Source organism: Pomacea canaliculata, linkage group LG11 (genome assembly GCF_003073045.1).
Source record: "Pomacea canaliculata isolate SZHN2017 linkage group LG11, ASM307304v1, whole genome shotgun sequence".
NCBI classification, from domain to species: Eukaryota; Metazoa; Mollusca; class Gastropoda; order Architaenioglossa; family Ampullariidae; genus Pomacea; species Pomacea canaliculata.
This window is the reverse complement of record NC_037600.1, coordinates 1,048,293-1,119,141: the sequence shown is the minus strand read 5'-3', so window position 1 is coordinate 1,119,141 and position 70,849 is coordinate 1,048,293. Positions and strand designations below refer to the sequence as shown.

The following is a 70,849-nucleotide window of genomic DNA, read 5'->3' as shown; positions in this document are numbered from 1 at the left end:
GTACACGGTGTAACACCTGTATCTCATCCTCTCTCACACTCATATCAGTGAAAGGTCACACGTCAAGATTTTCTATGACAAGCTGCTGACACAAGTTCCCCATCTCCATCTCTGGGCGGCAAGTTGTTACCATGGAGACGCACCCGCCGGCTGGCAAGAGGAATATTTAACCAGACCCCTCCGCTCTCCACCGGCCGTCGTCAGGGAAGTCGAGCGGGACGAGATGATCGCTCACCACCTTGCTGTGAAGTCCTACATTGAGCGAGGTGTGACCGACCACACAGACGGCCGCCAGTCAGACCACTGGATCACCGAAGTCCGAAGGTCACCCAGATGGCCAGCCACGTGACTGTGTGACGTGTGGTGGCGAGGTGGTCAGCTTCCTACACAGTCTCCGTGTTGGTGTTACGGTAGTGTGAGTAGTGTGTAGTGTAACGTCTGTTGACAGGTCAAGAGTTCACGGTGTGCTGAATAACGAGAAGTGAGACTTAGTCCTGTGAGGAAGATAGTGAGTTGGTCACGCGTTGTAATACATGCAAACTTTGTAAAGCGCATACTCACACTCCTAAGGACCATGCTCCTAACTCCTAGGAACAAGAACAATGACAATGACAATGACAATGACAATGACAATTCTTTATTTACGAGAGGTAAAATAAGCAAGAAAACGCTTTTTTCCATTTAGCCCTCGCCCTTTACAGGGAAGGAAATTAACTACATAATTGAAGTAATTAAAAATTATAGAAAAATTGAAGTAAACATAAAGAAAGGTGGATATGTACAAAAGTGGTGGTTAAGAAAAAATATGTATATATTTACAAGGTTTCCTGGAGTTGGGAGGAGTCTCTAGAGGCCTCATCTTTATGTCTTGAAAGTATTTAGAACGTGTGCGGACGTTTCACCACCGGACGTTTCACCGCCGGACGTTTCGGAGTCGGACGTTTTGCCGCATTAGGTCAGAGAGAGAGAGAGAGCTTACTTACTTCTCAAAGAATGAAAGTAACTACTAGATTACACAATAATTCTTTATTTCAAACAAATTTTACACACAGACTTCACAGACAGTTCACTTTGATTGTCACAGATTATGCGCAACAGCTTTGAGAAAAAACATTGATACAATGGCGAGAGAAATGTGTGAGCTAACGGTTCACATGAGGAGGGATAGTGAGAGAGAGTTCACTGATACATTGATACAATGGCGAGAGAAATGTGTGAGCTAAGGGGCGTCACACACTTGACTTCGGCTAAAGGTCCCGAGTGAAATGCCGAAATGAAGTGCCCCGCGCCGAAACGTCCGGCGGCGAAACGCCGGTCAGCAAAATGTCCGACTCCGAAACGTCCAGCGGCGAAACGTCCGGTGGGCAAAACGTCCGGCTCCGAAACGTCCGTCGGCGAAAAGTCCGTGTACCGAGTATTTCAGCCTTGATTTAAAAAGGTCTTGTATAGGGATGGCAATATTCAGTTTTGGAGAGGTTCTACAGTTATTGGAGGAAAATAGTAGACAGTCTTGGCGATAGCCTACCTGTCAGTATTATATGCATGAAAATTCATTTATTAAATGTAAGTCTGTCTTTTAGAGGAAGGACGCCTACAGAGGTGAAGTCACGTGGGTCTATTGTCGGTTTTAGCAGCACGGCTTTGACAGCTCGCCTCTCGACACGTGCTCGAGGTTTGATGGAAGCTCCACTAGCGGAGTTCCAGAGGGTGGATGAGTAGTCAATGATTGGTGTCCAGTCACTTAATCTCCAGACACTTCATCCCCGACACTTAATCCCCGACACTTCATCCCCTAGACTTTCAATCCCTAAGCACTTAATCCCCGACACTTAATACCCAGACACTAAATCTTTATAAATCAAGTGTAACCTATAATAGATTGTTGGATGCAGTTAGAGAGCTAATGCCTAATGCAGGCCCAGGGTATGTGAAGTGACGATGACGAAGACGACGAGTTATTTGGAATGGTCAGATGCCTCCCAGCACTTGCCTATGTACGTGAAGAAGACATTGTCGATTCCTTCGAATTGCTTGCAGAGTCAATGCCACAACATGATCGCATGCCGGAACTTCTATCCTACTTCGAGCATACGTATATATGTATATATTGTTAAAGAACATTAATTTTACTAACTTATATAAACTTCAACTAATGTTGTAGATGTTCAAATGATGTTGAAGTTAAAAGCATGATTTGAATTTGAATTTCAATTAAATTTTTCGCTGACTTCATAATTTTTTTAGTTAAGGATTTAGTTTAGGGATTAAGTGTCTGGGGATTAAGTGCTTAGGGATTAAAAGTCTAGGGGGTTAAGTGTCGGGGATTAAGTGTCGGGGATGAAGTGTCTGGGGATTAAGTGACTGGGAACCTCAATGACTGACTGCATGTGGGTGGTATAGACGAGTTTTCTTGTGTGGGGTTAGGAAATGTTTAATTCTTGACAGCTGGTAGACTTTCTTGGAGATGGTTTTGTTTGTGGTTGAGATGTGTTAGGTACACAGTAGTAACAATGGTCAATGGTAACACCCAAGAGTTTGTGGAACTGTACTTCCATTATTGATTGAGCGCCGATTTGGATAGTAGGAAATGGGGTGGCTAGGTTTTGTCTTTTGTGTCTGGTTGTTAGAAGCATGACTTCAGTTTTCTGGGGGTTGAGGGACATGTGGTTGAATCAGTCCAAGCCTGGAGCTCGTCAGCGCTCAGCTGTAGGAGGGAAGCAAGTGGCTGTTGGTGGTGAGCGTGTGTTGTGGTGTCGTCTGCAAACATTTCACAAGATTGGGATATGTGGAGAGGAAGATCGTTTATGTATATGGAGAAAAGCAGAGGTCCTAAAACTGACCCTTGGGGGACACCAAATTTAACTTGAAGAGGATCAGACATGGACAGCAAAACAAACAAATAACATATGAACTATGAAAGAATAAACGGTATTACTAATGATGAATAAAAACATACAGAAAACGCAAAGAAGAACCAAGTAACAAGAACTGAGAGAACCTTGATATTATAAAAGAAAGACGAGCAGGGAGACAGAATGTGACGGACGGCGCGTAGTTATGACATCTTTCTATCCACGTGTCTGTCAGTGTGTACGCTGTGTCTCTTACATGTGACTAACAGAAGAAACTAACTTTGAATGTTAACAGAGAATGTCACGACTGCCTCAACCACTGTCCCCTTCACCACCGGCGGCACACCACCGCCCTGCCTGCAGTGGAGAGACGTGCTGGTGATGTACTCGAACGACTTCAATGAAAACTCGGGTATGATGAAGGGACTTCAAGAAGCGGGTATCCCAGTGCGGATGATGAAGGACGATGACACCGAGGACGTGGCCACGGCCCGCAGTGACGTGGTGTGGGTGGCCTACGGAGATCGTGTTCGTGGTCTGGAGAGAAAAGTCGTCGTCTGTGTGTCTGATGTTCTTGACAGTGTCAGCCTCCGACTTTACTGCTTGTCTCGTTGTACGGCACAACTTATGTTGGTCCTCACACCCGACACCTGTTGTATTCTTGTGTCTGAACCTAGTACATCAACACTTGTTTTTAGTTGTTGTTCTCTTCCTCTCAGTCTTTCCGGACGTCATCAACACACCTCTCATCACTAAAAATCAAAGCGACAACAGATGGCGGCGCGTATTTCAGTCGCCAAAGGTTACACAGCCTGTCGCCACTTCACCTCATAATACATTTGATGTATTTTCTCACACCACGAGCTCCACTTCCAGTTGACACAACAGCTATCGCCAATAACATCATCAGTAACATCAAGGCCTCCATAGTGTATTTGTCCTCTAGATATCAGGGTAATGGATAATGGTTAAAAAGTCTTATGACTAAGGCATTCTACTGTCTTGTTATTCAATCAAACAATGAAATATGACTTATTTTACCTCATACGGTGAAGGTGACCAGCTAAATACGGTTCTAATAAGACAGGCTGATTGATTAGTTGTCTTTGTGTGTGTGTGTGTGTGGGCGTGTGTATGTGTCGACTGGAATTTGCGAATGTATACGTATGTAGTTCCGATTATCAATCAGCTGAGTGTATGTGGAGTGTACAAACATAGATGGCTGTGCGGTGCTGTGGTAGACATGTGTGAGTTGAGTCCAGACACAGCCCCTCAGAGCTCTCGTCAACTTTGCCGTCCACACTGTTCATTCCACCCACGCACCTACAGTAAGACTAGTTCTAATCACATCCTTACTACAAACACTATATCTTGTCACCAATTTAAAGTAAATTACATTTGTCTTTACTCCTTTTCGATTCTTAATAAATTAATTTGAGTAACATATATTCTCACAAAACATGGGGACTAGGAAGCTCGACTCCCTGTACGCAGCTATTCTAGGCAGCTTCCGAGTCTTTGTGGAATCTTCAAAACTATTTTCATTGGACATCATTTGGCACTGTGAGGGAAGAGGGAGTGAGGAGGAAACCCCTGAAGGTCGGCCTCACGAACAGGGCAAACATAAATTGTCTCAGGAGAGGGTCTGAATTCGAGACATTAAACTGCAGTGGTAGCAAACAAGTGTTTTAGTTATCTACCAGCTGTCTAGAACCTTCTTTATTTAGCCTTCTGACATTCAATCCTTTATTGCATTCGTTCTTCCAGTGAATGAGGCAGTGAGCATTTCGTTCAGTTAAGCACTCTTCCATAAGTTGTGCTCACTATCATGCATTCTTATCGTACAGCAAAGGGAGACAACCAGACTTCTTCAACAATCAGGGGGGACAACCCATGTCCCTGACAATATTGCATATTCTATTTTGTGTCCTGTCAGTTCCCACATGATTTCCTTTGCTCACTCTCAGGCATTACACACTTGTTTTCACCTTACACGTGCCTGCTTCTGACCATCCTGTGACTACAGACCACGCTGTACTTGTAAACAGTTTCTCCATTTTCGTATTCAGCCGTAGAATGGATAGTTATTTTTCATTAAAATATTTTATTCCACTTAAATCCTATATGTTCCTTCTGCTGTTCTGTGTGAATGCCTGAAAACAGGAATTTATAGATCATATGATCACAAACACAAACACTGTGGTAAGTAAACAACACAAGGTGTTACTTTATTTGTATTTTATCAAATCAAGAACTTTCAGCCAGCTGTTATGTGAACCACAAAGAGGCGATGTGGACATCTGTGCAAGAAGCTAACCCACGTAAATGGCTGAATAAAAAGTTACAAACATCTCAAATATTGCCAAATATCAAATGTTGGCAAGCATTTTTCACACGTACAAAATAACAGTGACAAATCCGGCAGAAAACACACTCACTCACACACACTCACCAAATTTTCCATAAACAAGTAAAAAAAAAAAAAAAAAAGAGGTTCACTCGCCAACTTTCTCTAGTCATTGTCCTGTTGTGGGCTACGCAGGATGTGAGGCCAGGCTAGTCCTGGGTGTTGTCTGTCCATCTCTTGTCTCCCTTTTGTCCCTGTACCTTTCCCTGCAGGATCCTTGTCCCAATACCGTTCCCTGCAGGATCCCGCAACTGTCAAGCGGTGCAAGCTGACACTAAGACTGTCCTAAGACTCTCCAACCCCTACCCTCATCCATCTTTACCGACTTCTCATCATAAGGGCTCGTCAACTGGTGCCAGTCAAGGGCTGAATGAATAAATAAACAACAATGACACTTGGAAAAGTGAAAGAGGACTGTCGTTTTTCACCTACACAAGTCAGTGATGTAGTTATTTGCTGGTGAAATAAACGATGAAAACAAAATCCAGTACATGGTGGCAGTTGGCATAAAGGATAGTTTGATAAAGGCCTGCTTGCCTTTGTTGATAAGCAAAATAAATATTTGTTACTGCATTCCTCTGAGTTACAACACAGGCTGGTTGTTGCCTTTTAGAGGCTCAACAACTGCTTGATGCACTAGGGAGGCGACAATAAGAGGAAAATGTTTATGAAAATGTCTTATCCTGATAGACAATGTCTTATCATGTTATACAATGTCTTATCATGTTATACAATGTCTTATCATGTCAGACAATGTCTTGTTCTGTCAGACAATGTCAGCAGACATCAGAGCACCGGTGAAGGAGCAATAGGGTCCCCCTCGAATGTACGTGTCACCAGTCAATCTTCAGACACAAACTCTGTCACCAGCCCTCATGTGGTTTGTACTGGAGCAAGTGGATTTATCGTATCTGATGTAGCGGGCTTCGATGAGAGCTGCTCTGCAAAGTATTTGGCCAGACTTGTCGATGACCGCATGCAACCAGTTGTAATAAGCGGCTAATAATGTAACATATCTGATTCTGGCTAAATGTCCTCAGTGTAATAATAGACAAATAATGTAACATATATTATTGTACAGGTCGCCGACGTTGTTATGTTTTGTGTTTAACATCATTTGATCTACAATTTCGCGAGACAAGTCATTCGCACGAAACAGATGGGACATAAAACACTGAAGTGGAATAAAACATTTTAATGCCAAATCTGCACACACATGCTATGGCTGAATATGAAAATACAGAAACTGTTTAGAAGTACAGCACTGTCTGAAGTTAGACTATGATATTGAAGGTTCATTGATACTGATAATGGAAAACAAAGGTTGGTTAGAAACATTGAGGTTAAGCTGCTTTTCATATTTTGCTTTTCACAGAATGGTGCATTAGTTTTCAGAGCATTAAAATGGACATCTTTCTTTGAGATGTACAATCATCTTAGAACATCTTACTGTTTCACGCAGTAAGAAGAATAGATGGCACAAAAGTGGTTATTAGATACCCAAAAATGAAACTTCGAGACTGCTTTGTCGCCGTAGTTAAACGGTTTTCAGTTTAAAGATCCTTTTCGAGCGAGCCACTGAAGGAGCTAGAGTCAGCTGGAAAAACGTTGAGTGAATCTTGACTGGAGACTGAGACTTTGTCTCCAGCCTGTAGGGTCACCATGTACTCGTACTGGGTGATGCTAAAGTAAGAATATGACAACCTGCGCGGCACCATCTGTCCGTTGACATTCAAATTCCAGTTTGAATCCTCTAGTCTATCAGTCAGATTCTGGACCAGGATGACGTCGAAGACGTAGAAACCTCCGCGAGGTGCAGTGAAGACCCCGGTGGTATTGCTGTAACCGCCTCCGCTGTTTGTCGAGACTTTGTCAAACACCATCGTGCCGTTTAGCAGACGGGAGGGAAATGTAGCCAAGAACTCCACTAGCGGCTCAGGGAGAGCTAAATATGATGGAAATAAGTTAAAAGGGGATTTTCATTTCTTTAAAAGAAAAATAAATTACAAAAATTGACATCAAAAGTGATAAAGATCATTAATAACAGTAAGGTGACAAAGAATGTAGTGAAAGACAAAGTGCAATAACTGTTCAGCAGGCGAGGCTAAGGGACACTACTCTCAATACCAGTTATCCAACATAAATAATACCAAGGCAAAATATTTTTAGTAAAGCTAGAGGAAGCTTTAGTTGCAAAGTGCGATGCATGATGTAAATATAAATGATGTGTATAGAGAGAGGGGGAGGGATTTTGCTGAGACAACGACAAAGGGAGATTACTACACCAGAGGAAGGGAGTGTATCAAAGTACATCATGCTTGCTCTCAGTCTCTTACCATTTTCTATTTCTCATGTGTTGACTCGAGACAGGTAGGGAAAGTTGAAGTTTAATGCTGGTACCATGGCCACCATGAGGATCAGTAGAGCGACTGCCATTGTCAGTTATAGCCGACAGCTGAACTTGTGGAATTTTCACATGAACATTGACATGGCTTCACTTTTCATACTTGACTGGCATTGTGTTGGGGTTTTTTTAATGGATTGGTCGAAGTCTACCATTCTAAAACACACGCGTGCATTTTCATCTACCTTTTGGGTAAAACATTTATCAAGTAGAGTGTCATAGCCACAAGCACCTGTTGGTGTAGACGTAGATGTAGGTGATCTACCAGGGACATAATCGGAGATGTTTTGCTGATCGTTAGTTTTTGGGGAAAGAAAATCCCAATACATGTATGATCAATTTTAATCCATTTAAATTAATGTCTGTAGTTAATTATTTAGGTTACACTCAGGCTCCGCTGTATCTGTGTATGTGAGGAGGGGGGAGATGGCCTGATTATTTGTCAAGTTAGTTTGGGGGGGGAATGTGTTTTTTAACTCTCACTATATGGCACCCTCGATTTTGCAAAAAAAAAATGGCGCTTAATAGATAATAAGACAGTGTTATTTTTAAATGCTACGCTAAAAGATATTTGATTCTTTTAGAAATATCTAAAATTGATGTCATTGTCCTCAAGTAACATGTTTTAAAACAATACTTGTGTAAAACAAAGAAGAGTATGACACAATTAAAGGACCACGTGGTTTCCGAATCCTGCCACACCTGGCCGTTATGGCTCACTGCTGAAATCATGATGAGGGTGTTTTCTGTGCATCTGCCAGCTTTAACGAGGGTGGCTATCAAGCACCAAAGACCAACAGATCTTTGCTGTTGTCGCTGATGTTAACCCTGTCGTCGTCAGTGCTTGTCTGCATGTCTGTCTCTTTCTTAATCTTGCACTTCGCTGCTGGAGTCAGCCATCGGATACATTTTGTGTGCAAAGTGCAAGCTGCATATGGGCCTTCCACCCATGGAAATGGAACATCAAACATTTTTTTTTTCTCTTTTGTAGAAAAATGTTGGAGATTACAGGCCATAGAGGTGTTCCTCGGACAAACAACCATTGTTACTACTACTAATAATGATAATAATCTCGTCATTTACTTAGCCAGTGATACCGGTATTTCAGCGCTTGAGACAAGAACAAGACATCGGCAACATACTAGGAATGAAAGAATGAACAACAATAATGATAAGTAATTAGAGACAAAAGAAAGAAGATGCAAAGAGGAAACGACTAACAAACACTAAGGGCTGAGAGGTTTGTCGATGTGCAGAGAAAGACGATCAGGCGGACAAGTCAAAAGACGAAAATGTGAGAGGAAAGGCTGGAAGATGGACTAGCATCGTGTGGACTGTTGTTAAGACTGATGAATGCTCATGGAAGACATGTAATTCTAGAAGTCATTTAAACTTTAAAGGATTCGATGGTGGGTAGGTGGAAGCAGAGTTCATCTGGTTTGCTACACATTCTGGTTTCTGTGACTTGTAGCTAGAGACAATGACAATGACAATGACAATGACAATTCTTTATTAACGAGGGGTAAAATAAGCAACTGAACGCTTTTTTCCACTTAGCCCTCGCCCTTTTCAGGGAAGGAAATTAACTATAGAAATGAATTAAGCATTAAATATAAAAAGATAATAAGCATAGAGAAGGGTGGATATGTACAAAGTGATGGTTAAAGAAGAGATTAGCATATATTCACAAGGTCACCTGGAGTTGGTAGGAATTAGAGGGCTTATCTATATATCTTGAACGTATTGAGATAGATGGCGTCGAAAGCAGGTCAGGGAGTGCAATTGTTTGAGATGGAGAGGGAGGCTGTTCCATAGCGCACTCCCTGAAAATTGCAGACTTGATTTGAAGAGGTCTAGTCTTGGAAAGGGAATATTCAGTTTTGGGAAGGTTCTAGAGTTATTGGAGGAAAATAGGAGAGAGAGTCTTGGCGATAGTTTACCTGTCAGTATTTTGTACATGAAAATGCATTTGTTAAATTTGAGTCTGTTTTTAAGAGGAAGGACGCCTAGAGAGGTGAAGTCACGTGGGTCTAATTTCGGTTTTAGCAGGACGGCTTTGATTGCTCGCCTCTGAACACTAGCTAGAGGTTTCATGGAGGATCCACTAGCGGAGTCCCAGAGGGTGGAGGCATAGTCAATGACTGATTGGATGTGGGTGGTGTAGAAGAGTTTTCTTGTGTGAGTGTCAAGGAAATGTTTGATTCTGGACAGCTGGTAGACTTTTTTGGAAATGTTTTTACTTGTGGTGGAAATATGTTGGGACCACGATAAGTTGTTGTCAATGGTAACACCCATTAGTTTGTGGACCTGTACTTCAGTTATTGACTGAGCGCCGATTTGGATAGTAGGAAATGGGGTGGCTAGGTTTTGTCTTTTCTGTCTGGTTGTTAGAAGCATGACTTCAGTTTTCTGGGGGTTGAGGGACATGTGGTTGGATTCAGTCCAAGCCTGGAGCTCGTCGGCGCTCAGCTGTAGGAGGGAAGCGAGTGGCTCAATCTTTTGGTGGTGAGCGTGTATTGTGGTGTCGTCTGCAAACATTTCACAGGATTGGGATATATGGAGAGGAAGATCGTTTATGTATATGGAGAAAAGCAGGGGTCCTAGTACTGACCCTTGGGGGACACCGAATTTAACTTCAAGGGGATCAGACAGTTGGTTGTTTACAGCAACTCTCTGAGTTCGATTGTCAAGAAAGGAGATAAGGAGTTCGATGCTACTGGTACTTAGTTTATATAGAGTTAGTTTTCTGATAAGCAGATTGTGATCTATGACATCAAAGGCTTTGGCAAAGTCAACAAATAAGGCGGCAGAGAAAAGATTATCATTAATATTATTTAGCCATTGTTCCACCATAGATGTAAGAGCGGTGTGGCAAGAGTGACGAGGCCTAAAGCCGGATTGGTTTGTATGGAGGAGTTCATACCTTAGAAGGTGCTCTTGTAGGTGCTTGTGGATGTGTTTTTCTAAGGGTTTTGAGAGAGGTGATAGAATTGAGATTGGACGATAATTTGTAGGGTCGCTTGGATCTCCTGATTTGTGAACTGGGATTACTTTTGCTTGTTTAAGGTGCATTGGAAAGTAAGATTTATCAATACAGAGGTTATACAGATAGGTCAGGCTTTCCGTAATGGCCGGTGCTGAGAGCTTTAGGATTTTGTTGTTGATGCTGTCTGGACCTTTGGTGTTAGTATCCTTAAGTTTGGTGAGTGCTTGATATACATCCAATATAGTCATTGGTGGGATGGAGAGAGCCATATCAATGTGCTTTGAGTTACAGAAGCTTTGTAACTTGTCTAGATTGTTTTCTTGTGACTTGTCATTTAAGACTACCCTAGGAGCGATTCCTGCAAAATGTGCGTTCAGTGTGTTAGGGGCTATTGTAGTTGCGGGACTGGTTTTTCTTGACTTGTTGGTTAGCTGATTGATGGCTTTCCAGATCAGTTTGGTGTTCTGTTTGCATTCTATCAGTTTGCTAAAGTAGTTTTTCATCTTGCTTCGTTTCATAGCGGTGACAAAATTTCTTTGCTTTTTGAATTCCGCTTCCTGGCCCCTCCTTTTAAGTTTGTCTCTTTCATTAATTGCTGCTTGGAGCTCCAGGTCGAACCAAGCAGGTTTGATGTGGTGTTTAACACGTTTGGTCCGCAGTGGTACATGCTTATAGTATATTTGTAGATATTGGTTGTGCCAGTAGGTGATGGCTTCGTCTGGGTCTGTAATATCATATATTTTGTTTAGGGGAGAGTTGTATAGATCAGCTAGAAATTTAGTTTCCTCAAAGGTTTTAAAGGAGCGGTAGGTGATTGTTTTGTGTGAATTTCTGGGAACTTTGGTCCCATTTTTGTGCCACGTCAAGCAAACGGGGAAATGATCACTGCAGCCTGTCATGGGCACACAGACTTCGAGTATGTTGTGTTGGTTGCTGACGTAGATATGGTCGATGAGTGTCTGTGAGGTGTTAGTGACCCTTGTTGGGGTGGTAACTAGTTGGGTGAGGTTCGCTAGGCTGATCTTCTCTATCCATTGCTTATTAGGTTTGAGGAGGTCGATGTTGAAGTCCCCTAGCAGCATGTATTCTTTGGATTCAAGGAGCACGGCATCTAGCATGGAGCTGAAGTGGTCTGTCCACTCGGCTCGTTCGCTAGGGTTTCTGTAAATGAATCCTATAAGAAGTGGAGCCGTATTTTTTAGTTTTACTTCTAGCCAGATAGACTCTACGTTGTAGTTTTCTAGGTGGTGCAGCCGCTTAGTGTTTAGTGCTATGCTGATGTAGGTGATTAAACCAGTTTCATGTTTGCGTTCTGGGTGCCGACGTTCCAGTGTGTACCCAGGAATAGCGATGTCGTTAAGGGAGACAAGTTCCGTAACCCGGGCTTCAGACAGGGTAAAGATATGGAAGGGGGTTCCGAAGTTGAAAATGAAAGTTTCTACCTCAGGTATTTTGTTGAGCGCAGTGTTAATGTTGAGGTGGCCTATTCTAAGCCCATCTTTAGTAGGCCACTCTTTGTGTGGGCTATGTGGTGACATTTCCTGGGGAATAAGAAGTCTAATTATATGGGGCTATAGGGTACTTGAGTTCCAGGACCTAAGTTGTTAGTAGGGAAAGAATTTGGCAGACAAAAGTAATCTAGTAAATGTTAGTGAGAAGTTAAAATAAGCAGCAAGTTGTGTCCAGTTCGTTCACGGAGATTCACAACTGAAGAATTCAATTAGGAATCACAGCAGTCCTTTGTGGCTAATAAACACAGTAATGAGGAAAGATCTGGAGACCAGACGACGTCTCCAAACAGCAGTTCACACAATGATGCAAGAATTATTTTTCAAATCGACGGAGTTATGGCCATAGCCCCGCTAGATAGGCAACTACAGTAAAAGTTTGGCCAATAAGTCCAGGACTGCCTGGTGTCTCCTGCTGGTAACAGTATCTGGAGTTCCTCTGACACCTGGGGGATCATATGGAGGTGTGGTCAGCAGAGTGCCGGATGCGTCATCCTGTCGGTGATTGGTCGGCTGATACCGCTTTGCCACTACCTCTGAATACAGTGGTCGTCTAGTGTCTGGAGGACCGAGGGTTGTCTGTCCTGTCCTCGTTTTGGAGGGCGATTGTGTGGGTCTTGGGTGGGAGAAAAGGGGTTGCCTGTTGGGGGGGGGAGGGTTGTATGGAGTTTGGTTACTACGAGAGGGCCGGGAAGGGGGGTGGAAGCTGCGGTTCGTGAGGAGTGGGATCTGGGTTTTTCCTGCACAGAGGGTTTGATCCGTGGTGGTGGTGTCATATTTCGACCAGCCAGGGTTGCGGAAAAGTGACGCTTGATGTTCACTGCCAGCCCACTGCTTCCTCTGGTGTTGGGATGAATACTGTCTCGCAGCCATCCCGTCTTGAGCTGTCCAGATAGCGTGTAGAAGGTCAGGTCATTGTTTACATAGTGGGACCCTGCCTGTTTTGAAGCAGCCTGCATGTTTTTGTTTGATTGGACGATGCAGGATGTGATGTGGGGGTGACAGTCCTTGTGCGGCAGTATGGAGGACATCATGATCCTGGCTCTGGGGAAGCACCTCTGGCAGTTGGAAATGACACTGTGCCAGGCCTCTTGGCTGACTATGTATCCTGTTTTACAGACATTGATACCTACATGTATGACCAGGGTGGTGATTTGGGTTAGTGTTGGGGTGTCTCGTAGTGCGGCCAACAGTTTGCTGTTGTTTAGGCCGGATAGCGAAAGTACCTGGCAGGGTTCTTTATCAACAGCCATCCTGTCTTGATGGAGGCCAGCGACAACTGAATCCCCCAATATCAGAGTCGCCGTGTTGGGATGCACGCCCAGACGATGGTTTTGTTTGTGGCGGTTTGCTTCGGCGACTTCTACCTTTGAAGATGGTGGTGGGGGGGAGGAGACAGTCACTTGGTGTGTGACCGGCCGCAACCGGCGGTTTGTTGTTGTCCGAGGGACTGGAGTGGGGCGGGTGTCTTGTTTCAGTCGAGGGCTGGAGGGGTAAGGGGGAGGAGGGATAGTATTTCGTGGGGAGGGGAGTGGACGAGCGCGTGGCTTGGGGCTTGCGTGGGGCAGGGGAGGAGACGTTTCGCTTGTGTCAGATGATTGGGGGTTGCGAGGTCTGATGGCCGGACTGTCGTGACTGTTTCCTGTCATTCCGCTGTCCGTAGAAGCTGGGCGTCGCGCTGGGGTGTGACACACTGCGTCACGAGACTGAATCTGCTCCGTGAGTTGAAGGAGAGATGCGCGCAGGCCGGCGATTTCCTCGCGAAGACTTGTTGTGATCGTCTCAAACAACTCCCGCTGAACACAGTTGAGATGGCAGGAGAGTTCGACGTCATGGTTGGTTTGATTTGCTGTGGGGTGGAGGTGGGAGATGTGGGAGTTGATTGAAGGTTGGGTGGCATTGTTATTGGCAGTACTGGTACTGGGGGGAAAGAGGGTCGTCCCGTAGCGGGTGGAGGGTAAGGCAGTGGAAACTGCGGGCGATCTAGCAGAGCTTGAAGGGTAGGAGAGTGGCTAGGTGTCCCCTTCGGCGCCTTGGGGCGTTGAGCTGGGGCAATATATTTGAGGGTGACAGGTCATCCTGAGAAGGATGGGTAACCTCAATCGCAATCGCTTTGTATTCAGTGACAGTCGGTGCCTTCAGGGCAGGGGCCGTAAGGGATAGCACATCCATGTTTGTGTCCGCGAGTGTGTGGACGATTTTTACGAGGGTTTGAAATTCCTCGTCCACCCATTTTCGGCATGCTTTCCCTTGGAGCAGGACAGTACACGTTGAATAGTATACGTGGATTTTCAGCACTGTCTTCATAATTTCTTTGTGGCCGATACGTAGCCTGAAGTCGATTGTCGACTGCCGTAAGTCCGAGGGGATTTTTTCATTATGGCTTATAATAGGGGTGGAGGGTAAGGGGCGGTGAAGGAGGCCATAGTTGGTCCACCGCACTATGAGGCTTTTCGGCTGATGCTCACCAGCATAACGCTGGTAGAGAACAAAGCGCCAGGCTGCTAGGTATCGCTCTTGAGTCTTGAATGTTTTTTGAATGGGATCAAGAGTGTTTGTTATTTGCTCGCCACATGAGTCATCCTTGATGTAGAGGAGACTTTGGGCGAGGCGGGCTCTCGTGTTAGGGCCCATAGTTGCCTATCAGGTGGCTCCAGCCACAGAGTACAGTTAGCAAGACATTGAGGCGTAAGAGGCACTTACCGCCATCTTGGTTTTCGAGATTCTCACCCGTGTTCTGCTTGTCCGTGTCCTTGGAGAAAAGGAAAGATAGAAACACTTTTAGGCTCTTTTGAACACAACATCCAATTGAATCCTTGGAATCCGGGTGTCGGCTTGTTATGGTGGTGCTTTTTAGGGGCACCTTGCCGGAGGTGGTGCAATTTCACAGGTTTTGTTGCCCATTTGCGACGGTGAGGCTATTCCTTGCCGCCATCTTGGTTACTTGTTGAAGCAGAATGATAATGTGTAATACAGTGCTTGAGTACTACACAACCCCAGGAGAACTATTTGAGCTCACGAGCTTAACTGTTAGTGTAAGTGTCGGCGTGTTAGCAAAATAGAAATGCTTATCTGTGTGAATGTGTGTATGTGTGGACGTGTTGACATATGTTTATCTGTGTGTATGTGTGGCTGAACTCACCTGCGTCTATAAGAGAATGCATCTCATTACCACGGGTTAGTAGAGACCACACTTCTAACAAGAGGATGTGAAGTCTCGTGATCAGGTGAACCTACCTTCAGGTGAACGCTGTCAGTCACAGGATGTCCCGCCAAGAGCAGTGGTGAAGAGGAGAGATGTCAACCTTTTTATACCCTAGACCACCATCAGCCAATGACTTTCGGAGACCAGATGATGAACACAAATCTGTTCAAAAAGAATCTCGTATTTCAGGTTAATCGCAGGTATGAAGGACACTTTTAGTAATGAGAAAAGTAAAATTAATCTTCTGTCATAATTATCTATACTAGCTAGCGTATCAGATATTGCTTATCACTTCCACTTCTTTCTTTTCATACAACAGATGCTGCCGGGTGTAGTGAGGTCAGACAAAGGTTACAAAGCTATAAATAACACTCCATCAGTTTAACTGTGATGGAGCTGGTACGGCACATTTTACAATTAGTAAACAAAAATAGTCTAAAACCTAGTCAAGCACTGTGAACATGACTGCTAGTGGAACAGCCCTATGCTAACCCTGAACAACCCTGGACTTTCTTTGCCTGACTGGCCAGCCAGAGAGTGTGTCAGCTACATACTTTGAACCTTTATTTTTTTTTGTGGCAATTTCTGTATGTTTTTTTTTCCGACTGTTGATGCAAATGCTATACCACTGCATGATTATTGTAAGGACCAGAATCGACAGTCATGTGCTCTGCAGTCTCAAGTTTTTGTCGTTACCCTTTCTCCAATTCAAGAGCACAAGCTCTTCTTTTTTCCACCCGCATGGTCTGCCACTCTTCGTTATTTCTGAGCTACCCAGACAGGCTTCGTGAGCGGGTTTCTCTCTCTTATGTTTATGTCCGCTAAAGTGTCTGTCCATTTTATTTTCTGACATGTTTCAGGTCTGTGTCCCTGTGTGCTCTGTTCATTTTGTGTATTTTGTGTATTCATTTTGTCTTCTTTTTGTAAAGTGCTTTGAGCCTTAATTGCTTCAAATAAGGGAAGTAATAAATCCCGTTTTTTATCTTTATTATTATTACAACCAATAAGGGAGGTGGAAATGTCTGTCTTTTTGACATCTGTACGTTCTAACGTCACACATTTGAGCACTGTTCATTGTATTAGCAGTGAAAGTGTCAGAATATCAAAATGTAGCTAACAACCAGATCAGGGCCCTCAAAGATTTTTGCCGGACTTGTATCTGAACCTTGTTACCTTAGCTAAGAAAAGTTGCAACAGGTGCAAAAACTTTACTGTTCACCAAAAACAAATTCAGAAGTATTCAATCAATTTTTACTGAGCCAGATTGTAAAAGAACCCCCCCCCCCTTAAAGAAAATGTAACAAGTACAGATATAAATGCCCATTGAATTTAGCACAGATCTAGGGTTAACTCTATTCCTGACAAAAATCCTGGTCCAAACCAGTTAACCATGACATACTGGTTAGCAGGCACTAGTTAATGTAAACACAATAATGTGAAGACTTGCATTGAGATTGGGAATGCACTAACATCATAGCGCGCACACACACATACACACACATTTGACACAATAAACAAATACTGAACTCAACATTCAGATAGTAACATGCATGACACAAATAAACGGAAATTCCAGTGAACTTTGAACAGAATATCTATTAAGCTTAGGTATCCATTACTTCGGTCAAGCTTCTTGACCACATCAGACGTCCAGCTCTCAAACTCATGGAACTAGCACTGTGCAAGGCTTTAGTCAAGGTTTCCATCAGTAACTCTGAGGGTCTTAAATTACCAAAGATTTTATTGTTAGTTTAATACTCTTTCTAAACCAGATGTAACTGCTGACTTCAAACTTGCCTAACATTCCATATCACCAGTTATTCAACCAGTGGTGACTTTATTTAAATATAACAGTGACCTAGCAACTCATTTGCAACAGGGCAATTCTCATTCAAAAGTAAATAAAGCTTCACAAGTTTAAATCAACAAGGTTGGAAGTCATGGCAACATCTTATCATTTCTCATCTTCACAGGCTTGAATCCTTTTGCTGCTGCAGGAGACATGCAGTTGGGCAGAGGAGTAAGTGGAGGAGGTTTTCCATAGGACTGTAAGCGAAAGAGTTTTTGCTTTTGGACAGCTTTTCTCTGTTTGGTTTCTGGACTCTCCGAGAACTGCCCCACAGATGTAGCTGTGTCCTCAGAATTATCAGGGTGCTCCCCAGAGGACTAAATAAAGGACACAAACACACATAAATGTATAGTGGTAAAAAGTACATACATGTATTTGTGAAGCAAAATGGTATACTAAAAAAGCCTTGTAAGGAGAACTAAAATAGCACACATTCCAATGAAAAGAGAAAAGGAAACATTACATAAACATGAAGGTGACACTAGCCTTATAAATAATAACATGGAGACAGCAACAAATAGTTCCTTTGCTTACCAGTTTTCTGTGTTTATCTGAATAGTGGTCAGTGAATCTAGAAGTGACAGTGAAGTATGATGTTTCAGGAAATGCTGTGACTTCAACTCTATCTTGACCTGAATTCCGCACGTACAAGTTGAAGCCAGAAAATGCTAGTCCCTTTTTGAAGAAGTTTTGTAGACCAAAAGCCTGAAAAACACAAATTGTACAATTACACATTGCACTACAATGATTCAGTCATTCGTCCCTTGACTTGATGGGGGGAAGCACATGGATAGACAAGGCAGCTGATAGGGCTTACCACTTATGCCTGTTTTCGAAGATAATGAGCAGGTCCTGCATAGGACTACAATTAAAATCTATGAGTAAGCAGAATTTCTGTAATAATTTTTGGTTTTTTAGCAGTTAATTTTTTTCCCTGAAGCATACTGCTAAGTGCTCTCACCTGCAGGCCTCCCCAGAACCACACAGTGATCAGCTGTCCATTGGAGTCCACTGCATGTATCCTATCACTTCCAGGCCTGATGGAGATGACCAAAAAAAAAAAAAAATTAATGTAAACACACACCTACAGCAAACACAATCACCTATAATAAAAAAATGTACTATCAGGAATAATAGAGCACTAAATATCTGGTGACACATTTGGGAGCTGTTCCTTTTCCTACATACAGCAGCCATCTTGAAAGCTTTCATAGTTTGCAATAGAACTGCAGAATTACTCACACTGCTTGTTTCTTCAAGCTCATTGGACGAATGCAAGGAAATGTACTAAAAGGGTTTTTTTATTATTGTTATTCTTATACCACTATCAATAACAAAATACTACATAATATCAACAATAAAACAGTTTTCCTTTGCATAAGCTTCCAAAATGAAGCTTTGTCATAAGGGACTAACTGCACATAACCTTTAGCTGTTTATGTCCGCATTAGGGATAATATTTATCATTGCTTTATATCAGCATTTTAATCACCTTTTGTGACAGCTTGGATAAGCAGCTTAACTATGTCTTACAAATTTATTTAGTATTTTAGTGATGTTAGACTTAAGCATAGCATCCGATTTAACCCTATCTGATGTGATAACGTTTATGTGTAATCATGAGGCCATCTGACCTAGGAAACTATTGGAAAATGGAATATTTTCAAATCTTGATTTCTGTAATATGGCATTCTCCTACAATTGATACTCACTTTGTGGATACAATGTCTGACACACGACCAGTAAAATCAATTTCATTGTACAGTGGTTTCCTTTGTTGCAGATCTGATACTGACCACACCTGTGATAAACAAAACAAAAGTGAATGCTGACATCTTTAAAACCAATGCCTGGAAACAATGTGATGTTACAAACTATATTTGAGCCCCCTTTCCTCTAGTCACCTCAGGATACAAGTCAAGAACACTGTGCATTGTCAGTGCAATGATTGGTCACCCGTTAATAGATAACTGAGACATTGGTCATCTCAAGGACTGATTAGCCCCATATGCGCTATACACCTAAATGTGCATCATTATCTCACTTACCTCCCTGGGTTCATATACAAGACCCAGAAGGTTCTCATCAACTGGTTTATTTTGTAGACGTACTTGACGTCCTGCTGTCAGCTGAATGCCATGCCTTGATTGTCGAGTCCTGACAAATGACAAGAAATATTTAATGACACAAATGCTTGTTAGCAGAATACTGTTATGTCAGTCAGTGTAACTTGTTTGGCCACAATGATAATACTATTTTAAAAAATCCTTAACCTTGATGATGCTGTGAGAGAGAATATACAGTAGCGCTGTCCCTCGCTCACTACTTCCCAGTCAGAGCCTGGTCGCCAGACAGTCAACAATGCACCTGCAGTGAAGCAAAATACCAATTATGATTCTGGCAGCTCCTGCAGCATAAATCAGGTACACATGCTGACAGGCCAGTGGTCAGTAACAGGAGAGAAACACTTTATGTCACTAAATGATCTGCTCATAATGCTCATAAACCTATTTCGGTGACAGTGAATACTGCTTGCAAAGAAGAGTGAGCAAACTTACTTGTCTTTTTGTCAACATCATGCCTACAACACCCAGCCACTAGAAGCTTTTGTACAGGACTCACAATCCTCTCTCCCTGAGGTTTTGTCCCCAAACATACCAAAAACAGAAAAATATCATTAGTAAAATAAAAAAGCTGCTATATAAACATTTCAAGAACAAAGAGTGCTAATAAATTAGACAGAAATTTAAACACACACACTAAAGTAAAATCACAAAGCCCTAGTATTTATGTGAATACAATGTCATGAGTTGAGAGTAATAAAGGAAAGATTCTATTCAAATTTTTAGAAGACATAGGCAGCACCATCACAGATGATTATGTAACAGTGCACACTTACCTGTGTGGTAGACTCATTCCAAGCCCGCTCAAGGCGATATTTAAACTGTGCTTGCCTTTCTTCTTGCTGCCGTTGACGGTGTTCCCATACCTGGTCTCTCTGAGTGGCAGTGAGCATTGCCTGACATCAAGAAAAATATCTTTTCATCTTTTTGTGATCCCAACAGGATTGTAAAACATAAAAACATTAAAAAAAAACTTGCTTCAATAAAAATTACCAGGTACCATTGGAATTCGCACACACACACACACCAGTACTTGCAGTGAGGTCAAATTAACCAAAATATAAAAAGAATATGCATGCACATAAATGCATGTGCACACACACACACACCTGCAATTCTTCAGGATGGCTTTCACCATCCAAAACCTCACAAAGTTCCGCCCCAGTTGTCAAGGCCTTAATTTCTCTGCTGCCCAAGGAATGCCTTTTTCGCTTTGCCTCTGTTACATACAATATCCATTATACCATCTAAATACCATCATACCATCTAAATAGAATGTACACACACATGCAATTAAAGAAATGATTGTATGACTATTTTTTTGTTTAAGGTCTGTTAAGCTCTCCACCAGGCCATGTTGATAAACAAAACAACATCTCTCCCATCAAAACCCAGTCAAGTGCCTGCACAGATGTTTCAAAATTGCGTACTTGAAATAAATGCTCAGTTATACAGAAACAAAACATTTATATAATTTGACTTTTTTCTTTAAACTGATGTTGATATTGTCCTTACCATCGAGACCTGGCAAAAATCTTCCTGAAGTGAATATGCAAAAGCTAACACCTCTACTCGTTCTAGTCCCATGCTAGTGGAATTGCCATCCTTTTTCAAATACTTATTGAAAGAGAGGATTGTCATCTAATCATCAGATGGCATCTCCAATACCTTTAAACACCTTGTGTGTGCAATCTCAGCACATCTTATTCAAAAGCCTGTGCCCAAATGTTTCTATGTGTGTGCATGCATCCATTTGGCCCAATATTTGCCATGAGCAAGTCTAGTAACCCACTCACTGGCTGTAGCATCTTCTCTCTCCATCTCCACCTGCAGCTTTGCGCACAGTCTTTCCATGGCCCCTTCTTTCTGTTGCTCATAGCAACGCCTTGCTCTGTCCTCCATCTCAGCATTGCGAAATACACAGCTACCATCCGCCTGCTTTTCCATAAACTGTCACAGGTCAGCAAAAAGGACATGATAGAAACTCTACAGTTAAAAGAAATGCAACATTATAAAAACAGTTTATGTGTTTGACCTGTCTGCAGTTAGCATGTTACACTGCTCACTGATTTAAACAGCTTTTATTTATAGTTATGAGTATGGTTACAACAGTTGCTATATTTGGTCTGTACAGTGCACAAAAGTTATAAGCAGGTCATGAAGCCTATTCACAGACATACAAATACCACAAAAAAATACAATTCTTAAAAAAGATGAGTGGGAAACAAACAGGATCAGTGAGTCAGAAGAACACTGATTACTCACAAATGCAAGCAAATGACATGTTTATTGTTCCACTACAAAGTAATTTAACCAATAAAAATGGTCCAGTATTAATGTCACACTCATTGGCAATCACAATCTGTCCCCTTCATCACTAGCTTACCATGATAGGGTATTTTCTGACAACAACAACATCTATACAGCCAACCAGCCCACCATCTGCCACGACTGATGATAGTGGTACACACAGTGATGCTGGACATGGCTGATAGCCCAGCCGTGACCAGTATGGAGCTGGACGTGTTGAGTTGCCCCACAGCTTCAGATAAAGTCCAGTGGGTATCTGCACAGTCCATGCAACCATATCTTTGTGGCACATCATTTTCATTGCACATTAGTCCCAATTAGCTTACATGCCATCTACATTACCATGAAACATGTGTTGTGAAAACATGGATGAAGTGCACTGATATTTTTACTTAATATTATATACAAGCAACAGCATCACCACACATTTAACTGCATCTGAAAAAGTGTTGGGTTTGTGTCCAGTGCAGAAACAGAATTGGTTCTCTCAGTGACCTCTGCACTGTGTTAATGATAATACCAAACATTTAAAGGTAAGTGCAATGTCTATGCTTTAACTAACAAAAGAGATATGCAAATTACTTTCTCCATCACTTTAAGTAAATGCCAGTAGATGAAAGTCACCTCTAAGGGACTGCATGAATCATGGGACCCAGCCAGCTCCGCTCCAGTCGTAATTATTTTCCGACCAATCTTAATTTTCTTCCTGTCAATCAACTGCTGCAGAGCAGGGTCAGGTTTAGCCCATATTCTGTACCAGCCATCTGTTACCTCCATCATAACAGTCTGCACATGATCAATAAGATCCTTTTTTTTTTTTGGCTTGGCTTGTTGTTGGATTTAAAAGCACACTTAAAATTACTGAAAGTATCCACTCTTTAGGGACAACATGAAAGAAATCAAGACACATAACGCAAACGTTTGCTTCAAATACTCTTTGATCACTTAAAACAAATAACCAATCAAACAGCTGAAGAATTAATTTATCTCTGTGTCAAACAATATTGCCATATTGACATTTGTTTCAGGAAACAATGAGAGTATTTTACACAGTTCTCATACTTTACACTTACCTCATCCTCTTTTTGCAGCCTGATGTCAGAGATACAAAGCACAAGACGCTTGCATGCCGTGTCATCTCTTTCTACAATCTTCTTCAAAGCACTCCTGTTAAAGCATACAACTGCTTCACTCTTTTAAAGAGAACATCTAATATACTGAATATGTGATAGGACTCATAAAAGTACACCATTCCTCTTCAACACTAAAGAAATTATAACTCAATCCATATACTGTTTTTGTCAGTTTTCATGAACCATCTTCAATTTATGGGTTCGAGTAAAAAAGATCAAAATGAATATAAAGTGCTACATTCTTCCAGTAGTTTATCAATGCAGCAGCATTTAAGACTTCTTTCTGTCAGTATCTCTTCTTGGTTACATACCTATGGCAAGCATCCACTTCCCTGTCATAGCGATACTTCAGCTGCATCATCACTATATCCGGTGTCAATGCTCTGAAACATCAGGAATAATAACAATGTTGCAAACAATGAAAGAGAAAGAACAGGAGAACATACCTTCATAAGTGTGAATACATGATGTGTGTATGCATGTGTTTTTGTCTGTATTACTGAATGCAAATAAGTAAATCTAAATCCCCCATTTATACTTAGCCATGCAACACATCTACAAGAAATTATAGCAACACCAAGAACAAAGAGATCATTCAAGATATATGAGCATCTTGCCATCTATCACACACATACACACACACAAATACACATAGCAATAGTCATAATAATAATTTATTTATTACATAATCACACTCACAAAGGAGCATGCTCTCAGCTCTTTAAACAAGTAGGACACACAGAGAGAAAAGGAAGGTTGGACGGAAGGAAGGAGAAACAACTATGCAGACAAGTAATGAATGACAAACATAAAAGACACAAAGAGGAATCGGGGAACAAACAAAAAGGATGGAAAGTGTCATAAATCTGCAGAGAATATAATTATACATATATAAGAAGTTCAGCTAGATATACTTAAAACAAATGCTTGCATCTGCTTCCAAATCCCTCAAAAGAAGACGAGTTTATTGACTCATCCAATGGCGTTGTTTAATCCCATTATATGAACACAAATCAGTTTCAAGTACAACATTTATTATAAGACTTGCGATTTGTACATTGATAAAAACTAACAAATCAACAAAATATTTTATAAAACAACTGTTAAAAACTGGGAATAAAACTGTCAAATCAGTGAAGTTGTGACCTTTCAGCTGTAAACACAAATTCCCTCTCAGTTTTTTTACAGAACAGGCTAAGGCAGTTTTCTCACCTGGAAGCAAATACACGAGGTAAAGCCACCTCATAGGCAGCTGTTTTCCACACAACCCAGCGGTAGTGATTGTACACCCAGGCCTGTGAGATTAAGTTAGGATCAACACCATCTACCGTCAGGAAAGCTCTGTCAGAAAAAGTTCTTCACTGTTAATTATTTCTGTGAAAGACTTTTGAAAAATAACGCTTTCTTTAAATAAGAACTAATATTTCTGTGAAAGACTTTTGAAAAATAACGCTTTCTTTAAATAAGAACTAATATTTCTGTGAAAGACTTCTGAAAAATAACACTTTCTTTACATAAGAACTAAAGCAGCAAATTTTTTAAATGAAAGATTTGTTCTAGTTTAATACATTAAGGGTGATTTCATGTTTTGGAAACTCTATTAAATTTCCAACTAAAAACAATTAGTAAAGCAAGAGTTGACAAATATAAATAGAAATTTATGAGAAAAAAAAGAGTACTACCTATAGAATTCCTCTTTGCCAGCATATCCAAATGCATCACAGACCAGCAAAGCATTGTCCCCAACCAATATGCCTGTTGATGCATTAGGGTAAAAAGCTGGCAGGAAAAACCTGTATTCTTCAGCTGTGTGACTGCTGACTCCTAGGACAGTAGAACTGACACCAGCGTGGATAAGCTGCAAACAAACATTCTTGCTGTCTGATGCTAATAACTACAGTCAATATAAGAGTTTTAAATGATGCCAACATAATAGCGGCACTGTGAGACACCAGTCTCTTGAAAATTGAAAGTTTTATCAGTTTAAGGAATTTCCAGCACCTAAGATGTGGATGTCGATAGTGAACTATCTTAAATTATGTCAATCAGGCCTTGTCATAAAAATGAATCACTTCTGCAAGGTTGCAGAAACAAGGTCTTGACATTTTCTCTAAATGCAGTTTAAAATTACCATGTTTAAAGGCTATAAGTATCTTATGACCAGAACAGAGTTATATGCTTATTTAGATTTTGAAAAGTAATAAAATCTGTTTGATAGCTACACTAGTGCCTGTCTTACCTCGTGGCTGCTGAGGCCTTTAGGATTCAGGTACAGATCTCTGAGCTTGATCTGCTTCTGCATCTGCTTTAGAGTCAACCATTTTCCCTTCACAGGCTTTACTTTCTGTCGTTTCTTGTGCCTGATTATCTTTTCCTGATGCAGTCTGGCTTCCTCCAGGGAATCAGGTGTAGCAAATGTCAAGGAACTGGTGCTAAATTCCTCCTCTCTTAAGTGGATATTGCTTGACATTTTATCATTCTGGAGGGATGGCTGGTCCCTTGAGATTTCATAACAATGTTTTTCATGAGATAAGTCCAAGGTCTGGTTTTTCTTTGTTGTGGATGGGGGAACAAATTTAGCTTTTTTGAAAGGAGGCTGAAAGTTAGGTTTTTGGCTGCTGCTAGCTCTCTTCATTGTGCCAGAATTATCTGGAGAATCTTTGGCATCCTTGCATCTGAATAACAAAGAAAGCTTTTATTTACCACGGCTGATCCAGCAGAAGATAAATACTCTGTGCCCCTATGCTTGCAAAGACAATCATTTAGCACAACACTTTGTTCTACTCAAAAGTACAGTACACTATAGCGGCCACTTTAGATAGCATAACTTAGAACAGGCTGAATAAAACAATTTATAATCTTACAATAACTCAAATAAGCTACAAAATTCATACTTTTGATCAGCCACTATAACCTTTTAAATTCATGCTACCAGTTTACTAGTGGTACACCTATGCTTATGAACCAACTTACAGCAGCCTTTTTTCAGTCACTTCAGTTACCAGCTGAACACTGGATGTAGACACTGCCAAAAGAAATTTATTTTATCATTATCAAATTATTCCAACACTTCGAAAGAGATTTTTCTTTTAATTTGTAGACTACATTATTGCAAACTGATTACAAAATTCGTCACCATATCATTCATAAAACAGACATCATTTCTAAGCATGTAATGAGTTTAAATGGATTATATGATTAGAATAAACTTGGGAAAATTAACAGTCTCCTGCACCTTAAAAAAAGTGCTCTTTCTGCTGCCCTTAGTCACCTGCACACATGCGTGCATGTACACACATCATACATATTAACTTCACTCTTCAGTTCTAGTAATGGATGTGCTTTCAAGAAAACAAAATGTTCGAGTTTTTTCTTGCTACTTTTTCTAGATAAGACTTTGAAACACCATCATAAGTACACAATCTGCAACCCAGTTCTTGTCAAACCCATATTTGTTTGCAGGAAAAGTAACAAGTCATCAAACCACTACAGGATAGGCAAGGTTTTAAAAACTGTTTGTGTCAATAAACCACCACAAGACAGGCAAACTTCATACCTAGTTAAAAAAAAAGAAAATGAATGGAAATAGTTAAGAAGACAGAATCAGTGCAGAGTTCTAACCTTTCTCCATGGCATTTTTATGCCTGGGATTCTGTGGTTGCTGTCCATGAGGGCCTGAACTGTGCAAGTCTCCCCCTTCTCTTTCATCCAATTCTGATCTGCTGTCATGACATTTACTCACCATCACAACCCCTTCATTGGTGTGTCCATCTTCACAGATTCTGCTGTCCCTCTGCAAGGTTGAAAGCTCAACCTGTTGTTCATTATGATTTGCAGTTTCAACAGTCAAACTTCCTTTTTCCTTTGAAACTAAAGGAATGTTTTCATCATAGTTTGAAATATAAGATCTCTGGCATGAAGCATTTGGTGAACTCACAACCTGTAAATTTTTCTTCACTGATCCAGTATGTGCTATATTTGATTGTTGATCAGCAAAGGAAGAGAGATTGTCCACACTCAACAGAAGCTGCTGGGCATGTTCCAGAGACTTCTTTGAGACACCGACACTTGCCCCTTTTGCAGTGTGAAAACTGAATTCCATATCAGAAACTCCTGTTGGCACTGTCTCAGTTTCCTCATCTTGCAAGGCACGCTGTTGATCATTAGATGACTCCAGAACTTTTCTAGCATGTTCCAAAGCTTTTTCACTAACCTTCATCTGTATACCAGCCCCTGTCCTAAAATGTATGCACATTGATGAGTTCTGAATGTCTTTAGAATGTTTTAGAAGGCTTGGTGCATCACTAGATACAACTAGTTCTTGCACCTGAACAAGTGAGCTTTTTGAGACTGTCAAAGGCTTACTCTGTGCAGTCTGAAAACCAGTCCCTGCAGGTCTTTTTATAGAAAAAGGCTCATACTGTCCAGCAATAAACTCTGTATGTGTACTAACAGATGCTTCATAATCGTTAACATCTTTACCTTGCTTAGGATCAGCTTTTGTACCTGAGCAGAGTTCCAAGTTACCTGTTTGATGCCAGAGATTTTCAGAATCTTTTCTATTGTCTTTTGACACAGAATCAAACAACTTCAGTGCTTGGTTCAAACCTTCACTACAAGATGTGATTAATTTTCCCTTAGCAGTTTGGAAACCAACATTTTCTTCCTCGAGAAGGTGAGAAACAAGTTTGCTGTCACTAGCCTCAGTATCATGACACCCATCAAAACACCGTCCAACTGTCTCATCCCCAAGTCCTGATAAACCTTCCTCATGGTGGAGGTTAGAGAGACATCCAGCCTCAGACAAACTCTGCACTTCTGTGGTCACAACTACGTGTAGATCAGCACCCATTTTCTCATCACCTCCCTCTGATTCAGCAGAGTCACCTTGGAAGACTTTTTTTGAAACTGTGCCTTTTTTTCCTCCATCAACGTGAAATCCTTTTGCAGGGTTTACTGGTGTCCAAACATCTGTCAGATTGGTCAAGTCATCACTGCCAAGACTTGCCTCGTTGTCAGCAGCTGTCAGCAATTTTGTGGCATCAATCAAGGACTTCTCTAACACATTCACCACTGTGCCTTTAGCAGTTTTAAAACCTTGAAAGGATGCACAACTAAACTCAGAACTATTTTCCATGCTTAACATCCCACTTGAAAGCACTTCTGAACAGTTCCGGGTCTCACAACTCAAATTTTTTCTGCATTTGAGAGATACTTTGGATTTGTAAAAATCTGTACTCGCTGTGTGCAAAGCACTGTTCCCAATATCCTCAGAAATATTTATAACTGCTTCCACAGCTCTTATACCGTAAGCATTTCTTGCTCCATCCTCTAAAGATTCTAACAACTTTCTTCCATGATGCAGAGACTTCTCATTGACTGAGACTTTGCTTCCACTAGCAGTGCAAAACCCACCAAATGAATGAAATTGCTCCTTTTCTTGAATACTAGATGCAGCAATTCCAGTTTGTTTTTCTTGGACTTCATACTTTTGTGTGCTTTCAACACCTGATCTCAAGACTCCAGATGTAGTACAGGAATAGAAGATGGCAGCTGGATGACTATTTTCTTCAGATGATCTATCCATTTCCATCTCTCCAACATCTAGCAAAACTGAGGCCATGGCCACTGATTTCCTTGACACCTTTACAGGCTTTCCTTTAGCAGTCTGAAATAAAAAAGATGTAGCAGGAGCCTCTTTGTCTTGTGCACCATTTGCCAACATATTTTTTCTGATTGATGACACAACTTCCATTGCCTCATTATCCTTTACCTCTCTTCCTGATGATTCTTGTCTGCAATGGTTCTCATTCTTGCAAGTCACATCAACATCAAGTATATCTTTTGATTTTTCTAAAGCACTTTTAGAAACTAGCGTTGATATTCTACTGGCTGTGAAAAAATCACTCATCTTTTCTGCTGTTTGACAAGTCATTGAATCCCTCATGAAGCTCAAACTTGAGGTCCTGTGACACAGTGAAAGAAAATCAATTTCATTTTCTGCTTTTGATGGTCTGGTAACATTATTCTGATTTGATGAAATGTGTTCCATCATACTCTGCTCTGCCAAAAGAAAATTTTTAGAACTGTCGCAGTATGGTTTACTTGAGAACATTTTATCTTGAAACTCATGGACTGAAAGGCTGATTTTTGCAGTGCCTACATGATTACTGCCTTGGAATTTGCAACACAACTCATTTCCGTTGGGTACTTCACTCACTTTATCCTCAACATTCTGACCAAATTCTGGCAATAGTTGCACACTGACAGGCTGAGAGATATTTTGAGTTGTTTGTGTTAACAATTCTGTAGACTCTGCAGTCACAAGGTTAGCCTGTGTATGCATGTGTTTCTCAGGACCAGACATCTCTCTTTTCTGATTATCTTGATCTTCCAGCTGACTGTTATGGGATTCTCCAGTAAAGTTACTCCAGGAAAGGTCTGACAAATAATCTGCAGGACTAGCATCACTGTTCTCTGACCCCTCCTGGTCATTACTAGGCTGATGGTTTGACTCGCTGTTGACAGAGTTCCCATCACCAGAAGCTGAGACACGTTTTTCAAGGTTATTCAGGTTGTTTACTAATACCATTGAGCTCTTTTTGCTGGTACTTTGGTGTAGTTGCCTTATTTTGTCTGAGACATCCTCAAGGCAAGGCAACACTGGCTCACAATCTTCCTCTGGTCTGCCTGGGCTTTCCACAAATACCCTGTCCATTAGCTCCACTTGACTGGCCAGTGACTGGTTCTCTGCGACATTTACGTTTGTCACATCATGCTCCATAAGGCCTAATTCAGTATCTTCTTCTTTGTCATCCATCAAGCAACTATCTTCCATCTGTACGTCACTCACACATTTCTGTGACAATAAATCATCTATCATTTCTTTTGCACCAACAGAATATAAATCTACCATCATATCCGTGGGTAAACATTCTGTGTTTTTGTCTGGTGCAGTTTGTAGAAAACAACTTTCATTAAATTCTTGTAACTTATCATGCCTCATACATGGCTCTCCTTCCAAAACAAATGAACAGTCTTCACGCCTGACTAAGTCAAAGGGTTCATCTGAAAATGCTTCTAGTAGTGCCTCGTCAGAAAACTCTTCATACATCCCTTGCCTATCAATATTGTCACTGACAAGCTCAGAAAACTCAGTTTCAATCTGCTTGTTAGGATCAAGGCTACATGCTGAAAATCCGGCTGGCTTGCAGTCTGATTTGGACTGGGAAGATTGGGGTTCTTTACAATTTTCCTGTGTGTCTTTACCATTTGTTTTCAATGTCATATTTGTGCCAATGCATTTAACAGGGTAACTTTGATTGTGAGCTTCTATTTTGGTTATGAGTTGCTTCTGGTCAAGACTGTCTCTTGTGGAAAGCGCACCAGAGCAGCAGGAATCCCTTGCTTTACTTGTTAATCCATCATCTGCAGGCTCTGTGTATGAACACTGACCTTGCTTCTTTGGTGAACATTCATTATGCCCTGTTTCCAGTAAGAAGCTACGAGACAACAAAGATTGTTCCTTAGGTTTTCTGGAATTATCTCTCTCAGTGACATTAATGTTTGCAATGTTCTGGGTTTCATGGGTATCTAACAAAAGTTCTCCTTGCATCAAACCCCAACCTTCATCTTCATCAAAATAGTCATCTGAAGGCATTTTCATTGAATGAGCATTTATAACTGAACTACCCTCGGCAGCGGGAAAGACACTCGACGGTGGGTGGTGGAAGTCTGTTTCTTGGTGCATGGCTGTATTTCCTTTATCTGGGATTATTTTTTTGCTTTCATCACCCTCTGTATCAACTATTATGATAGGAGTGCCTTCCAGTTTGGGTTTTTCAAGTGTCTTGTCTTTTTGTCTATTGTTCTTCGCTGTCTTCTTGATTAACAACGGTGATTTAAAAGGCCTAAAACCTTTATGACGAAAGACTTCTGCATCTACCGGTACTGTGTGTTCTTCGTGTCTACTAGGACCATCACATCCTACAGCCAACAAGACTGAGTTCTCTCTTCCCATATTCAGCATTCTGTTATCCTTTTCACCAAAAATTAATAGCTTTTTCTCACTCACTTTCTGTTTCACTGAACTGAGTTCCCCATCACCACCATAACCAAAGGCAGATTCCTCTCCACTTATTTCTTTTTCCACAGCCTTCCACAAAGCTACTGCCTTTTCCTTGGCTTTTGCTGACAGAGTAATAGGTTTTCCTTCAGCAGTGGCAAACCCTCCCGTATCTGACGACATGTCTGTTGAAAGATTTGTATTGACACTTTCATCACTTAATGCTGGTAAAGATGACTCTAATTTTCTGTATATCTCTGCTTCCCCTCTAGAATTTTTATTCTGCTCTATTGTTGTTTTTCTATCATCTATAAATGGTTCAGAGCTAACAGTTTCATGCAGTTTTGCATCGCTTTGTCCTGCATCAAAGTCTAGTTCTGCACTGCCCATTTCTGCTCCTGTATCACTGTTATTCAAGGATGTTTGTGACCATTCTTGACCCAACTCTCTCATCCCAAGTGCCTTACTCTCTACAGGCACAACGGCTGCATCATCATAGAAATTTCCCAGAGTTTTACCCAGCTTATTCCCAGCATTGGTGTTCTCTTGAAACATGTGCGGTTCAGCCATGACCTTCATGTCTGCTTGCTGCATTTCTCCAATAGCTGCAGGTGCAACATCCACAGTGCCCTTGGGTGTATTTATAGTTGTCACCTCTGCCTCACTACTGGGAGAGGTCTGAGTTGGGCATGCTGCACCAGACTCACCATCTGCAGACAGACTTTTCATTGCAGCCAAGTCCACAACAGCAGTCCTAGAGGCTAAAATCAAGCTTGAAGCCTCTTTGTCAGTCGCAACACCTTGTCCAAGCCTGTCATCTGAAGTGTCTGTAAGCAAATCTGACTCAAGATATTTGCTGTCCGTCTCATTACGAAACAAAGTTTGAGCTTTGTTCAATGCTTCAGCCGACAAAACTATCTTCTTTCCTGAAGCAGACGAAAACCCCAAACACTCTTTATCCATGCATGATAACAAAGAAGCACTGTCACACACTCTCTCAGCATCAGCAGTTGTAAATCTGACTGAAATGGCAGGTGAAGAGGTAGTGCAATAACTGTTGTCTCCGTATTTCCCAATGCACTGACCCTGGTCAGAGAGACCGGAGATTTTACTGTTATTCTGAGCTTTTGTGACAATGTGGCCACTGGTTAACAATTCACTTATCTTATGTCTATTACACATAAACCTAGCAATAGGTGATTGTTGAGTTTCCCTTATCTCAGTGTTGTCAACATTTTTCTCACTCACCTCCTTCATAATTTGGGGAAAAAATTCTCTTTCATCAAGACACTCTAAAGCAAAAGATAAATCATCTTTTCCCTCTTCTGAAGCTAGATTCTTCTTGAATGAGGACTCTGTGTCATGTAGAAGGGGACCAACTACACTATTGCTTGTATCTACATCCTTGACATCAATCATGCTGTCTATGGCTGCACCCTCCATGTGTACATCCTCTACAGTATTTATATTGTCCATGTCTGTATCATCCATGTTTGTTTCCATTACAAGTTCAGGTGTTATGCCAGCACATGGGGGACCTGTTACAGATAATGCATCTGCTTCAAAATTAAGCTGCATTTCAACTATCACGGTGGCACCACCAGATGTCCATCTCTTATCTGCTTTGCTGCTTATATTACACACCAATCTCTCGTCTTTTGTTTCACTGCCTATACCACACATCAGTCTCTCATCTTCCTCTATTTCTGACCTGGAGAGATCCACCACTGCATGTTCTCCATCATCCGTTAAGCAGTCTTCAGAGTTAGACCAGTTCATCTCATCTTCAAATTCTGCCCAGTCTGGATCCCCTTCTTGAATGAGGACATTACCGGAGACAACTAGAGGCTTTCCTGACAAAGCTATCCGTTCAAGGCTACCAGATGCAGATTCCAGCATTTCCCCAGCCTGAGATGATCTACTCTCTTCATCCCGATTCTTGCGATTTGTACCAAGGTCAACCTGCTTGCCACATGCTGACACATCAGTTCCAGTTGCAGTCTGCTGCTCTCTTGCTATGGATCCATGAATGACCACAGATGTGCAGTCTGCTGCATCTTTTGTCTGAACACATACAAATTCAGAAGAAGTATTTCGACAAATGCTATACCCCCAGATTACGCAGGCATTACAACTTTATGTGAGAACAAAAAACATCTATGGACTAAGATGAACCAAAGACTTATATAGTAGTAAAAGAAGTACTGCCTTTTAGTGATTTCATAAAGCACTGAATAACTCTTTTTTCCTGAGAGAGAAAGATTGAAGAAAAAAAAATGGAATGGACAAGAGCAGAGAGATATTACAAATGAAACTGGGTTCAAATGATGTTTCTATATCTATATTTAACTAGTCAAATGCAAGATGAAGGAGTAAGTCAACTGTTTTATTGGATTGGTAACAAAAATCAATTTTTAAATTGCTAAGATTTAAATAAGACATCTTTAAAATTTGATCTAGTATTACCCTCTAACTTACAGTTTAATATTCTACTGATTTATCTAACTTGTTATTCCTACATTTCTAACTTGGTTGCTTTTAATAAAAATGAAGCATATTTATACAGCACTATTCCCAGCTGGACTCAAAGCCTACACACAGATTTATGCAATGTTAGAAACAAAGAGGAACATAATGCAACAGCCTGTTAGGTGAGTGAGAAAAACCACTCTTTGTATGCACAAACAAATCCACACCCACAAGAGCAGTGGAGTCAAAATGCCTGAAATGTTGATGAGCAGTCACACAGAGACAGACATGCAGGTGGTGAAAGACAGTACATCAAGCCACTTAGGAGATCCCATGAGACATTATTATATTTAACTACAAATATCTCAAATGTACAATGACTACTAATAATAACACCTTTAAAAGAGGAAGCCTGGCATTTTCCATAGACAGGGGCTTGAAAGATGCAAAGCTGTAGACGTTCTCTGGGCAAGTGTTTCGTATCTGTGAGGAACTTGGATACAGAAACTTCTTTCCTTTCTTCAGACTCAGACATACCTTTGGATGGATTCTATCCTCAACAAAAAAGCAAAAAAAACTTTAAACTAAAAATAAAGACAGCAAACTCAAAAAATTGCAAAGTGAATAAATCTCAAATCTAAAGCAATTGAGCAAAAGGTATGCAGGATGGGACAAAATGTGTAAGGTATGTGAAAGAAAAGCATCTGAATACTTTGACACCTCAAGACACCACACAACTCCCAACTTACATTTTTACCTGTACTATTGCTTATGTTATTATGGTCATTTTCCATTCACAAATATTAATTATGACCGATATAGTGAGCATATTTTTTAATATTCAAGTCAATAAATGTTACCTACATTAATCAAGTATTATTATTACTTTGTAAGACAATTTCTTTTATACTGACAAATTCTCAATGTTTTTCATCTATAAAATGGAAGGCGCTTCAGATCCCCAGTTCAAACTGCAGGTTTTCATACCCTTATTGGGGATTTCTATCTGCCAATTAACATTATTGGTGGGGTAGGAGGTTTATTTACCTGTCATGGAAAATACACACTGATGTACATGCTATTATCATGGTCATGATCCTTGTAAAGAAACTGCTTTGAATTTCATTCAAAATGGTCACTGACATTTAATAACAGGTCAGCTTTCATATGTGTTATTAAATTAAAAAACCATTGGCACTAAATTGTTTACATTTTCTGACATCTTCACAAATTTTCTATTTGTGATTTGGAGCTTTATGTAAGTGGCTCAGAAATATTTCTAAGCAATGGGAAATTCCAGTTTAAATGTAGCACAAGATCACAACAGAGAACCTAGATTACAACAATGCCATCCCTCAGAAAACAGTCCTGTGGAATGTTTCTCCCTCACACTTCCTCTTGGCATCAACAATTTAGTAATCTGTGTAAAAATACTATAATCTTTCTTTTGTGGATATTTTTAATACCATTCCCAAATCCTTACTTAGCAATGGTTATTGAAATTCTTCATCTGTCTTCTGTTTTTGAAGAAGTTTCAGAAAGCAAGATAACCCTTAATTCCCTTTCTCTGTCCAAATGTATAAACCACAAAAATGACTTTTAGTGCATAAAAGGCATTCAAGCAATGTCTTAGACTTGGAAGACTAAACATTTTCTCTGAAGGGAAGCTTTTCAGTGGATGCATTCTATTATCAAAATAGGAAACAAAGGTGGGCATTTTCAGAAAGTGATTATAAAAAGATGGCATTAAAAATAATTTCTTACCTGTGTTGTGCAACCTCAGCTGCAATAGTTTTGTGTTTAGTTTCATTGTCACCGCCAGAAACTTTCTCCACCAAATGAGCAGTGTGTTTAGTTTCTTTGTCTATGTCAGACACTTTTTCCACAAAATTAGCACTATGCTTACACATCTCCATGACACTATCTGTGTTTTCAATTTCCTTATCTATGTCAGACACTTTTTTCCCCTCACTAGCTACATGTTTTGTCCCCATGTGAACATCAGTCTGCACCTCTGGTATGTTGGTTTCAGCCAGGTGTCTTCTTTCAATGGATTTTTCAGAAAAATCTTCTTCCAGCACCTTCCCTCTATGTGTATCTTCTGCAATTTTTCTGCAAGTATCTTTTCTATTTAAAACATTTTCATTAGAAGATGCATCTTTGGATATCTCTTCATAAAAGCCTACTTTCCTAATCTTCTCATCACACACAGAAAGTGTAAATAAGTCTGTATCTCCACCATCAGCAGCAACTACTTCAGCAACAGAAAGATTGAGATTCCCCTCAGTGTCAGATTTATGGAACTGTTCAGTTATTTTCTCTTCAGCAAGCACCAAGTTATTCATCTCATTCTCCTGGACATTGCATGTTTTCTCTCCTACTCTGCTTAAAAAAGGCTCCTGGTTATGAGTTTGTTGGACTGTCAAGGAGTCTTCACAACTGTTCATTACAGAACACATCTCCTGGAGACAGGTAAATGATAATTGAGAAAATTCATCCTCAGCCTCTTTGGCAGAAACATTGTCAAACATCATGTTCAGTGCATGTTTTGTTTTCTCCGCATCAGGTGCCAAGAAGACCGAAGATAAATCAGTAGTAGAGGCACAAGATAAATTTTCAGTCTTGCCAACATCATCAGCCTTCCATGTATTTACAGTGTCTGTGCCTGACCTATGTTTCAAGATGGAAAACATCTGGCCCTTGCTTTTCAATGTCAAACTCCTTTTGACCAACCAACTGTCTCCTCCAGGGTCTGAATGAGAAGAGGGATCACATTCTAAAGAAAACCGTACTCTCTTTACGGAAGAGGAAGTCTGCATCTTTCTGCCAGATTTTAGAATGGAAGGTGGCGTGCCAAAGTCATGAGATGGACACTCATTTTGAAATTTCTTAGCGTTTTCAGACAACTTAAGCAAACATTCTACAGATTTGTTATCCACACAAGGTAACAAATGGTTCACAACTATGCTTTCACCAGATTTTGTAGAGGTTGTGACAAGTTTTGAAAACTGTGAGGAACATACTCGTAAATCATTTGTTTGACAAGCTGATTTCACTCCTTCTGTACCACAAACTGACTTCACACTGCTTTCCTGCTTCAGTCTATTCCCATGAGCTGACTGCTTAGAGTGCAGCTGAATGGACAGTCTTTGCTTCTTGCAGCTGTTGGGTGGACTTCGCCTCTGCCGTGCCTCAGTGTCTGGGCTGCTAAAAACGTCAGCCAGGAAATCATCGATGGAAGTCTTCCTTTCGCTCTCCTCATCCATAAACAGAAATTTTGGATGGCCTCTTTTCCTGCTCAACCTACTCTCCAAACAATGCGGATTAGTGTTGTCTTCTATCATATTTTGTGAGTTCACGAGTACTGTGGCTTCTGATGTTGGTCCCAAGTACTGAATATTTCTAGTATTATCTACTCCATTTTGTTTGTGCACAAAACTTGATGCCAGTAGAATTTCTTTCCCATTCTTCACAAAATTTCTTTGATCTCTTCCATTGACTATTGTATTAGTGAAGTCTGTGCTTTCTTCAGGCTGAAAAATGTCAGGGCTGGACAGGAGAGAAGGTTGATAATGTCTTAATGGTGTGGAAGACGGCAATATCAGCAGCATCGAAAGTTGAGATTCTTCATCTAAATCATCAGGTGCAAATTTGCAGAGTTTGGACCTGTCAGTCTTTGGCGTGGATGTACGCCTGTAAATCTGCTTATCACTGCGTATTTCTTTTCCAAGCACATTCTGATTACTATGAAGAACTTCAATTGCAGATGAATCTGAAAGCCTGTTTGTCTGAATGCATACTTTACTGTCTGACTCACAATCTTTGCATAGCTTTTGTTTTGAGGTAAAATGAGGTTCTTTTGTGTCTGTCAAAGAGCTTTCAAAAGAACTCTCAGCATTTTTTGTACAGTCAATCTCTGCCACAGATGGGAAAATGTCTTGAGAATAACAAATTTCACAAGATGCTTCACCATTCTTAACAGTATTATTTACACAATCACATGTTTTTGAAGAATTTGAGACAGGTGAAGATTTTAAAGTGTGCTCCGAAGTGTCAGGTTCCTCAATACAAACTAAAGAGATGGACTGTTCTTCTTGCTCAACTGTTAAGTCCAGACTGGCATCATCCAATTCACTGTCCCCACCACAGGAAGTAGGAGAAAAAAGAGCCCGTGCTGGCCCCTGCAACAAGAGTGACGATCTCTATTTTTGTGAATAACAATTTTCAAAACTGCATAATCCTTTCAAAAGTTCACCTTGGTAACATAAAATATTCTATCGGCACAACTGCATAAAAGAATCATTTTCAGGCAAACTCAATCTAGTTGCCAACAAAAGCAGTGTACCTAGTTAGGTCTCATCTTTTCAAATTAATGCACAAGTATGCCAGCTATGGGCTTACAGGGGCAGTCAAGACAGGCCATGTAGCATACATAGTTACAAGTCATCTGAAAAACTCCAGTTAACATATATGAACTATTACCTAAGTTATCACAACATGCACTGTCATGGCCAACCCAGGGTTTGTGCCCTGTTAATTCTCTGCCATTAACTGTAAAAGACCTTTATCTTATTAATAATAAGATAGCATAAGTAGGTAAGTAGAAAAAACAGAGCATTTTGCCACTTTGAAGACAGGCACAGTGAGATGAGAGATAATAACATAAATGCACAGCTTATAGGAGACACTATCAGTAAATCCATGGACAAGACAAAAGCACAAAAAGTGTTCTCTTGAGCCTGTCAGGAGAAGGAACATCACTCCCATATATACCTATACACTTACAGTCCTTGATAACTTGCACCCACCTTCTGTCTCTCTGCATCCACAGGAAATTCTGCAAGAATATATCACAGTAACATGCACTATTTTCTTCAAACCAGAACAAAAAAAGATTCTAAATTCAACAAAGAAATATAAGAAAATAAACAATTGTACTAATTTTAACATTGTTACACCGATAACTGTGCCACTTGGTGTTGTTACTACCAATATATAGCACATCAGTTAATTAACCCTACTAGTAAATGCCAGACTAATTTTCATTAGACAATCATGTTTCGTAGTGAGAGTTTCTAACTTTTACTTTTAAAAGCCATGTCGCGAGGTGTTGCCATAGAGCTGCTCCATGACAGATTAGAACTGTCAAGTGTAAAAGTCAGCAGCTGGTTTTCACAGCCATTCTCCATACTGTCATCAAAAGCCTCTGTTTTGACCGACCATCCCTTCTGTACTGGTATAGACTCACAAGAGGAGCTGAAGCATTTAATTCTATATGCAATATTATTGTTTTTCATACTTGAATATGTATCATCCAACAAAAATGTATATGCTTTCATACTTTCATGGTTCAAAATTGTGTTTGTGCGCGTGTGTGTGTGTGTGCGTGTTACTTCTAAGATTGAAGCATCAGAAGTGGCTATAAAATATGACTGGTTAGGAAACTCCTGAAATTTTTTAACCTTACTTAGCATATTGAAATAAACCAGCAACACATAAAGCCTTCATACTGTTCATTCTGAAATAACTTTCTGTTAGCTTTTGACCTCACAAAAAAATAAAAGAAATATCAACAAAAAAAGAGGATTTATTAAGCACTACTAAACAAAATATGAAAAGCAATACACAAGACTAGACAAGACAATAAAATATTTTCTTCAAAATGATATCCAAAAGTGAAACTGTTATAAGGTTAAAAAAAGATTATTAAAGAAGATGTGTGTGGTGTTAGCATACCTTCTAAGCATCAGTGGAGTGTCCATGTGCACTGGAGAATCATTTTGGATTTTTAGGGAAGAGCATGGGGTTGAAACTGTAAAATATCAATTTTACACACAACATCAGGGAGTGTTTAGATCCCTTCTCCTCCCATGAACATAATGTAAGCTTTACTGATCAGCTGCAGAATAGTACACATCAGTGTGTGTTAATATTATACTGATTCCTGGTGTAAAGAAACTGTTTTATAAGTGTCATATTTTTAAGAAAGTAAATCTTTTTAATGCTGCACCTTGCAATGAACTTAATTCTTACTTTTATTTTAACTTTTACTTTGTAACTGGAGCACCTTCCTATGTTCAAATTGCCCACGGGGACAAATAAAGTTGATAATTGTCATTGTCATTGTCTGTGTCACTAACATCCTAAAAACCAGTACTGATGAAATGCCAGTTTTCAGATCTGGTCTATAACCCTTACAAGATATATACATGTTCTATGTAATGGAAAACCTACTATATAGTCTTTAAAAAGGATAATTTTTTTGATGCTACTAATATATCATGCTATATTCTGTGCAACTGCTGACAAAACTTATCCTTTACTTTACTGAAGCTTATTAGTAGTGTAGAAGACTGCAATACCTCTCACTGGCCATTTCACTCTTATATCCGTATTCATTCATACAATGCTGTACTGCATTCAGAAAGATTGGTATATCAACATGAAATATGCATTTTAAACCAAAATTCATAGATTTTCCTATCCTTTTTGACAAATGACCATGTTACAGATGCAATTACATATTAAAATTAAGTGCAAAAGAAAATGAAAAATTGATTAAAGTAGTTTTGGGGGGTTTTTTTCACCTGAAATGTTAAGAACTCCTCCAGCTGGACAAGGTGACCAGAGTGCAGGAGAAGATACCCGACTTTTTTTGTCCACATGGATATTACTCAGAGTTTCAAACCAAGATGCTGGACTGGTACCCAGTTCTGCAAATCAATGCTGTACTGTGTTTGCTTCAGGACTTCTAATCATGCTGCATTACTTTTGTAAACTGTCTAAAGTGTGCACCAATAGTGATTACAGTCTTGCTCTAACCACTTGGCAATCTGCTTTCCTACATTCCTGGAAAAGCAGCAAGGGAGACATGATGGACACTGCATACAGAAGTGTTGGCGCTTGAATAAGTGCAGCCTCTAACAACTCATTCCTCAATAACTGTTTTAGTACCAAAATCTCCCACTGGTACCTTACTCCAGTATCATCCTCTGATAAAAATACTGGCTTAAAAGTTGAAATGATTTTTTAGTATTACTTCAATACGATTTTTTTCAATGCATACTTTTAAATACATTTGTTATTTTGACAGTGATATCCCTTAAATCAACTGGCTTAAGGATGACTGCTCTTCTTGTTCTTGTCAGTGACTGTGATGTTTTAGTTACTGTGCAGCAAAACAATGTAACTTTCCCCCAATCCATATCCACCATCTATCCACCATTTAATCTTTTAAATGTGAACTGAAGACAAACCTCTTCCTTGAGAATTACTCCTAACAACAGTCCACAGAATGCTCCTCCTTTTTTGACTCCCTATCCTTGTTACTGGCCTACTCTTCCTCTGCTGAATCACATTACTCTTAGTTCTTGTTTCATGATTCCTCTTTGCATTTTCTATACTTGTCTTTTATTAGTCATCAGTCCTGTTTATCCTTCAATGTGTTCTTCTTCATTCTTGTCTCAAGTACTAAGGACATGCTCCTTACAAGCATGAGTATGTGCTATACAAATCACACATTTATTATTATTATTTTAACTATTATGTTGATGCAACCTCCATAACAATTATCTATGAGTGTGCAGACAAACTGACATTGCTGAGTGCTGTTTTAGAATACACTTTCAGCCTGCCTTGATGATGGAGAATGGTGCTATTAAATCAACATTAATATCATTAATCTAAATCAACAATGAAACTCAAAGTTGCCAGCAAGCTAGCAGAACAAACATATCTGTAATTAGTCACACAAAAATACGTAGAGAATGTTTTATTTGCTCACAAAATATATACATACATAGATTAAACTAAAGTTAAATTTGCTCCTTCTGTTCACCACATTAAAATTACAAGTTTTACCTTTACCAAGTTCAACAATGGATACAGATTGCATCCAGCGGCAAGCAGTTTTAGGACGTTTCTCTGAGCACAGAATTTCAATGCGGCAACCACAGGGACTCTCAAGTTTGTCCATCATTTCTAAAGAGAAGATAATTATAGCAATACATCCTTATGAACGTATCAAGGGTTTAAAGTTTTTACATAACATTATACCACAAGAAAGGAAGATTCTTTACATAGTACCACTTTTCCTAAATAAATGACACAAAGTCTATGGGGGTAAAATGCTGGCTATGAAATTAGTTTCATCAATGCTCAACAACTGGCAGGCATCGTAAATACAATCAACATCAAAGGGTTTTCATTCCTGTTCTTTATTTATAATTTATTGCAGCTTTAACTACTCTCATCAAATCTAAAATAGCTTTGTCATGTTAATAACCGTTGAGAATATTACATAGAAAATAATCACAGCTCAAAAATAGGAAAACTGCCCTGGAAAGGTAATTATGTTGTTAAATAACCAATTACTTTTTTCTCTCTAGTTGCATTTTCGTTGTTAAACGACAACTACTGCAAATGTACTTTAAAACATTGATCATTAGTTACTACTAGTCAACTGTGCTGCTACTTTGTTATATTTAGGAGATACGAAATCGCCAGCGCTTTCAGTATATTACAGAATTCGACACAACACGTTTAGTGTTCTTTAGAAAATTCGTCGAATTTATCTTCAAAGTGAAAGGTGTGCTGCAGAAAACGAGGACCGAAAAACCGCTAATTCACAGCATGTCAGGAGCAAAAACATTTTATATTTAACAGATTTTACGAAATTCTTAACGATTCTGTACCACTCAACTCTTCAACGTAGGTTTATGTTAAATATTTGTGATACGCTGGCGCCGTTCTGCTCTTTCGAGGAACGTTGAAAATGCCGCGAAGGGTTTATTAAAAACAAAAACCATGAGCTTATTGTGAAACACAAATATATATATAAATTTTTAATGTAGCACGAATGTCAACTAAAGCTCGTTACCAAATCAGTAACTAATATTTAGTATTTTAATGATTTAGCATATTTTTGTTTAGTTTTAAAAGCTTTTCTAAAAATTAATCGTAATTAATTTTGTCGTCTGCTAAAGTCTGTGACCGGCTGCATCACATTTCACCACGAACTAATATCCTATACACGTCCTATTTCACTGTCATCGTCCACGACTGGTCACATCACACATGTAAGAACTTACTAAACATACTCTGTTGTTGAACAAAACAAATTTCCTAGAGATTTGTATAAACATAGCAACCGCTGTTTATATATACTTATATGGTTCCCAGTCACTTAATCCCCAGACACTTCATCCCCGACACTTCATCCCCGACACTTCATCCCCTAGACTTTTAATCCCCAGACACTTCATCCCCAGACACTTAATCCCTAAACTAAATCCTTGACTATAAAAATTATGAAGTCAGCGAAAAATTTAATTGAAATTCAAATTCAAATCATGCTATTAACTTCAACGTCATTTGAACATCTGCAACATTAGTTAAAGTTCATATAAGCTAGTAAATTTAATGTTCTTCAACAATATGATATGAAAATTGTTCTTGAGTGTCGGGGATGAAGTGTCGGGGATGAAATGTCTGGGGATGAAATGTCTGGGGATTAAAAGTCTAGGGGATGAAGTGTCGGGGATGAAGTGTCGGGGATGAAGTGTCTGGGGATTAAGTGACTGGACACCTACTTATATAGCCATTGCAGATAGAGTACGTATGCTGCCAAAAAGCATTTGAAATTTCTCATGCTTTGGGAAATAATGAAAAAGTATTAAGCTGATACTAAAATATTTAAGTTTACCCTCTGTTAAAACGTTGCTGTTTAACAATATTAGGATTGGCCATTCTTGTCCATTTCTCGCAAGTTTCATGCACCGTGGCAGTTTTATTTAACAATTTTTAATAATATTTAATTTTAAAATATTAATATTTTGCTTTTTCTATTTTTGTAATTATTTGAATTTATCGTGCTTCTTTTTTCCTGTTGATTTATTAAACTTAATGTGAGCTGTAAGTCCTTAAAGCTGTGTTTGTGTATTATACCATATATGTCATTATTAGTCAGCAGTCATTTATTGCATGATGATGTGTGTATTTGTCTTGGACAACAAATTAAGTGACATTATCAAGCACATTTATCAGCAACTGATTTACAAATATTTCACTTGGATGAGGCCATAGATACATTTATTAAGAAAAGACTTTAAGAGATAACAAATGTTGCGAAGTAAAAAAAAAATTGTCTCCCTCTTTATGAATCTCTTTATGTCACAGTGCTCGTTAAAATATATCAATTGTCAAATGTTAAACACATTTATAGTATGAAAGGGGATTAATGATTAGTTTGTCTTCAATACTATTTTTATATGTGCTTGTAAGTTAAAGTAACAATTAATCTGTCAAAGACATGAATTCTTTGCAAACTTGCAAGTTATGCTACGACAAATTAATGTTTGGTTATCAGCTTTAGGTTTTCAGTGGAATAAAAGAACTATTTGATATGATATACCGAAACATTACTGTTTATCTAGTTGACTGCACTCACTTTCGCAGCAAAAAATGTTAAATGTAAAAAGCAGAAATTATAGTTCATTTATTACCAGTAAAAAGAGGCAGACAGATGGAGAACAAAAGTAAACATAACAATAACACCAGGTCGATCTCAGCTCTTCTTTATTTATTAATGTAATGATCATTGATCTCGTTATGATCGAAATTATTGGAGCATTTAACATTTTCAAGTCCAACTCATAAATGAATATCTTGTTAACTGCTGGTCATTTATAAATGAAATAATTTAAAATATCCTTTGTCTTAGATATCTTCTTTTTTTTAAGTCGCAGATTTCTGAACGAAAATGACAAGAGAATTAGACATACTCTACTAAAATGGACCAGTAACATGGGTCAAAAGACTGTCAATAACACAGATTAACAGACGGTAAATAGTGAGGTTCAAGAGACCAGTAAAAACTTTAAAGAAGACAGAAATACTCGCTTAGAAGGAAGAATAGAATAAATGATATAATATATAACAGAGACGAAAACTGCTTGGAGCATGGGATACAAAAGCAAGTTATTTGAGCAAAATACAGTCGAATCCGGTTAAGACCGTTAAGTGGACCAGCCGCTTTAATTGGACCAAATTCTAACACACACACACACACACACACACACACACACACACACACACACACACGGTCCTATTACAAAAGCTTAATATTATTCGCCTATTTGGACCAAAAGTCCGTTTAACGGGACCAAAGAACGCGAGAGCGAATAAAAAGAAGCCACAAGTCGCCCGCGTAGAGAAGATGTAAGGCGGGTCACCAACACATAAGCAGTAAGACAACTCAGAACAGTTTTTGTCACTGTGGCTCTGTGTGGAAGTGACCAGGTCCTGCATGAAGCTGCAAATTTACACCATCACATTTGAAAGCCAGTTTTTCCTCTGTTCACTTTAGTGTCAAGCCCTCGAGTGCCTCTTATATTGACCGTCTTGTTCAATTACTGACAGTCATCTTTATACTACTGTGTCACAGTAATAGTCATCATCTTGCTATGACATGACAGTCATCTTTATGTTGCTATGGCACAAGGAGAATGAGTTGTGACAAGCACCTGGAGCCCGCCAGCACCATGTTGGTCTTGTCCCAGTCGCTGTATCTCGCCAAGTCATCACGTCGCCAGTGCAGTTCCGGTAAACACACTTTTTCTCTTCCTTCTCTCTCTCCTACTTCGGATCCTTCTCCGCCTCTTCTTCCTCCGCTAGCTGCTTCCTTATCCCCTGTCTCCGAGGTCTCTTCCAGTCGCTGAGTTACTTCGAAGGGCGGCGTCATCTGGTTTCTACCTGATGCGGCATCCTTCCGAGGATTCACACCTGGAGCGGGTATATCTCTAACCCGCTCTGTCGTCTGCTTGGAGACATCGACTTCTGCTGCTGGACGGGAAGGAAAGTCTCCCGGAAGAAAAATGACCACGCCACACTCTAGACCAAGGAAATTGTACACCCAGGTGGTCAGCACGCCTCTCTTGTCAGTGTCGAGGTTTCTGCTGCCAAGTTCTTCGTCCACTGTTACATTAATATTATTCTGACGAAGGTTCCATACGAAAGGACATCGTCCTATCTTCTTCATATGCTCCTCATATTTTTCTTTGCTAATGTCTTTATACTGTGGAAAGTTGCCGTTGTCTCTATACACATCGCGAGGAATGTTGACTAGCAACGCAGCACTAGTACTGGAGTGGAGGTCGTGACCTTTGGCGGGAGGTGCTGACGAAGGGCGGCGACTGAAAATGTCGGGAGTGAGCTCCTTCAGCACCTGAGCCAATTCCTGGGCACACTGCTCGCATTCGAGGACAGTGCCCCCTGTCTGATGGTCCTTGTGCCGGATGCACAGTGGGAGAGGCCCGTTAAGCAGGATCTCAGTCTGCCAAGTGAACCCAGGAGCGTAGCACGACCGTCTGTCTTCTTTCCAATCCACGCTGTACAGCAGATGCTGCACGGCAGGGGGGCAGCGCGTCACAACTTTAAGGCAAAGCTCGTCAAAAGTCTCGGGTTTCTCGCTGAAGAAACCCGCACACAACAGGGTAGATTCTTTAAAGTCGTTCTGGAACGTTTTCATAATGTCTGACCAAAAGATGTGAACGTGAACCTCGTCTGCGATAAAAAGCGCTTTTTTCATGTCGGTTTTTTCAGGAAGTGCTTTACATACATCCGAGACAAAATTTTCTCTGTAGTTGTGATGACCAATGTCAATGCAAATCTCGTAAACGCGCCTGTCATGACCCTTGACTTGATCTTTGACCTGAACCTTGATTTGCTCGAAGACGTATTTGCCGATACACAAGCCTTTGGCGCCGCGGTTCATGTTAACGACGATCACGTGATTGTCCGGTCGCTTTAGAAATTCTCTGGCCATGATAATCAGTATCAACGTCTTTCCCGATCCTCCGGGTCCCTTCAGGTAAACGCGGCTTTTGTCTTTGAACTGCTCTAGAGCCTTTTTCTGCAACGTAAATAAGAGAGCATGTCAGATTTTACAGCGAACAATAATTTACATTTTTCTAGACCTGCCCACAGCTTCACCTTCATGCACGCGCTCACGCAACGTTTCTGTAATGACGAGAACAGCGTTCACTTTGCACGAGGGTTTATGTGAGCGCCCTGATATGAGAACTATGCCAGAAGCTGATTGACAAAATGTTGTGCTGCTTGAGTAAACTACAGATGTAACTATCAAACCAAAATGCGCGAAAGATTTTATTTGGGATTTGTCAGTTACAGTCTTCAAAGTACCTGTTCCTGTGTCAGAATCCTCCTCTGAAAACGACGCTGGATTTGACTGATGCCATCCTTCGGGTGACGATCCAGGTGAGCCACGTTACCGTCTCTGATGATCACAGGAGTTGACAACAGCCCCACATACCTGTCAAACATTCAGTCTTAAAACTTTAGTTTGCCTTTACTGGATTCCTTTTAATATGAACACACCTTGACCATATGTTAACATCGTCACAATTTAGTAGACCTTTTTTTAGTACAATACAATGCAACTGTATTGATCCCCAGGGGCAATTCAATTGCTACTAGTCAGTACATCAGCGCGATTTAAGTGCATTGGAGTTACATAACCTGAATTTATTACAATTTTCTTAAACTTGCTGAAAAGTGGATTGATACATAATGTACCCAAGACAGATGAGTGACAAGGACTACTGACATAACATGACAGGGACAGTAAATATGAGAAGGAGACTGCGCTTACTTTCCCACAATTTCCTGCAGAAACTGACTGTCAACATTCGTGTAGAGAAGGTTTCCCCACCATTGACGAAAAGCGCTCAGGTCTGTTTCTGCTTCTGGAACTTGAATATCGAATTTCAAGAGGTGGTCTTGGCACAGAAAGGTAACATCCTGTGGGTAGATTGTGAAAAAAAACGCATTTTAATAAACAATTCTTTTTCTGTTAAAATATTTTTAATTGGACTGGCTGTAAACACTATAGTTGGCAACCTTTAAATGTGTGGGTCCAACATAAATGTCCGACGCCACACAAAAAAACAACAAATTCCGATGTCTAAAGGTTACCACAAACGTCTGTGAATACGGATTCACCTCTCATTTTATCGGCCTCACCCCGATCTACAGTGACTTGGAGGATCAATTTAGAGTCACACTATTTTTTTGTTGTTGTTGTTGTCGTCGTCGTCGTCGTCGTCGTCGTCGTCGTCGTCGTCGTCGTCGTCCCGGTGTTCTGGTTTTACTTTCGATTATTGCTTGTCCAAGTTATGTGCGTTTTCATATCTGAATAGAATAAAATTAAAATAAAACCTTTGAATTAAACCTTTAACTTTTTTTCTTTTCATGACAAACAGTTCTTCACACTCTTTCTCTGCAAATTGAAATATGAATTGTAAATATTTGTCCAAACATCACAAGGGAAATATGCAAAACTTTCCCAAGAATAACCTGGGATTTTTCATGGAATCATGCAGATGTTGCCACAGTATCATCTGGGATGGAAGTCAATCAGGAGAATTAATTTAAGAATCACATAGTTTCAGTTGATGAATTATTTTGATAGGAACTGTTGACTGTCACAGATAAATTCCATTTGTGATAGTCTTTCCCCTAGTTTAATTTTAATATTTTCGACTCGCAAGCAGCATTAGTAGCGTCAGAAGTACGGCTTTAGGACAGTGTTTTCTAGAAACAAAATTAATGGATAAAAACCGAGCACTTTTCTAACAAACTAACAACTGCAGTCAGTTGTAAGTTTAATTTTATAATTGGGTCATGTTATCCTTTGACACAGATTTATTTTCCTTACCTTGCTTAACGGTCGGGTACACAACACCTTGCTAGCGACTCCTGGAAGGGCGATGACTTTTACCACGTGACATTTCTCTTGGGTGTTCATGATTTCTTGAAAAAGTTGTACTCCCTCGTTGAGCTGCTTTTCAGCTTTTATTATCGCGTCGTCGATGTCTTTTGGTGTAGGTGTCGTCGCCAACCCAACGCTTTTCACCTTTAACAAGTGAAAAACATCACCTATTTGTTCTGTTGTCTTGAGGGCCATGGAGTCGACAGTTTTTAGAAGCTCAAACAATTGTTGATGAATAAAACTGAACGACACATTACAATTCAAACTAACATAAAGGTTCCTGACACTTATTTAAAATTCTTAACTTATTCTACTGGAGGACATTGCAAAGAAACCCAATATAAATTTTACTTTTAGTGAGATGTTAATGAGAAGGTGGGTATTGCAAAGAAAATGGACAAATGATGAGGGCAGGTTCTCTTAGGAGACGGATGGATGGAAGAATTGAGGGATGAGCTCCCAGCTGACCTCTACAAAGACGATCCGATCTCTGTGTAGTGCAATGAGATCAGGTGCGTTCCTTCTATTCTGCAAGCCCAGGATACGGACGAATCTTCTCACTTGTTCAATATTCTGTAACAGGCCAATAAAGGCGTATTTTAAAAATCCGATAATGCACAGATGGCAATAATAAACACAGACGAAGTGTGTAAACACCCGTTTTAACCAGGCAACTATCCTGCATCTTTTAAAAAAATACACTTTGCCGTCCAGTTTTGCATCGTAAATATAAGACCAAACAAACAGAATACAGACTAAAATGTTACCTGTTGTATTTCTTTTCTTCCGGTTACTTTACAAACGTCCGTGTCCTGTCTCAACCAGGCCAAGATGTTGTCGGAGTGAATTCCCAACATCAGAAACATTGCTGGCTCCTTATTTCTCTCTAATCTGTCGTTGAAAAGCTGCACAAAAGAACGATGATGCCTTGGAACACTCAGCAAAGATGAAGGCTTGTATGTAGCGAGACATCGTACTATAGGTTATACACACGAAAACAATGTTAACAGAAAGATGCAATCTATTTCTGTTATTCACTTATTAAAACAAAGCATTGCGATGGTCATCACTCGGTGTTGACGAGATGGAATTTCTGTCAAAGTGAAGAAATTCAAGCAAGCGCGGGTAAACGGCGGGAGTATCTATGAGTGTTTTAGCCGAGGTAGGCTAACTTGTTGGGGAAAAGTGCTTCCCGAGTACCTGCCATGACCGATGTACAAATTTAGAGATTAGATGTCCTTACAAGGTTTACCTTTAATAAATACTTGTCTAACCATGGCGACACTGGCGATACTTGATGTTTCTTGATAATAGTAATTAACTACCCTTCAAAGCTTCAGGCTAAACTATTAGCACTTTGCTAGCATCTTACCCTAAAAGTCATGAAGACTTGGAGATGTGCGGCATCTCCTCTTTTGTCGCTTTCTTGGCAGGACTTGATGCAATAGAATCCATCTACTTCCTCGAATTTATCGCTGCAGCACTGGAAGTAAGGATGTACAGTGATGGCCGCTTTGCCGATGTCTGGGAACTGGCTCCGTGCATGTTGAGCGAAGCACTTCTTGGTAGCATCCGAGTCTCGACACTGGCTTACCTCCTGTCATTTTTTTTTTCAATAACTTTAATGCTCATAAAAAATTTCTTTTCTTCGTTCTTTACTTCTTTTTGATTTTCTTCAGGCACTTAACTCGATAACGACACTCGCTTCATGACCATTCTAGTCAATAGGCATAATGATGAACATGCACGCACGCGCTCACTAACGCGCTGACACACTCATCCATGCATACCCACACGCACGAGCACTCCGCTATCATCGTGAGTGTGATGTGTGGCAACTACTCACCTGCAGAAACCTGACCACTTCCTCCACACGTTCGTCTGTTTGTGTGGTTGCCTTTGCACTCTGAGTCCTCCGTTCTGCCATGTTGCTGTGCCAAGAGGCTGTCGTGTAGTTGATGTAGAACAATTCTGATCCAGCCACCTGTTGTTCTGTCTTTCACTTTCTTTAAAATGATTCAAGAAGAAAGTTACTGTAAGCTCTGTCATTGTATAGCACCTAAAGTTTGGGCTGTGATGGGAAGAAGAAAGAACATTATTTATCCCTTCCTCCTCAGAAGTTGATGATCAAACTGCCGATCAAAGTACTATCACAACATATCTCCCATCATTAATTTTATCGGAAAGTGGGGCCTCAGCAGTGAACCCTGATGTAATGTACAGTCACTACCGTGGACTTTATTTCTCTATTCCACTTGCAGAACTAATCTTTTCGTCATATCTCTTGGCGTTCCGTTGGTTTTTCATAACTTCGACTGATAAATAAATGCGTGCTTTCAAACCAAGCCATGATGCTGGTTATCACTACAGTCCGGAACAAATTTTTTCCTCCTTATTGTGTGTTCCGATCGATTAATGTTTATACCTCCTTCGCATATAATATTATATTAATATAGCATAATATAGTATTAATAGCATAATATAGTATTATAGCATAATCTCGTCGATCTCTCGTAATAGGAAAGTTTTCCCATCTGATTCAAGAATTTCTTAGAAACATCCAATAATACGCTGTAACAACAAGGGTTTTACTCCATTTGTCACAAACAAAAACGTTTCCTAAGGCAGCAGAATTTCCTTAGTTTCATATCATCAGCACTATTTGTGGATTAGTAACCCACGTGCATGGTCATGTGGCAGTAGACTGGTGCGCCATCGGAATCACTAACGTGTTTGTAACAGGTTTGTGATGCTGGCAATAGTTTGTACAGGGTTCAGAGGTCGGAGGTCGACGTAGCTGTCCTCGGTGAACCAGACGCTCAAAGGATTTTTCGCTCCTTGTTGAGTCAGCGGCCTCCACACAGCAACACAGCGGTTATACGGCTACATTACTCTCCTTTACACTGTGCGACGGTGAGATGGCCTATTATTAACAGGAAGCTCACACGTTTGCGACCCCTTTTCATTCTGTTGAGAAATAATATTTTTAATCAGCCAATGCGCTTCCAAGGAAGAATTATTTTTTTCATGAAACAAACCTTTTTCGTCCACACTCCAGGTTGAATTGCTCAAGTTTACACCGAGTCTGTTGAACGATGTTAGGGGGGACATAAATAAGGCTAACAAATCTAGGGTCATAAAAGGTAAATAAAGCGGTGTAGCGAGAACACTATTGTAGTATGGCTGACGTCAAGGTAGCAGGTAATATAACTGTAAACAACATTAGCATAAATGTAGCCAAGGGTTCAAGCAACAAACCGTTGTTGGTGTTTGTACTTACGATGTGTAAGCGGTAGACATTTGTGGTGTGCGTTGTTCCATTGTGCGACTGAATATGAGCCACTTGAATAAAGGTATCGTAAGGCACCCCACTTGAAAAGGGTGGATACGTGGGTCGGGTACGTAGGTGGGAAAGGTGCCTTTCAAGTGAGAGATTATATTGAACGTGGGGTTTCTCTGAAACACGCTTACTTAAGATACATACATACAGCCAGGCACATACAAACATGCATAGCTGTACAGAAAAATATACATGTATGCACGCACACACAAACATACAGGCCTCACACGGATACACAGTTTCTCTAGTTCTCTGTCTCACACACACACATATATATACAATGCCCTGAGAGACACGTACTCTTTCGACATATATTTGTGTGCTTGCGTGCGTGTGTGCGGAGACAGTGTGGAGGAGACGGTGACAACCTCAGTGTCAACCAAGGGACAATGTCACCTCTGTGCCCGTTTGATAAAAGTCGACAACTGCCTGTATTATATCCCCACCAACCCACCCCGATATCGATCACAAATCCCTCCATTAATGCCATTCCGGGTAGCTTGGGCAAGGAACGTACTTAACGGGTAATTACTTACCCAGGAGAGCTTAGTTAACGAGTAATTTAAAAAGAGTAACTCCTGGCCAGGAGACCTTCACATGTAGCTTGGACAGGGTAACAACGGTACCTTGGGTAGGAAAAAGTTATTTAGCGGGTAACTTTGCCAGCATAACTTATTTAACGGGTAGCTTGGACAGGGTAATTTTAGGATAACGTGGCCAGGAGAATTTGATGGGTAACTTATTCTGGGCCACTTGTCCAGCAGAAGTTGATGGCATGAGTGAGCCATTTTCCTTGCTATGATGCACAGTCCCGGTGTAGACAAGCTATGGTGTTGTGGATGTTCGTGACGATCGTAGCGATAATAATGCTCTAACAAGCATCCTGTGCCTCGTGACCATGAGCGTGCAGGACGGGTGTCTGTCGTGTACTGTGTGTATGAGTGAGTGAATGTTGTACAAGTGAGCGTGGCTGCTATGTGCGAATGTGGGTGCATGGCTGTTGGTGATTTAGTCTATGTATGACTTACATAAAGCGCTCTGAGCAAATTTTGGAAAAAAAGGCGAATTTTTGTTTCCTTGCATCTTGGTAATAAGCAGTCACTACAACATAAATAACGTTCTGCATTTATAAAACTACAAAGTTAATCTCATTGTGATGGATAAAATTCTCTGAATAGGTGTTTACTTTTTGAAACTGCTTACCTTCCAGTAACGGCTTTTAAACGTCACACATTGTGTCAACTCGGCAGAGACGAAGAACAGCTCGAAGGATGAAAAATAGTTCTTCACAAATTACTCTTAACATTCCAGACAAGATATTATTGAAGCCCGAGCTGCTTTCCAATGTATGCGGACTGATCCGCTTATTATGTGGGTAGCTAAACACCCTGACCGGACCACCGGGTAGTCGCGGCTCCTTGAAGTCCTAGCGCAGGTAGTCTTTGTCGTTCCAGGAAAGAGGACGGAAGTGTTCAAGAAGAACTGTTCACTGCAATTCTAGCTCGTACTCCTCGGGTGTGCTCTCTAGTCTGATATCTTGTGTGAGTGGGGCTTCTTTTCTTCTTTTTATCACACACCAACACTTAGCCGACCTTGGAGTCCACAAAAGTCTGCGATTTTGCTCTCGTGCATTCTAAGGGAAAGAGAAGGAGCGATCGGAGTGAGTAGACTGCAGCCACAGCTAAACAATCACTCGGTGGTGGGTCACCCACTCACACGATGACCTCAGCAGTCAGGACACGCTGTCCCAAACATAATCAACGGACTGGCTGTCAAAACGAATGATATCCGAATCACCTATGCACTTTTTTTTCATTGTCGTGGTGTTATCTTTTTTTTTTTTTTTGGCTGACTCCTTAGTTGGTTGTGTGGAGAATAGTAAAGCCAAAGCCGGGTGCACTCCGTGGAAGGGACGGTCTTCAAACTGTGGAAACCTGTCGCGCAGTCAGCTGGTCTGTGGCGGGAGTCCGCCTGCATGCTTGACCTACTCTGCGGGTCATGACCTCATTGTGGAGAATCCCCTTCCCCCACAGCGGGACGTGCACGTGCACTCAGGTCCGGATTTCTCGTCATTAAGTGTTTCTGCTCATTCTCAGCCCTTATGTACTTCCCCAATGTAGATTCCCATGCACACAGTAATGTTTGTCTTCCAAGTAATATAAGACTGTTTCTAAGGATAACACAAAAAGCTATAAATATATTCAGGATTTTATTTTTGAACTGTGTTTCCACTATCGAGGTTTGGTTTTTCCCTTGAGCAAACTTCCTTGAATCTTTAAGTGTGCAGTGTGCAGGTGTAGACAACCTGTGGTGTTTGTGTCACCGATGGTTTATATCAGAGACCACGTGACATAATGTACATGATATGTTTTCTGTCTTGCTCATGTCATCAAAGCCAACTTAAATATAAGTGGAGCAGCCAAGCACGCGAGCACACATACACACACCCTACTGATGCATGTGCTTACCTCAAGGATTCGCACTTTCATGTTACACGTAAACGGGAATAACTACATGCGAACGTTAATGTGAATAAACTATTGTCGTCGTCGTCAACATCATCATCGTCGTCGTCGTCAATATCATCCTCGTCGTCGTCGTCGTCGTTGTCGTAAAAAAAACATACAAATCGACAACAGGAAGCCCATACCCGTTAGATGATATAAACAAATATAAAAACCAAATGATGTTACACAATACCTCACATTTCTAGTTACTTGTTATGTTCTGAAATTTTTCCTGGGCTGGGGGAGAGAGGGTTTCGTGGGGAGGGTTATGTCACGTTGTTTTTATTTTCTTTCTCCCATTCAAAGAATGTTCACGAATCAGTAAAATAAACATACAATTATATTTGTGTAGGAAAAAAGACTTCCAGGAGACGATATAGATATATTTAAAACAAGACGGTGAAATATAGTGTTTTGTCAATGCTTGTAGTAGACTATTATCTTTACATGTTTATCGTAGACATTATGGACACTGGCGCTCAAAATTGTAATTAAGGTCGACTTGCTTTCAGAACTTTCACAATGGTACTAAGGTGTTTCCATCCCAAATGTTTTATTTTCTCTATTAAATTAAAGACAATTTGACCTTTTACCCATTTGTAAACTTTATTAAAAATGTTCTCATCAATGTACACACGGATATTAATACGAAAAGTGTTTCTAAACAAATTGTGAAACTTTCTAACATTTGTTAAAAATAATAAACATGTTTTATATATAGTAATGTGACACCATGACATCACTTGTTAAATGATGTCAAATATGTTGTAACGAAACATTAATATGTTTATTTATCTACAGAGGCCTACATTGCAGGAGAATAGTTGAGTGCTTGTTGGTAGGTATCGTCAGTGTGTGGGTGGATTGTCTTGATTGTTTGTAGTCAAGCAGGTGAGAGTCGTGGTTACGGGACAAGGAGAATGAGCTGGGCCAGGCAGGTGCTTCCTGCCAACAGAATGCCAGTCTTGTCCCACTCACTGAACCGCTGGAGGTCGCGCCGTCTCCAGTACCGCGTCGACATGATCATCGACTCCTCCTTTGACGACACGTCACCACTCTCCTCCGCAGAGGCTCTTGCCCATTCGTCTCGCGCCCTCTGACCCCTGTCTTCGTCTGCTGTCACGTGTTCGTCGGAACCTGACGGTGGAGCTGATGTATCTTTAAAAACTCCCGGGACAGGAATCTCCCTCTGGACGTCATGCCCCTCGACCTTTACCTCACCCTTCGACCCGGCAGCCTCGTCGCCTGGCAGGTAGATGACCACACCACTCTCCAGCCCAACAAAGTCGTGCACCCAGGTGGTCAGGAGAGTGTTGCGGACTCTGACCTCGTCAAAGTCGTTGCAGGAAAGCTTGACCTTCACCTCTGCCTTCAGCCCCTTCTGTCTCAGCGCCTGGAGAAAGACAGAGCGTCGGACACGGTCCATGTACTTGTGGTAATCCTGGCTCTCCACATGCAGCATCTTTCCCTCCTTCCTGTACAGGTAACGGGGAAGGTTGAGCTGGATAACGACAGGCACTTCAAACGCTGACAGGTGTGTTGTGACAGAAAAATTCCAGGTCTCCGATACGTGTGGTGCGCTGTGGTGCTCTGTGGTGCTCTTTGGTGCTGGATGGAACTGTCCCAGTTCTCGTAAAATGGCGACTATTTCATTTGCGCACCGCGCGCAGTTGATTACTTCGCCCCGAGGCGAGTGACGCTCGTGCCTGATGCACAAGGGGGTGGGGCCTGTGGTGGGGGTTTCCAGGTGGGTGGCTTCCGTGACGTAACAGGCTTTGCGCTCCGCCTTCCAGTCGACGTGGTGGAGAAGATGCTGGACGGCCGGCGGGCATCTCAGCAGCATCTCCATGGGGAACGCCCGGAAACTGTCTGGCTTGTCGCTGAGAGCACCTGCGCACCACATGCTGAATTCTGGGTACACGCTGCGCAGCAGCTTCAGCATCGGCTCGCAGACATTCTTTGGCGGCAGGTTAACCACGAGGAACAGCACGCTCCGCACGCCTTCTGACGTCACACCGTTGACCTTCGACCTGAGGTCCTCTTCACGCTTGACTTCGGATGTGTCCAAGCAGAGGGCTGTGACCTGCTGTGGAATGGCATGCTCCAGGCTGCGCAGCACGAGGCTGTCGATGCAGGAGGTCGCGGACCCGCAGGTGATGGTCAGGACGATGACGCGGTTAGCGGGGTCTGCGGCGGCGAACAGGTGGGCTTTGCGGAGGATCACCTGTAGTTTACCTGACGCCTCAGGCCCGCTGAGATAAACAAATTTCTCGGAGTCGAACTCCTCCATGCCCCTTATCTATCACGAGGCAAATATACAAAGTGAAAGTTACAGACTACATAATATTTCAAAATAATACAAACTGGAAAAAAACATCGCCGCCACAAGTGTTATTCTTTGTACGGAGAAACAGTATTTTAGAAAAATGTCAAATGGATGGCATATGAACTGTATTTTGGAAAACGGTCAAAATTTATTGCATATTTTTTTACGAGAGAAACTCCAACGCTAGGCAACCAGACTATTCCATAAAAAAATAGATGAAGATAATAAATTTTGGTGAAACATTGTACGAGGTATGCCATACCTGTTTCATTGTAAAAGGTGTGCCGTACCTGTTTCTCGGACAGAATATCTCGTCTGAAAAGGCGAGAGGTCACGGTGATCATTTGATGAGGATGACGATACAAGTGATGCTCGTTGCCCTTTTTAATGACTACCGGCGTCGACAAAAGCCCAACGTACCTGTGCAGGTGAGTGAACACATACTTTATGAAACACGTAGTCTATAAATATTGCATTTATTCTAAAAATTGAATTTTATGTTTTGCAGAAGACGTTGTTGTAAGCGAGTAGTATGGGCATGCGCAGAGAGAAAATGGAAGAAACGTCTGCTAGAGACTTCTTACTTCCATTACTGCCACTTTTTTTCAAGAAACCGGAATAAATTCAATAGACGAGCGGTAATGTGAAAGTATATTTGATGGCAGTTACATTTTTATTCATCATGGGGTTACCATGGGGTTGCCATGTTAGCATAAACGTCTAATAATGTTAAACATAATTTCTTACAGACTTTGACAATGATTTTTAAAAAAATGCTTGTTCTGCTTTCGCATGCTATTTCCACCCCTACATTATTAGTATCATGTACAGTGTTGGAGTATCCCAGCATTCCACTCTGCCACTTCCGGTCATTGTAAGACTGATAATCCGAAATCAAGAATACTGGCATTGGGAATACCAGTCCAAGAGCAGAAGCCTGGAGCCTGGTGACTCACTTGCCCACAGTCTCTGACATGCGCTTAGCTTCAAGGTTTGGGGTGGCTGAGGGCAGCGCGGCCCACCAAGCACGAAACTTGGAGATGTCCCTCTCTCCCGCAGCCTCCGTGATGTTGTCCTCGAACAGATCGTCTCGACACAGGAGGTGGACCTGCTGAACAAATTACACTTGTTCAAGTCACTTATGAAGAGAAGTATTCAAGGCATAGTGTTTCTGTTTTTTTTGTTTGTTTGTTTGTTTGTTTGTTTGTTTGTTTGTTTGTTTGTTTGTTTGGTTGTTTGTTTTGCCATGTCTGCAGACTTGTGGCAGCCCGGGTACCTGATCTTGCGAGAGGCCTGCACTGTGTTCACGTGACAACATGGGCGTGGCCACAACGAGCTGCACCTGGTCGTCTTGAGGGTCACGTGACCTGCCCATGAGCGTGTTGAAGTGGGCGCGACCTTCCTCTAGCTGCTTGCAGGCACTCTGGACGCTCTTTTGAACCACTTCCGGTCGCCTGCTGCTCTCGCTGGATCCGACGGCTTTCACCTGATGAAACAACTTCACCACTTCATCACTGATGGGCAAACACCTGGATTTAGTGGTGCGATCTTACTGCTGCTGTGAAATCTACTTCTGACCCTACTGCCACATTCCGACCGTTACCTGTACAATGACAGTCTACAGCTGTAGATGAATGGGCGTGGCGTGACATTCGTGATGAAGTTGCTGTTTGAATGTAGCGACGTGACCTAAATGTTGCTTGTGAAGTTGTGGTGTGACATGATGTGTCTGATGAAGTTCTGTCTGGATCTGAATGCTGGACAGGACATTTGTTGGTGATGTTTTGTTTTATTTGGATGTAATAGCATGACAGGACCTTTGCTGATGAAGTTATCCTCTGGGTGCAGCGAACTAAACTTTCTCTCCATCTTATGATAACAAATACCTTGTACGTAAAGTAGAACTACATTCACAACATTTTCCTTTACTGTGTATTAATGCAACTGCTAAAGCACAAATTCGTTTATCTAAAGCTAGTCTGCAACCTTTCTATGTGGTGGTGGACTTTCTTGCTGGCAGATACGCTCAACATTATTTTCTGGTGACTCGCGTCCCCTCCAGCCACCGCCTTTCCCTCGTAAACATGGAACGAAAGAGAAGTAAGGAAGTTATGGAGAAAGAGACAGAGAGAAGGAAGTTACCTGCACAAGAAGAATTCTGTCTTTGTGCACGACGATAATATCATCAACATGCCTTCCGCCTGGGAGGCACGTGTACGATTCCCACTTGAAAACCTAGCCACATTTTTATAAATAAAAACTACACTTAGTACCGATGGATGGAGACATAGAAGGATAGGTATAAAGATGGGTAGCTAGATATAGATTGATAGGTGGATGGATAAATGTATGGATGGGTGTATGTTTATATATATATACAGATGGATATACGAGTAGATATAGACGGAGAGGTTTTAGACAAAAATAGATAAATAGGAATAGAGAAATATGTATAAATCAATATACGGATATATAGACATCGATACCTCGATAGATTAGATACTTAGTGTGATTTACCTTCTAGAAGATATTTGACATTAATATTATTGTTTTAGCAGTCTTAACGAGTAAGTATACTAAATATAGGTTAACTGTTGGCTTTATTCAGACATCAGCGTCTGTTTTTGTAAGCAGCAGTGGACAGGTCAGATTTTCTGTAATGGTCTAATGTTGTTGTGACCAGGATTGGTAAATTTTGTATAAAGGTCACAGGTCAACAATGGTTCAAGAGCGAACGTTTGTTACTTTGGTCCACATGCTGAGTTAGTACGCTTGTCTATACATCTACCAATACAGTAGGACGAGGACATTTCTAAAAGGACTTAGGTGGTTTCTGTGTGGTTTCACCTCTACTACAGGGCAAGTATAGTGTGTGTGTTTGTGTGTGTGTGTTTGTGTGTGTGTTTGTGTGTGTTTGGGAGCGTGCGTGCGTGTGTGACGGAATCAAGAGTCTGACATTGCCCTTCATTTTGTGTAGCCCTTGCCCTAGGTGTGTTGTAAACAATGGCCATTATCCTTACGTGAGGAAGTCTGTCCTCCAGTGTCTTGTCCCGCCGTTGGCCTCGTTTCAACCAGCCCAGCACGTTGTCGGAGTGAACGTTAGCCATGACGAACATGGTGGGTCGACCTTCTCGCTCCATACTCTCATTCAGCAACTGATGTGTGGACACGAACATAAGAATGGTTATGGCGGACTGAGTGCAGACAGAGTTTGAGTATGTGAGTGAATGTATGTGTGGTTTATTTGAATGTGCCAATGTTGTGTGCGAATGTTTGTGAATATCTGTGAATATGTGTGTATGAATATGATATATGCGCACGCAAAACAAAAATGACGAACGGATGAAAAGGAATCACTCTATACAGTCGGGCATGTAAATTCACGTGATATTTTAGAAGACAATAATGTAATCCACGGCGATAATAGTGATTATCAAATAAATGTTTGACACTCAGACCATGACGATGTGACACTCACACAGAACGCCGCGAAGACCTTGATCATTGCTTGTCGCCCCTTCTGGTCGCTCTCCTGTCCCTGGACAGTGAAGAAGGAGACAGAATTCGTCTTGGGTGTTTCTAGAACCTTCACAGGACTGACACTAAGGATGCTGGGTGGAACGGCGATAGCCTTGATCCAGATACCTGGGAACTGGGAGGCGGCGTGACCCGCACACCAGTCGTTGAAGACCTCGTGGGGGTCATCTTCGTCACGTTCTCTGAGCTTCTCGTCCAGTTGCTGCAGAATCTGTCACAACAAGTATTGAGAAAAATATCGTGTACTGAGTTTTACCCAGATTTTAGGAAAATGGACCATTGTAGGCCTTTAAAACTCACTTTTAGTACAGAAACTAGGTAAAGACCTTTATTTTTACTTTATTTCAAACGTTGAAAGATGTATATATATATATATGTGTGTGAGAGAGAGAATATGTTTGTATGTGGTGTTTTTTGTTGTTTTGTGGTGTATGCGTGTAAATATATGGAATTATGTGGTAACGTGTTATGTGTCTAGCAGCTGCGTGGATACAGTAAATATCTTTGTGCACGTGTACGGAAGCGTGTGTCTCTTTGAATACCTGTTTGTGTGTTTGTCTCTTTTAGTGTGTTTACAGTTCTGCGCACCTGCTTAAACATTTTTATGTTTGTTTGGCTGTTTGCACGTTTCTGCGAGATGAATGGGTGGGTAGAAGATTGCACTACTGCGGTAATATAATGTTGGTACAGCTGCTTGATGTTTGTATATCTGTCAGGCTATGAGCACGCAGCTGTCTTGTCACGCTTTGAGAGCTGTGGTGTGACGTGTTCACAGCTGTGGTGTGACGTGTGCACAGCTGTGGTGTGACGTGTGCACAGCTGTGATGTAACGTGTGCACAGCTGTGGTGTGACGTGTGCACAGCTGTGGTGTGACGTGTGCACAGCTGTGGTGTGACGTGTCTACCTCAAACACTGGTGTCCTATCGTCTTCGCTGTCATCTTCTCCGGCGAGTTTTATCTCCGCAAACTTCTCAGGCTTCTGCGCATGCGCAGACCCACGTTTCTTGGTTCTGGAAAAAAGTGCTGCCGGCCGACCACTAGTCTTCTCCTCGCGTCTTCCGTGTCCCTTTAGGTCACTTCCGCTTCTTTCTTGTCGAGAAGATCCAGGATAGGATGACCATGGTTTCGCCATGTGAGACAGGAAGTATTTCAGTACACGTTAGTCGTTACTGGAACATTCAGTGTTAAAGTTTTGAATTAGAAGTGTACAACTTTCTCTTGTTCTCTCCTCTTCCTCGCCGCCTTACTTTCCCCAACCTACTATGGAATCATTCTTATTCCCGACAGCTGTTTTGTCTATGGAGAGCTTGCTGCGTCACATGGGAATCGAACCGTGGTATCTCTCCGTTCGGACGCCAGTATTGTAACCATTTATGTATGCGCTTCCCCAACAACTCAGAAAGGACTGCTTACATGCCATGGAACAGGCGTACATGCAGAAAACATTTTCCTGTCCAGTTTCAAGCTGGAAGTGGAATCCCAAGAGCTGTTTGTAGCAGCAAGTCTCGATTTATAGGAAACTTGTGTTAGCGGAATGTGCATGTGCAATGTAACTTCAGAATGGTTATCTTGGCGGAAAGTTTAGATTATGAGCCTGTAGAGAAGAAAACTAGTTATCTGTCTTAAAATACTCTCGTACTATCGTTTTATTTAGTAAGCCAACAGAGGCGTGGTGTCATTGTTGTCCTACACAACCACATTGCTAAAACAGTCTTACACAAAGATTAGTTTGCAATGGCTGAACTATCGTGTGTGACACGACAAACAGATGTCACACCGACCCTAGTTCAGTAAAGGACGAGCTCCCATAAAGTATTCAGTCTTAACAAACTGTTGGCTAGTGTTTGGAGATGTTGTGTCAGTCAAAGTAATGTCATTTGAAACCCTCCTCGACGGGTTGAATGGCATCATTGAAAGAACCTGATGTCTGCGTTCTGTCAAAACGTGTCTCTGCTTGGCTGATTCCACTGGTCACGTGATTGCTAGTCACTGACTTATTTGTCTCCATCTGTTTCATTTCTTGCTCTTTAGAGATGCGAAACATTAATCGTCCTAAACTCGAGCACTCTGATCATGTGACACTGACAGTGATCTTGGAAACCTGTCTTTTCGCTTGTTAGTGTACCCGTCCATGCTAGTGCTATCAGGCTGGTTACAGCACCCACAAGTGACTACATCTCTTCCAGTGTTACTTGCACTTGTGGGTTTGTGACGACTGAAGTCCTAGCCAGATTCCTTTACTGTCAGGAAGAATCGTAATGTTTTCATCTGATCTGAGGTTTGTGATTTGTCCTGCAGCTCACCACACCAGTGTGAAGGGCATTGTTTGTCTGTGTAGGATCAGTCTAGCACACAATACCATCCCCAGGGCCTCAGTCAATACCATCGCAGGGCACGGCATGAGTCAATGTATCTGTGGAGCGCGACCTCAATACAATAATGATAACAACAACATATCTATGTAGTATTCCCCTGCTGGCAGCAAGCTCATGGGTGTCGACATAAACGATCGACTTAACAATATTTCACACACACTTACACACATACACACACAAGGCGCCTGCACAGGAACACATGCAATGCCCGCAAGGAATGTAAGGTGTGAACAGAAAAAAAGAGAAAGTCACCAGCGAGGTATTCCTGGAATACTTGAGTCTGTAGTCTAGGCTTGAAAGCATTCACCGTGAGGCACAGCATCAGACATCACTGCATGTGTAGGGCAGGATATGATCTGTCAATACAAGTGCAGGATAGGGTATAAGTCTCATTGCTGTTGTAGGACAGGGATTTGAGCTGCCAATGCAATTGTATGACAGGGTATGGGTCGTTAATACAATTGTAGGGCAGGGTATGAGCCTTAAATACAATTGTATGACAGGGTATGGGTCGTTAATACAATTGTAGGGCAGGGTATGGGCCTTAAATACAATTCTATGACAGGGTGTGGGTCGTTAATACAATTGTAGGGCAGGGTATGGGTCGTTAATACAATTGTAGGGCAGGGTATGGGTCGTTAATACAATTGTAGGACAGGGTGTGAGCCCCAAATACAATAGCAGGACATGAGTTGTCAATACGACTGAGAAGATGCAGTGGTCGTGAAGGATGTTGAGTCAGTAGCCAATACCATTTGCAGGACTCACCGATAATTACCACCAGCATCTGTAGGGCGGGTCTATAAGCAGCAATGACATGGCCAGGACATGACATGTCACAGATGTCATAACAAGGGGACCACTTGCTGAATCTCACCTTTTACCCTACCATCCCCGCTCTTCCACCTTAAAATGCCTTCCCACCCATGTCCCTCACGGCTGACTGAATGCAAGGATAGTTTATCTCCTTAGGCAGACGTCCAGAAATTCATTTTTCTTATTTATATATTTCTGTTTATCAAGTAACAAATTGTATCATCTACACATTTAATGAGTCACCAGATGCCAATGTTCCTTGTAGAAAGTTATGACATATCTCTGAGTCTGATTACTGTATACAAACTGGGATGACAGCAAACTCATGGAACTGTGTGACCAGAGTTTTCAAGAAATGAGCATTGCGAAAGACAAAACGAAATTTCCGACTTACCTTGGTTTTCCATGGTAGGGAAGTGAAATCACGGAGCAGTTTGTGTAATATCGGGAAAACCCATAGTTACAGTGCAGATGACTGTTGTTGTTGTTGTGTCCCTCTATGAGTGTGTGAGAGAGAGATTATGGATTTTGTTGGTCTCCATGCCGATACAGAAGCTGGGGTCATATTGCGGTGAGCTAATGAATCTTTGTCAGCAAAGAGATGAGGTTTGACCCCTTAACCCCGGAACTACTCCAAGAGAACGCGCGTACGTACAGTCAGACACGCTGTTAAGCTTAACACCAAAACATCATTTCCTACAAATAAGTCAGCTGATAGAGTGGGTGCTAAAGGTCACAGGTCAGTGGACACACACACACACGGAGTTATTGGGCCGTGTGAGAGTTTGCTATGTCCTGCACAAGCACAAACGAACAATTAGAGGCCCTCGCAAGTTTGGACCGCTGCCAAAATTATTCTAGTCATTACCAACACAGATGTAAATGTCGACACGAGCTGGATTGATTCGTGTCCTGCTTTATATGCTCCACCAGGAATATTTACACAATGCCAAGGTCTGAGTCCCAGCTCTCCGTCCCTCTCTGACTGTCATTGTGCATTGTTGTGTGTGTTGGTGGATGTGTTGGTGTGTGTGTTGGTGGGTGTGTGTGTGTTGGTGTGTGCTGATATGTGTGTAGGGTGAGGTGCTTGCAGGCTGGGGTATTCCAAAATAGACCTTGTCAGCTTTATGTAAACACTGAACACTCAAAGTACACAAAAGGTGGACCAATCAACAAACATGAGAGACGTGACTAGCTGACAGGTGTACAACTGACCACCTATGTTTGACTGTACTGTTACATTGATATTCTCGACTTTAATCGGGGGTCAGGCAGTCCAAGAACAGCTGTATATGTACCGTAAACCACACAGACAGGTCATGGACACGTGATGTGCTGACATTCTCAGTGAGCTGCCCAGTCTGTGTTGTCAGTACGTCCTGTGCCCGAGAGATCACGAGTGCAGAAGCTGTCAGTCATTTCTCGTGCTAACAGGGATGACTTGAAGACCCCTTCTGGTTGCTGTCGTCACTACTCTTGAAACAGCCTGCTGGATGGCTGCACGGAACGGAACCTGACCCTGGTCCTGCTCCAGTTTCTCAGAAATCTCGGCGACCTTTTGCGAGGGTTGCCTAACGGTTGGCTGCATCACTCGATGTTAGTCGATGCTGATAACAAGCTGAGTGGCACGGCGGGGTGGGAGCAGACGGGTTAGGGTCATTTGTACTTTCATCTGGCTTCTCTAACTCCCTTCAAAGAGTATTTTGTGTGCAGCATCCGACACAGGGGGAGTGTCGTGTTTTTGGGGGTTAAGTGTGGAAGTGGTTTGTTGGGCGTGTTTACCTTAAATCGACTGTATACAAACACGCACGCTCATTAATACATACGCCTGAGAGAACACCCACGCACGCACACAGATACACACAACCTCCCTCTTAAACACTCCCTCACACACACAATTTCTGTCACTGTCTCTGTACACACATAATCTGTTTTACAGACTCTTACACTTTCACACACACACTATAGCCCTTTCACAGACACACTGGAATGTGGTTTTACAGCTATCCGTGTGATCTCCACAGTCAGCTGAGGGCTGTGGCGGTTGAAATTGTCGTCATAACAAAGGTGACAACAACCTACACCCACCTACATGTTAATCGTTATCTTCACACAGTGTGTGGCAGAGCGTGCCGTGTTGTAGGCTACCTGCTTGTATAGCATTATATATATATACTACACTCAGAGGTTATAAATAAAATGATTAATACAATTTAGGTTAATCTTCAATAAACTGACTATTCAACAATTGGAGATAGTGAAGTGCATAGACATGCAAGCCTACTTGCATCAGAGAGTTACATGTATGCCTACACTTTGTTTACCATATTTAGACAATATACTGCAAGCATCAACTAACGAAAATGTTGTAAAAAAAAACTGTCATTATATGCGTTTAAAATTAGAAACATTCGTGTTGGTGTAGTGTGATTGCAATATCTGGTGAAATATGTGTGATAACTCCTTTACCTCCCTAGTCAGCTACAACTCATCTTATTCTTGATTGTAATATGATTGTACCCTTGTTATGTTTCCCTTTGTGTGGGGCAATGCCCTTTGAATACATTGATCAATCAATTAATAAATAACACACTCACACACACTTGATACACACACACACTTGATACACAATCTATGATGGGCGGACAACCGCGAGCGTGTAAAGTTACACAGAAACAAAAAACTGCGTAGATTTATCATCTTTATTAAGAATTATTAAAGCAGCTTACTAATAACAATCATAACACCACCACCACCACCACCACCATCATCATCATCATCATCATCATCATCATCATTCTAACAAAGCGTGCGATTTAAGTAAAATGTTTGCTCTCATCGCTGACATAACCGAAGCAGCTGCACTCAGACATAACAAGTATCCATATATAAAATATTGATAATAAATATCTCACACACGATTCAACAGAGAACATTCCAGGCATACTTCAAAGGTACACACCCACGACCACTGACACTAGTCCTCACAAACACGCGCACCAAACATACACAACATGTAAAAGAAAGACTGTTATCAGTAAAAATATCATGTAAACATATATCTACCGTGTAAATAAAACTATAAAAATTAAAAACAGTTTCTCAGTAATAGAGTTACTAATAAATAGAAAGGCCTTAAGTAGAAAGTTCATGAAACATGCATTTTCAATCACATTCACTTTGCATCACATTCCCAATTTACAAGTGAAAATGTGAAAAATGTTTACTCGAAAAAAGTATTGTTGACATAATTGCGCTTGACATCATCTTTGATCACAAACAACGGATGAACTGGTCAGACAACTGAGTATCACAATATGCCACTGATATTGCAGGTGTCATGTATCACAATCACACACAAGGATCACTGCTATATTTAGCACTCAAATCACACTTACAGCGACGGAAAATCCCGAGTACACAAGTGATGTTTGCCCTGTTCTTACCGAACCGACATGACTAGTGGTCCTGTGTGTCCCCTCCACACAAAATGGGGGAAAACCGTACTAACACCAGCAAAGAATCATCATTAGGCCAGCAAAGAATCATCTCGGCTTCGGGACCTTGGTTTACCTGTCGCCATCAGTGCTTCAGCCAGACCTGCTCACCTTACTTAACCCCTGGGAGGATGGTGATGACTAACAACATGATAATGACAGTTATAATGCAAATCATCATCACCACCCAGTGGTGCTATTTTTAGCCGGGATGACTTTTGAGCTAAAAAAAGCCACACCCGATATTTCAAAATTACAGCAGAAACAACAACAACAACAACAACAACAAATGAGCTTCGGTCAGGTAAACAGTTTCGGTATTAAAAATGACGGATTCATGGAAAGTCCAAAATGGAAAGACATCACAAAAGAATAATTTTACTACAGATCGGCATTTCTGCAGATAGACACACCTGTAAAGCTGTAGAATAGTAAAGTAAGATCACCTGTATACACCTGGAAGGCAAAGATTGGCCTACCATAGATAGCTTCAGCTGTACAACTCTAGACAAAGTTACTGTCTACACCTGGCAAGAGAGAGGTTCTGTATACAGCAGGTAGGAGACCAGGTAAAAACAGAACAAGTTAGAACTTCAAAACTACACATCCGGGCAACAATGTCTCTCTTAAACAACAAAAGATAGTCAGAAAGATGAAAATATTCGATGGGATGAAACTGTCGATGTTTAAATTGAGAGATCTGTTTGGCTGCAACAAGATCACGTGACGTTTCCTAACAGGGGACTGGCGAAGGTCAGGAATGAGACCACCACGGGCTTCTTCTGGTAACAAACACTCTCGTTGTCACTGTCGTTACAAACCCTGACATCGCTGCTTCAGAAAAATAAGATTAAAATACACCAATCAGATATCATTGTGAAACAAAACTAACAATCAACACCGTAGCTGGAATGCAAATCTTATTATTGTTGTTGTGCTCACCTCACCAACACTGCTCGACACAGAAAGCCATCATGAATGTCAAGATGAAATTAGCAATTCTCAAGGAAAAGTATTGCAGCAGGCTAGCTTTTAGAAACAAACAGTGATGTCACCTGTGATAATTGTACTGTTGCCTTTATACAAAAAGTCATTGTTGTTCTTTTACAGCATCCTCCTTAAATGAGCATATTGTGGTGCGACCACTTCATAATACTGCTCCAAAGTATCAATAAATGCTCAGGAAAATTCCATTTGAAGAAAGTTTCTGAATCGCCTTCAATACTTTTAATCTCAAACTTTGTTTTCACATACCCCATCCCCCATTTTTAACATCATCTTCTTGTAACAGAATTAAACACAACTTTTTTATCCGATACAACACTTTTGGTGTAGTGTGGTTGTTTGTCTTAACAATAATCACAACAAATCCTAACACTGGCGTCGCTGCCTTAGAAAATATCGTTAAAAAATAGATTATTTGCCATAAAAATAAAGTAACAATAGAATAAGGCGATTATAAACATTATGCATCATTTGTCCATAGTTGGGGAACACTCGATTTCCATTTAAACATTTGGAAGTGTGTACAGGCAACAGCAGAAAAGCCACCATCGAGTGGGACAGGACAGACAGGACAGACAGGACAGACAGGACCCCCTCGTGATGGTGAACCAGGCAACTATGTGCTGCCTTACACACAATAAACATCAAGAGATGTTAAGGAGTTTTCAACAATGAAGGATAAATAATCTGTCAATAAGGCTGCTTTCTGTTTAAACAGAGATCATGTCACGTTTGGCATAATTTGGGGGAATATCGAAAATAGCTGAAGAAAGGAGTGTTGTAAATAATTCACTCACACTTGCAATATTTTGACAAGTCTTGAAGTATGATGGTGGGCTATAGTAACATTTGGAATTTTGTAGTAAGTTTTGGAGTGTAAAAAGTGAACAAAGAGAAGGTGAAATTTGACGATTGCACAATGTCCTTCTCATGATGAGCAGATACAAAATGCACTGCACGACTAGCAACATTACAAATGGCCTCATTATTCACCACGATTAGAACTAGATTTCAGATAACTGCAAAATTATAGGATGTATCCCCCGCTGTCTCCTCTATTACAGCAAAACATGTCAGCCATTCAATGCCATTACCCACCTTCTGTAAGCCGCAGGGCTTCTGCTTACGCCAAAAATTGCGTACAGTACGCATTAAAAGTTCGGAGGACCCCTTCAATTTTCGTCAATGGGGTCCCATTCAAAGTTGGGCGCAGAACAGGGACCCCTTAAAAATCTGAAGAAAGGGTCCATGGGAACCCAAAGAATTTAGCCTTAGCAGAAGCCCTGGACTGTTGCTACATCATTTTTTCATTAAATGTCCATTTCCTGTAAACGAATCCTCTTCGCCATTGAGTGCATTACCCTTTACCCGATTCCTGTAACCTACATCATCTTTGCCATCGAATACATTGCCTAATATTCATTACCCTCAATACGTGTACTGTAAACACACATACCCTGGCACTCTTCGGGTTATTGCTTATTGACAAAGAAACTTTGTTGCTGTGTCGGAATGCTACTGTTGCCGGGCCTGCATCCTCTGACACTCCACACTCACGGCACCATGAGAATGAAAAGACCGAAGCATCTCGACCCAGCGACTGCCATGTTGGTCCGGTCCCAAGGGTGGAACCTCCTGATGTCACCACTTTCCCATTCCATGCTGGCGACGGTGGGGGCGGAACTTTCTGTGTTGACTCCGCCTTCCTGCTGCTCTGCCCCTTGAATGACCGCGAGTTCGCTCGGAACAAAGACCACAACCGCCTCTTCTATCCCCTGGCAGTTGTCCACGCAGCTGACCACCATCCCGCGTGCTACGACATCAGAGTCATGGCCTCTGAGGTCTCTTGTCACGTGCACGTCCACCCGCTCCTTCCGCAGCGCCTGAATGAAAGGACACGTATCTAGATATTCACTGTACTGGTTATCGTCTGGGTCGCTGTGATTCATGGGAAGATTGAACATGACGACAGGAACGATGTTGCTGCGGTTGATGTTGGCTCCTGGTTGAGCTGCAGGGGCAGGTCTTTGACCGCCGCTGTCAGTCAGTGTTTCTCTTGAGCTCGGTGGTTCTTCACACCTGGCCGCGTCTGTAGATGAGTTTTGTCTCTTGTCACGTGATATCTTTAGTCTTGCGCCGCCAACCACAGGGTTGTGGAGAGGAGATCTGACCTGCAATGAAGAATTTTCTTGTGGACAGGTCGCTAGCAGCTGTTCAGCCTTGAGAAAAGTTGCCAGCTCTTTGCCGCAAAGTCTACATTCGGTGACCTTGAATTTGGGGTTATGTTTCCGGTGTCTGATGCACAGGGGCGAGAGACCAAAGCAATGGGATATTTCCTGGTCCTCTGTCCTATGGTGTGCCGGTTCCTTTGCTTCCATCCATTCTACGTGCTTAAGAAGTGCTAGAGCTTGGGAACAGCACGGTTTGCTCTTTACCGTCTTCTTCACCTTTTCATTCTGAGAAGAAATGAACTGAGAATTACATGTATCCAAGAAATTAGTTTATTCACATTTGCTCTACTGCGACCTCGTCATCAAAATGTCATCAAGGTATCATCAAGACATGCAATTTTAAAAGATTTTAAAATACGTAAAGTATTCACACACACACACCACAGAGATAATATCAATGTTTATTTGAAATATATTAAATATTAATTCTTTCCAAGTGAGTTCATTTAGTTTATGACAAGCTATTTTTTCAAAATCCAAGGGAAATAATTTTCCGTTCACGAGGTACATTGGAATTCTCACAGGTTTTGGAAATATGTCAGGACCTAGTTTACCGTGAGATCACAAATATCAGTTTTCTGATTGAGCAAAAGTCTCATTAACATATGGTGAGCCCTTTGATTGACCGCTCCCTTAAGTGATTTCAGAAATATAAAATTAGGTCAATATACATGTGCATACTATAAAAAAAAATTTTTTATTATATGCATCTTTAAAGCAAATTACAGTTGCTTACTCTGCATATCTGCCAGCAACATTGATCTTAATTGCGAGTCTCACTCGGGTTTGTATCAATATCTCCAGACTGACCTGAGTGGCACGTAGCAGCTCCCGCAGTCGGACCGCATGACGCACGCAGTCGCTGATGTGCCGCAGCTGATGCAGCTGGTTCCCATCACGTGGGTTCACGGGTAACGACAGCCGCCCAACGTACCTGCCATCAACACACGTCCACTGCCTCCGTCAAACCCCGGTCATCATCGACATTGATAACTATGTCATGAGATGTCATTTGGTTTCTTCTTTTATTTCTTTCCTTTCCAGAGGACTGTTCTCATTCGTGTATGTGTGTGTGTGTGCTGTCAGCATGCTGTAAAAAAATTACCATTTGTGAT

The 70,849-nt window shown here is 41.2% G+C and overlaps 5 protein-coding genes across 14 annotated transcripts in view; all 5 read right to left on the bottom strand.

Annotated features, from left to right (window-relative positions):
• Positions 1-6,812: 6,812 nt before the first annotated feature.
• LOC112575629 lies at positions 6,813-7,142 on the bottom strand. Its single transcript, XM_025257607.1, has one exon. The coding sequence runs from the start codon at positions 7,140-7,142 to the stop codon at positions 6,813-6,815; it is 330 nt and encodes a 109-aa protein (XP_025113392.1).
• Positions 7,143-16,599: 9,457 nt separating this feature from the next.
• LOC112575292 lies at positions 16,600-42,091 on the bottom strand. 5 transcript variants are annotated; one of them, XM_025257030.1, is made up of 27 exons: positions 42,013-42,091; positions 41,172-41,291; positions 39,899-40,024; positions 39,048-39,123; positions 38,398-38,567; positions 38,120-38,148; positions 35,076-37,492; positions 33,708-33,861; positions 26,399-32,906; positions 25,751-25,802; positions 25,017-25,452; positions 24,460-24,635; positions 23,990-24,118; positions 23,089-23,160; positions 22,718-22,811; positions 22,269-22,430; positions 21,721-21,900; positions 21,131-21,284; positions 20,444-20,553; positions 20,111-20,230; positions 19,770-19,845; positions 19,485-19,578; positions 19,260-19,368; positions 18,924-19,012; positions 18,173-18,248; positions 17,746-17,916; positions 16,600-17,528 (listed from the first exon to the last, which is right to left on the bottom strand). In XM_025257030.1, the coding sequence occupies exons 2-27, from the start codon at positions 41,287-41,289 to the stop codon at positions 17,301-17,303; spliced, it is 12,126 nt and encodes a 4,041-aa protein (XP_025112815.1). In that variant the 5' UTR covers positions 41,290-41,291; positions 42,013-42,091; the 3' UTR covers positions 16,600-17,300. The 5 variants fall into 5 exon arrangements, with proteins under 5 accessions (XP_025112815.1, XP_025112816.1, XP_025112817.1 ...); XM_025257031.1 differs by having other exon boundaries at positions 41,178-41,291; XM_025257032.1 differs by lacking the exon at positions 39,899-40,024.
• A 1,778-nt stretch (positions 42,092-43,869) lies between these two features.
• Positions 43,870-54,139, bottom strand: LOC112575370. Of its 3 annotated transcripts, none has more exons than XM_025257183.1 (9): positions 52,643-54,139; positions 49,946-50,105; positions 49,472-49,696; positions 48,867-49,004; positions 48,568-48,672; positions 48,046-48,243; positions 46,981-47,129; positions 46,512-46,641; positions 43,870-46,221 (listed from the first exon to the last, which is right to left on the bottom strand). In XM_025257183.1, the coding sequence occupies exons 2-9, from the start codon at positions 50,024-50,026 to the stop codon at positions 44,800-44,802; spliced, it is 2,448 nt and encodes an 815-aa protein (XP_025112968.1). In that variant the 5' UTR covers positions 50,027-50,105; positions 52,643-54,139; the 3' UTR covers positions 43,870-44,799. The 3 variants fall into 3 exon arrangements, with proteins under 3 accessions (XP_025112968.1, XP_025112967.1, XP_025112969.1); XM_025257182.1 differs by lacking the exon at positions 52,643-54,139 and adding an exon at positions 50,781-52,625; XM_025257184.1 differs by lacking the exon at positions 52,643-54,139 and adding an exon at positions 51,380-52,625.
• A 343-nt stretch (positions 54,140-54,482) lies between these two features.
• Positions 54,483-63,584, bottom strand: LOC112575368. Of its 4 annotated transcripts, none has more exons than XM_025257179.1 (10): positions 63,396-63,583; positions 62,460-62,541; positions 60,715-60,979; positions 59,751-60,020; positions 59,293-59,427; positions 58,415-58,507; positions 57,549-57,758; positions 57,229-57,383; positions 56,563-56,692; positions 54,483-56,245 (listed from the first exon to the last, which is right to left on the bottom strand). In XM_025257179.1, exons 3-10 carry the CDS (start codon positions 60,940-60,942, stop codon positions 54,851-54,853), a joined length of 2,616 nt encoding a protein of 871 aa, XP_025112964.1. In that variant the 5' UTR covers positions 60,943-60,979; positions 62,460-62,541; positions 63,396-63,583; the 3' UTR covers positions 54,483-54,850. The 4 variants fall into 4 exon arrangements, with proteins under 4 accessions (XP_025112964.1, XP_025112963.1, XP_025112966.1 ...); XM_025257178.1 differs by having other exon boundaries at positions 62,438-62,541; positions 63,396-63,582; XM_025257181.1 differs by having other exon boundaries at positions 57,229-57,380; positions 62,438-62,541; positions 63,396-63,581.
• Positions 63,585-65,694: 2,110 nt separating this feature from the next.
• The window catches only part of LOC112576134, an 11,142-nt gene continuing 5,987 nt past the window's right edge, over positions 65,695-70,849 (bottom strand). Inside the window, exons 7-8 of the mRNA XM_025258393.1 lie at positions 70,545-70,668; positions 65,695-69,959 (exon numbers count right to left, since the gene is read on the bottom strand). Of these exons, the coding sequence (XP_025114178.1) occupies positions 69,057-69,959; positions 70,545-70,668 (1,027 nt within the window). The 3' untranslated portion in view covers positions 65,695-69,056. The remainder of the gene's footprint in view (positions 69,960-70,544; positions 70,669-70,849) is intronic.

Excerpts from the sequence above, each read along its gene's own strand:
- LOC112575629 (XM_025257607.1), bottom strand. The coding sequence starts at position 7,142 with ATGGTGTTTGACAAAGTCTCGACAAACAGCGGAGGCGGTTACAGCAAT.
- LOC112575292 (XM_025257030.1), bottom strand. The coding sequence starts at position 41,289 with ATGATGGACAAACTTGAGAGTCCCTGTGGTTGCCGCATTGAAATTCTG. Across the intron at positions 22,812-23,088 it reads GAAGTGGATGCTTGCCATAG|GAGTGCTTTGAAGAAGATTG; the intron begins GTATGTAACCAA and ends ATGCTTTAACAG. Across the intron at positions 19,846-20,110 it reads GGAATGAGTCTACCACACAG|GGAGAGAGGATTGTGAGTCC; the intron begins GTAAGTGTGCAC and ends ACAAAACCTCAG.
- LOC112575370 (XM_025257183.1), bottom strand. The coding sequence starts at position 50,026 with ATGGCAGAACGGAGGACTCAGAGTGCAAAGGCAACCACACAAACAGAC. Across the intron at positions 48,244-48,567 it reads ATCGGATCGTCTTTGTAGAG|GTGAAAAGCGTTGGGTTGGC; the intron begins GTCAGCTGGGAG and ends CACTTGTTAAAG. Across the intron at positions 46,222-46,511 it reads GGATTCTGACACAGGAACAG|AAAAAGGCTCTAGAGCAGTT; the intron begins GTACTTTGAAGA and ends TTTACGTTGCAG.
- LOC112575368 (XM_025257180.1), bottom strand. The coding sequence starts at position 60,942 with ATGGCGAAACCATGGTCATCCTATCCTGGATCTTCTCGACAAGAAAGA. Across the intron at positions 59,428-59,750 it reads AGGTCTTCGCGGCGTTCTGT|TTGCTGAATGAGAGTATGGA; the intron begins GTGAGTGTCACA and ends TCCACACATCAG. Across the intron at positions 58,508-59,292 it reads TGGAGGACAGACTTCCTCAC|GTTTTCAAGTGGGAATCGTA; the intron begins GTAAGGATAATG and ends AAATGTGGCTAG.